The sequence below is a fragment of the Prionailurus viverrinus genome, chromosome D1 (assembly GCF_022837055.1).
Source record: "Prionailurus viverrinus isolate Anna chromosome D1, UM_Priviv_1.0, whole genome shotgun sequence".
In the NCBI taxonomy this organism is placed as follows: Eukaryota; Metazoa; Chordata; class Mammalia; order Carnivora; family Felidae; genus Prionailurus; species Prionailurus viverrinus.
In genome coordinates, this window is record NC_062570.1 from 12813353 (window position 1) to 12885441 (window position 72089).

Here is a 72089-nt window from a genome sequence, read left to right on the forward strand (position 1 = left end):
GAAATTCTACAATTAACACCACAGAAATACACAAAATTATGAGGCAACTACAAAAAATTATATACCAACAAATTAGATAACCTAGAAGAAGATAAATTTCTAGAAACATACAGTCTTCTACAACTAGGAAAAAACAGAAAATCTAAACAGACTGAAACTAGTAATGAAATTGAATTGGTGAGTAAAAACTCCCAACAAATCTAAGTCCAAGACCAAATGGCTTCACAGGTGAGTTCTACCAAATATTTGAGGAATTAACACATATTCTTCTCAAATTATTTCACAAAGAGAAGAGGAAAGAAACTTCCAAATTCATTCTACAAGGCCAGCATTACCCTAATACCAAAACCTGACAAAGGCCCTATGCAAAATAGTGGGGCCAGAGGGAAATTACAGGCTAATATCCCTGATGAACATAAATGAAAAAGCCTTCAATAAAGTAGTAGCAAACTGAATTCAAAAGCACATTAAAAGGATTGTTCACCAAAATCAATAAACATTTATTTCAGGGATCCAAGGATGGTTTAGTATTCCCAAATCAATCAATATACCATTACTGTTGCATGATATATCACAGTAACCAAATGAAGGATAAAAATTATCTTCATTGATACAGAAAAAGCACTTGACCGAATCAACATTCATTTATGATAAAAACTCTCAACCAACGTGGGTTTAGAGGAGATGTATCTTATCACAATAAAGGCCATATATAAAAAAAAAAACCCATAGCTAATATCAATAATGAAAAGCCAAAAGCTTTTTCTGTAAGATCAGGAACAAGACAAGGAAGTCCACTCTAGTGCCTTTTACTCAACAGAGTACTGGGAGTTCTAGCCACAGCAAAAAGGCAAGAAAAAGAAATAATCGTCATCCAAATTGGTAAGGAAGATGTAAAACTATTGCTATTTGCAGAGAATATGATACTATATACAGAAAAACCTAAAGAGTCACAAAAATTATAATAAATTCAGTAAAGTTGCAGGATACAGAAGTTGTTTTCTATACATTATGCCAGGAAGAGAAATTAAGAAAATAATTCCATTTACAAATGCATAAAGAATAGCTAAAAAGAAATTCTCCAGGAAGGTAAAAAATATGTATGTATGTATACTGAACACTTTAAGACATTGATGAGTGAAATTAAAGACCCCGTGAATAAATGCAAAGATATACCATGCTCATGGATTTGAAGAATAATTATTTTTTAAATATCCATACTACTAAAAGCAATGTATAGATTCAATGCAATCTCTATAAAAATACCAATAGTATTTTTCACAGAATTAGAGTAATCGAATTTATATGAAACCACAAAAGACCATCTTTTGCACAGCAAACGAAGTCATCAGCAAAATGAAAGGACAGCTTCATGGAACGGAACAAGATATTTTCAAACGATCTACCTCATAAAGGGTTAATATTCAAAACACAGAGTTCCAGGTGTAGGAATACCCTGAATTATCTGAATACCCTGAATACCCTGAATTATCTCTTCCATGGATAAGCCAAATCTACATCTATATACAGAGTGATCCTGCTGAAGAAGAACTGAAGGCTTATTGAGCAGCTCATGCCCAACAAAAGATGAAGAGACCACACAGAAAACGGCAAGAGAGACAGAGGCATGGTAACAAAGGGAACTTCCACCTCTGATGCTACTAACTGCAGCGAGGAAGAGTAGGACTAAGGGTCTCTGAGCAGATACATATATCCTGGGACACAGAAAAATAAAAAGCTGCAGTTTAAAAAAGCAACTAAAATATAAAGGAAAGGAATATAAAGACAGAACCATGCCATATGTCAGGAAAGCTGCTGGAACTCTCCCCAAGTCAGAGCAGCTGGTGAACACCATTGTTTATGTTACCCTCTTCACCTTAATAGTGAAGATAGAAGCAGGGTCCCAGTGCCATAGCTGGCTGCTTCCTCAGTGAGCCCTGGTCCCTTAGCCCGTATCAGCTCTGGAGGCCATGAGGCATATAGCAAAGGCTATGATTTAAAAGAGCAAATAGAATATAAAAGATTCAGCCCTAAAACTCTAATAAATGGTAGGGAAACTGCTGAAATTCTGTTCAAATAGGGGGGCTGGTGAGCACTATAGTTATGTTCCCCTTCTACCATGATAGCATGGACAGCAACAGGAGTTAGATGACCTACCTGGCCTCCCACCTCAGTGAGCCCTATTCCCCTAGCCCATCATAATCCCAGAAGTCCCACCAAGGCAGCCCAGCATGGTACACAATGGGACATCCCAGATCAGCTCTCAGTACATTTCCAGCCATCTTGCCAAGGTAACAAGGTGCACGACACCCTGTAACATTTCAGGCCCACATCATTTTGGCCTCAGACAACTTGCCAGGGCATCCCCAGTGCAGAGTGCCCTGGTACTTCCTAGTTTATGTTTGTTTACTTTGACTCCAAACCACTCACCAGAGCATCCCCTGCAAAGCAACCCAAGGATCACCTTGGCCTATACCCACTTCAGCTTCAGGTATTTTTCCAAGATGCTTTCTAAAAAGAGCCCTGAGAATCCTGGTTTGTACCCACTTTAGTTAGCTTCAGCTGTCCTGCCAGGGAGCTCTCTATGTGAAAGCCTTGGGACTGCCTGAGCCTGTGTCCACTTCAGCTCTGGCCATCCCACCAGGGAAGCCCCTGCATGGAGTAATTCTGGCTGGTAGCCCAAATCAGCCACAGCTGCAGCCAGCAAAGCAAAGTTGCAAGGCACACATGGACAACCATACATAAGAACACTCCTTCAAGTTTAAGATAAGTAGCTATTCCGTCTAATTCATATATAAACCAACACAGAACACAGACAAATGATGAGACAGAAGACTATGCTCCAAATGAAAGAACAAGGCAAAATCTCAGAAAAAAAAGAATTTAATGCAGGTAAGCAATCTACCTGATATAAAGTTCAAAGTAATGGTCATAAAGATGATAAGTGGACTGGAGATAAGAGTGTATGAACTCAGTGAGTACTTTAAGAAAAAATATAGAAAAGAACCAATCAGACTGAAGTATACAATACCTGAAATTAATACCACACTAGAGGGAATCAATACCAGATTACAGAATGTAGAATGGCTCGGTGGTCTGGAAGACAGGGTAATGAAAAGCACCCAAGGTGAACAGCAAAATAAAAAAAAAAAAATTTAAACGAGGATAGGTTACAGGATCTCTTGGATAACATTACGTGAACAAACATGGGCATTCATGAAGGAGAAAAGAGGGAAATGGGGTAGGAAACTTACCTGAAGAAATAATAGAAAAAATTTTTTCTAACGTGGGAAGGAAACAGAATTCCAAACAAGATGAACCCAAGGAGGACCATGCTGAGACACATAGTAATTAAAATGTCAAAAATTAAAGATAAAGGTATTTGGGTAATGATTGCCTCAAAATGAATTTGGAAGTTTTTCTTCCATTTCTATTTTTTTTTTTTTTTGGAATAATTTGAGAGTAATAGGTATTAACCCTTCCTTAAATGTTTGGTAAAATTCACCCATGAAGCTATTTGGCCCTGAACTTTGTTTCTTGGGAGACTTTTTATTACTGTTTCAATTTCTTTGCTTGTTATCAGTATGTTCAAGTTTTCTATTTTTTCCTGTTTCAGTTTTGGTAGTTTATATGTTTCTAGGAATTTATCCATTTCTTCCAGCTTGTTCAATCTGTTGGCATACAGATTTTTCATAATATTCTCATAATTGTTTGTATTTCTGTGATGTTGGTTGTTATTTCTCCTTATTTGTGATTTTGAGTCTTTTTTTCTTTTTGTTAAGTCTGGCTAGGGGTTTACAGTATGGTTCTGGAACAAATATAGACAGATCAAGGGAACAGAATAGAGAACCTAGAAATAAACCTACAACTATATGGTCAAGTAATCTCTGACAAACCAAGAAGATATCCAATGGAAAAAAGACAGTCTCTTCAACAAATGGCGCTGGGAAAACTGGACAGCAACATGTAAAAGACTGGAACTAAACCACTGACTTACACTATAAACAAAAATAAATTCAAAATTGATCAAAGACCCGAATGAGAGACAGAATACCATTACAATCCTAAAAGAAAACACAGGCAGTGACCACATTGACATTGGCTGTACCAACTTTTTACTAGATACGTCTCTGGAGGCCAGGTAAACAAAAGCAAAAATAAACTATTGGGACTTAAGATAAAAAAGCTCTGTACAGCAAAGAAACAATAAAACTAAAAGGTCAACTTCAGGATAGGCGAATATATTTGCAAATAACATATTGAATAAAGGGTTAGTATCCAAAGTATATAAAGAACTTATCAAACTCAAAACCCAAAAAACAAATAATCCAGTTAAGAAATAGGCAGAAAACATGAATTAACATTTTTCAAAAGATGACATACAGAAGCTAATAGACACATGAAATGGTGTTCAACATCCATCATTTTCAGGGAAATACAAATCAAAACTACAATGAGCTATCACTTTACCTCTGTCAGAATGGCTAAACACAGCAAACATGCTATGCAAGAATGTGGAGAAAGGGGAACCCTCTTATACTGTTGGTGGGAATGCAAACTGGTACAGCCACTCTGGAATTGGGGTTCCTCAAAAAATTAAAGATAGAACTACGCTATGACCCAGCAATTGCACTACTAGGTAATTATCCAAGGCATACAGGTATTTGGTTTCGAAGGGGCACATGCACTCCAATGTTTATAGCAGCACTATCCACAATAGCCAAAGTATGGAAAGAGCCCAAATGTCCATCGATGGATGAATGGATAAACAAGATGTGGTGTGTGTATATATATATATATATATATATATACACACACACACACACACACACACACACACACACACACACACACACTGGAGTATTTCTCAGAAATGAAAAAGAATGAAATCATGCCATTTGCAACTATGTGGATGGAACTGGAGGGTGTTATGCTAAGTGAAATTAGTCAGAGAAAGACAAAAATCATATGACCTCACTCATCTGAGGACTTTAAGAGACAAAACAGATGAACATAAGGAAAGGGAAACAAAAATAATATAAAACTAATTTAGATGTAAATTAAAAAAAAATAAAATAGAGACTGAACAATCAATGTAAAAGATCAATGAAACCAAGAGCGGGTTCTTTGGAAAGAGAAATAAGGTTGACAAACTTTCAGAGACATCAAGGAAAAAAATATAGGACCCAAATAAAATCAGAATTTAAAGAGAAGTAGCAACAGATATTACAGACACACAAAGAATTAGAAGAGACTACTTGAAAAATCACATGCCAACAAAGTGCACAAAGTAGAATAAATAAATTCCTCAAAATGTATAATTTACCAAACCTGAGTCAGAAAGAATGAAAAATATGAAATCAATTACCAGTAATGAAATGGAATCAGTAATTAAAAACTCACAGTGATTCCAGGACCAGATGAGTTCACAGATAAATTCTACCAAACATTTATTTATTTATTTTTTAATTTTTTTTTTCCAACGTTTATTTATTTTTGGGACAGAGAGAGACAGAGCATGAACGGGGGAGGGGCAGAGAGAGAGGGAGACACAGAATCGGAAACAGGCTACAGGCTCCGAGCCATCAGCCCAGAGCCTGACGTGGGGCTCGAACTCACAGACCGCAAGATCGTGACCTGGCTGAAGTCGGATGCTTAACCGACTGCGCCACCCAGGCGCCCTGACCAAACATTTATAAAAAGAGGGGTTGCTTGGGTGGCTCAGTTGGTTAAGCATCCAACTTCGGCTTGGGTCATGATCTCTCAGTTTCTGAATTCAAACCCTACTTTGAGTTCTGCGCTGACAGCACGGAGCCTGGAGCCCACTTTGAGTTCAGTGTACCCCTGTAACTCTGCCATTCCCCCACTTATGCTCTGTCTCTCTCTCTTTCAAAATAAAATAAACTTTAAAAGAGTTAATACCTATTCCTTAGACTGTTCCAAAAATAAATAAATGAGAAAGGAAAACTTCTAACTACATTTTACAAGGCCAGCATTTCCCCGATGCCTATGTTAGACACACTATTAAAAAAAAAAAAAGTACTGGCCAATATCTCTGATGAACAGGATGCTAAAATTCTCAACAAAATATCAGCAAACTGCATTCAACAATACACTATAAAGATCATTCACAGCAATCAAGTGGGATTTGTTCTGGGGATGCAAGGGTGGTTCAATATCCACAGATCAACTAACATGATAAAACACATTAACAAAATGAAGGATAAAAATCATCTGATGATCTCAATAGATTTAGAAAAAGCACTTGAAAAAATTCATCATTATTCATGATAAAATTCTCAACAACGTGGGTTTTAGAGAAAATATACCTCAACATAATAATGGCCATAAATGACAAACCCACAGCTAACATCAAACTTAACAGTGAAAAATAGAGCTCTTCCTGTAAGATTAGGAAGACAGCAAGGATGTCAACTTCTGCCAGTTTTACTCAACATAGTAATAAAAGTACTAGTCACAGCAATCAGACAGGGAAAAGAAGTAACAGGCATCCAAATTAGTATAGCAGAAGTAAAACTGTCATTATTTCCAGATGACAGGATACAATACATACAAAACCCTCAAGACTCTATCAAATAAACCATTAAAGTCATAAATGAATTCAGTAAAGTTGCAGGATACAAAATATTCAGAAAATGTGTCTTATTTCTATATACTAATAACGCATCAGAAATAGAAATTAAGAAAATAATCCTGTTTACAAGTATATGAAAAAGAATTAAATTCTAGAAATAAATTTAACCAAGGAGATGAAGGACCTATACTCTGAATGCTATAATGATGGAAGCTTCACTCATGAAAGAAATTAAAGAGGACACAAGTGGAAAGATAGTCCAAGCTAAGGAATTGGAAAAATATTGTTAAAATATCTATACTTCCAAAAGCAATCTACACTTTCAATGGAATCCTTATCAAAATATCAATAGCATTTTTCACAGAACTAGAAGAAATAGTATTAAGTTTGTGTGGATCCACCAAAGCCCTGAATAGCCAGAGCAATCTTGAGAAAGAAGAATGAAGCTGCAGGTATTACAATCCCAGATTTCAAGATATACTAGACAGCTGTAAAAATCACAACACCTTAGTACTAAACCAAAATAGACACACAGATCAATAGAACGAAGTAAAGAGGCAAAAATAAACCCACACTTATACGGTCAATTAATCTACAACCAAGGAGGCAAGGATATACACGGGGAGAAAACAATCTCTTCAATAAATAGTACTGGAAAACTGGGCAGCTATAAGCTAAAGAAAGGAAACTGGACCACTCTCATGTCATACACTAAAATAAACTCAAAGTGGATTAAAGACCTAAATGTGAGACCTGAAACCATAAAACTCCTAGAAGAAATCATAGGCATTAATCTCTGACATCAGCTTGAGCAACATTTTCCTAGCTGTGTCTCCTCAGGCAATGGAAAGAACAACAAAAATAAACTATTGGGACTACAACAAAATAAGAAGGGTTTACAGAGCAAAGGAAACTATGAACAAAACTGAATGGGAGAGGATATCTCTAAATGATACATCCAGTAAGGAGTTAATATCCAAAATACACAAAATTATACAACTCCATCTAACCCCCCCACTCCAAATAAAAAATGGGCAGATGACCTGAGTAGGTATTTTTTCAAAGAGGACACACAGATGGCCAGCAGACATATGAAAAGACGCTCAACATCACATATTATCAGGCAAAACCAAGTAAAAATCACAATGAAATATCACCTTGCACTCATCAAAATGGCTAGAATAAAAAAGATATGAAGTAGTGTGTTGGTGAGGATATGGAAAAAATGTATCCCTTGTGAGCTGTTGCTGGGAATGCAAACTGGTACAGCCACTGTGGAAAACAGTATGGAGGTTTCTCAAAAAATTAATGGTATCTTCCATGAATTTCTGTTTATAATGCAAGGAAAGGTTGTCTGTTTAATTCTGAGTATTATCATTAGCAAGAAGTCTGAGCTTCCGGTGACCTGATAAACCTACTAGTAAGATTTTTAGCATCAAGAAATGTTTGCATCATGTTTACATTAGCTAGAATAGGAAAAAAAGTTAGATTTCTGTTGCCCACAATTTTCTACATAATAGAAAAGGTGCTCACACTAAGAACCAAGAACAAACACGGCCTCATAACAACATTCTGTTTACAGACAAATTCGATTCCTGGTATTAATATATTTAAAGCGGGTTTTCTATTATCATTTTAGGAAACTTAGATTTGATGGATGGGGATATGTGAGATAGCTTTTACATGTGTTGTCACTATATAAATGAACTTGATCTCTTTTTTAAAAATTAAAACACAGTTCAAAACAATAGAAATACTTTATGATTTACTAATTCCACTACTGGGTTTTACCCAAAGAAAACCAAAACTCTAATTAAAGAAGATACATGAATCCCTATGTCTAATGTAGCATTATTTATAATACTCAGGATATGGAAGCAACTTAAGTGTACATCAACAAATTAATGATTAAAGATGTGGTATATTATAAGTGAAATATTTAGCCATTAAAAAAGAATCAAGTCTTTCCAGTCATGAAAATATAGAGGGACCTAGAGGATATTTTACTTAGTAAAATGTTAGAGAAAGACATACCATACAATTTTACTTATATGCAGAATATAAAAAACAAGTCAACAAACAAAACAAAAATAACCCAGAAATGGACATAAATACAGAAAACTGGTGGTTGCCAGAAGGAAGGGGGTGAAGGATGGACAAAATAGGTGAAGGATATTAAGAGGTAAAAACTTTCATTTATGAAATCAGGCATGAAGATGAAACGTATGCCATAGTTAATACAGTTATTAATATTGTAATAAATTTGTATGGTGACATATGATAACCATACTTACTGTGGTGAGCATTTTGTAATGTATAGAATTGTTGTATTACTATGCTATACACCTGAAATATAGTATTGTTCAACTCGAATAAAAAATCACTTATTAAATGCTAAGAGCAATTTTAAGTTAAACTTAAGAACTTATTCTGTATGTGGATAAAATGATAGTTTATTCTTATGCCTTTATAAATGAGTATTCATCTTTTATGATTCATTCTCAAGTATACATAGATTAAACAATATGATTTTTTGGAAGTAACCCAGTAAGAAGAGGATGGGAGGTGAATAGCAGTATAAATGAGCTAGGATTGGTCACCATGTGACAACTAACTGGACAAAGTAGAAGAAATGGGTAAGTCCCTCAAAACGTACAACTTCCCAAACCGGAGTCAGAAAGAAATAGAAAAATCTGAAATCAATTGCTAGCAATGAAATGGAATCAATAATTAAAAACTTACAACGATTCCAGGACTAGATGAGTTCACAGATACATTCTACCAAAAGTTTAAAAAACAGTTAATACCCATTCTTCTCAAACTATTCCAAAAAATAGAAGAGAAAGGAAAACTTCTAAATACATCCTACAAGGCCAGCGTTACCTTGATACCCAAGCCAGACAAACACTACAAAAAAAGAAAACTACAGGCTATTGTCTCTGATGAACAAGATGCAAAAATTCTTCACAAAATATTAGCAAACTGCATTCAACAATGCACTGCAAGGATCATTCATGGTGATCAAGTGGAATTTATTATGGGGATGCAGAAACACATTTCTGAAGCTGAGTGATGAGTACATTGCAGGAGTAACAGTTGCTTACACTACTCTCTGCTTCTGTATGCTTTTCATATCCATAATCAAAAGCTAAAATATCTTAAAAATGATAACATATGGCTTAATATGTGTAATGCCACTAGATTGTACACTTAAAAACTAGTTGTAATGGTAAATTTTGTATTTATGTTTTAACACAAAGAAAAATGGCCCAAAGGAAAAAAAATTTAAGAAGATGATCCAGTGATTTGCTATTTATAAGGCATATGCAGAATTAAATAGATGCATTCTATTTTTTATTTCAACACCAAGGTCTCCTGTGTAAAGAACCCTGCTTTAACAGTGAGGAAATGGAACCTTGTCTAATGCATTATCACACAGGTAGTAATTGGTGATACCAGGAATCAAAACTCAGTGTTTTTACTGGAGCATATTATCACTATATCTGTGATGAAGGAAAAAAAAATCCTGTTTTCTTGGAATATCTGATGTCTTAAGCTGTCTATTCTGAGTCCTTGGCAATCTCATTCTCAATAATACTGAGTTGGATTTCGAAGTTTCAGGTATGACCATTGGCTAATGGAAGAGATCCCAACTCTTCAACTTCAGAGTTTGTCCCATGTATCATTTAGGACCCAGTGTTAGGAAAGGGGTCCTGAAGCCAAGAATTTTAACAAGCTCAAGAATATATGTTAGCCCTTAGTAATCAGATGAACACTCTGATCTTGAAGTTGTGTGTCAAGAATAAGTTACAATTCTTCTTCAAAAACCCTAGCAAAAATATATATGCATCCCTATGTTTATTGTAGCATTATTTACAACAGTCAAGGTATGGAAGCAGCCCAAATGTCCATCAATAGATGGATAAAGAAGATGTGGGGTGTGTGTGTGTGCGCCATATGCCAAATATATGCCATACAAATAGTATGTGTGTATTATATAAAGGAATATTACTCAGCCACAGAAAGGAATGAGATCTTTCCATTTGCAATGGCATGAATGGGTCTAGGGGGCATAATGCTAAATGAAATAAGTTAGACAAAGACACATACCGTATGCTTTCATTTGTATGTGGGATTTAAGAAACAAAACAAATGAGCAAACAAGAGACAAAAAAAATGAACTTTTTAATACAAAGAAAAAACTGGTAATTGCCAGAGGGGAGATGGGGGTGAGGGAAAGAGTGAAATAAAAGGGATTAAGGTTACACTTATGGTGATGATCACCAAGTATAGAATTATTAAATTATATTGTACATTTGAAATCAGTTTAACACTGTATGTTATCCTTCAATTAAAAAAAGTTACCATTCTTCAAAACCAACCAGAATGTCTTTATCACCTGTTAGCCTAGACTCTTCTTTAATTTGGTTATTACTTGTATCTTTTTAATGTAAGAACATTAGGATATTCACTAATATTTTTTTCATGTTTATTTTTTTTTGAGAGAGAGAGCGGGGGAGGGACATGGAGAGAAAGAGAGAGAAAATCCCAGGCAGGCTCCACTCTGTCAGCACAGAGCCAGAAGTGGGGCTCCATCTCACGAATCATGAGATCATGACCTGAGCCAGAATCCAGAGTCCAACATTTAACTGAGTCAACCAGGTGCCCCAGAGAATATTTATTACTTTAAAAGGATCAGGGAGCAGAACTGCCTAGTTATAATCAATGACTGTGTCAGATACAAGGAAACCAAGATAGCTGTCTTTATTAAGTTTGCTCCTCAGAGCTTCTCCAATCCTTTCAAAATATTTAGATTAACCCTTCATTTTTGGACACTAATAGCCTTCTTGCCTCAAGAAATTGTTCTTAAAGCAAGGTTATCAGTTCTGGACTTATGGACACACAGTTTACAGTGTGGAAGTTACAGCTACACAGTTCACAGATACAGTGAAATTAAGATTTTTTAAAAAGAAAAATCCCATGGCAAATTTGTATAGCTTTCCCTACCTAACAGATGGTTTTTTCCTCCCCTCTGATCATCTCCTTCTAGTCTTTTGAGAATCAAAGGGCATCAGTCCTGTACAGTCATTCTTTCAAGGAAAAAAAAAGTTTTGATAAATTGTTTACCTACTATATATTTCTCATTTAAAGTCTATAATTCTATAGCTTATGGTACATTATATTATTAATTATAAAAATTATGGTTATAGAGGCCCCTGGGTGGCTCAGTCAGTTAAGCCTCTGACTCTTGGTTTAGGCTCAAGTCATGATCTTGCAGTCGTGAGACTGAACCCTGCATCATACTCTGCTCTGGGCATGAAGTCTGCTTAAGATTCTCTTTCTCCCACTGCCCCCCCCCACCTCAAAAATATTATGGTTATAGATAACATAAAACTTTTCTCTTTTAACCATTGAAGTGTATAAAACAATGGCATTAATTACATTGACACTATCATGCAACCATCACCACTAACCTTTTCATCACTCTACATGGAGACTCCCATGACCATTAAACGGTAACTTCCATTCCCCCACGCCCATGAAGCCATTCTTAACTGTCCCAGGCCAAGTTTGCTACAATCTTTTAGGTACCCATGAAATTTTGCTTATGTATCTTTCAAGTTATTTACTTTTTTGTAATAAGTATACATGTTTGTTCTTCTCATGAGATTGGCTTCCCTGAGGGTATAATCATATCAGCTAAAAATAACAATTGTAGGTCCCTTTCATAATTAGTAATAATTAAGATTATTATAAAGATCAGTAAGAGAGCAGAGAGTATCTTTATCATAATAACCAGTAGACTTTCTATCCAATTGGCTGAATCTAGGTGCACAAAAGAATAAAAACTCCAATCACAGAAGATATTTAAAAAATAAAATTAAATATTCAGAAATAAAAGTGTGGTGAACAGTCTAAATTTAGAAGCAATAGAAATAGGTCACAAAGGAATTCTTCACTGCTTTAACTCTAAATATTAAATATTTCTAAAATGTTGAACAATTAATAAAATATTTTCTGTAAAACTCAGAGACTGAGTGTTAAGATGTTTGTTATATAAGAATCATCAACTAAGAAATTGAAAACGTTGACATCAAAATTAAAACAATGGGCAAAGGAAATAGATGATTTAGCTGAAATACCCTGGTACTAAAAGTCATTTAAAATAGGAAGTCTCCATTTTCGTCTGTAATATTGGCATATGTTTTTAATAGCATTTTATAATTTAACCAAAATACTTAAATTGAGGAGAGTTATCCAAGTGCAATCTTGGTGATCATTCATTCAGCTATTCGTTCACCAATCAGAAGATGGATTTTCTAAGGATCTTTCTTTCAGGCAACTAATTAGTAGCATATAATATAGGTCGTTTTTAATTTTGGCATAATTAAATATCTTATTTCAGAAGAATCTTTAACAATTATGACAAAGGTAATAGTGTAACTAGGCTTCAAGCCTTTCTGTATAAATATTAAACAGCAGTTTAATTTAATTTGTAGATCTTGTTTCTTAAGTTCCACACAGGAGTGCAATGACATGGTGTTTGTCCTTTTCTGACTGACTTATTTTATTTAGCATTATACCCTCTAGGTCCATCGATGCTGTTTTAATTTTTTTTTTTAACGTTTATTTATTTTTGAGACAGAGAGAGACAGAGCATGAACGGGGGAGGGGCAGAGAGAGAGGGAGACACAGAATCGGAAACAGGCTCCAGGCTCTGAGCCATCAGCCCAGAGCCTGACACGGGGCTCGAACTCCCGGACGGCTAGATCGTGACCTGGCTGAAGTCGGACGCTTAACTGACTGCGCCGCCCAGGTGCCCCCATCGATGCTGTTTTAAATGGCAAGATCTCATTCTTTTTTATGGCTCAGTAATATTCCATTGTGTATATGTACCACGTCTTCTGTATCCAATCATTTATCAACGGACACTTGAGTTGATGCCATATATTAGCTATATAAGTAATGTTGCAATGAATATAGGAGTACAAAGATCTTTTTGCAGTATTGTTTTTATTTTGTTTGGGTAAATACCTAGTAATGGAATTACTGGATCCTATGGTAATTTTTTTATTTTCTTGGAGAAACCTCCATATTGTTTTCTACAGCAGCTGTACCAATTGGCATCCCCACTAACAGCACATGATATGTCCTCATCAACACTTGTTATTTCCTGTATTTTTCATTGTAGCCATTCTGACAGGGTGTAAGGTGTTATGTGGAATTTAAAAAACAAAGACCAAAAACCAGACGCTTAAACACAGAGAACAAACCGGTGGTTTCCAGGAGGAAAGGGGATAGGAGGATAGGTAAGATAGATACAAGAGATTAAGAATGAACTTATTTTGATAAGCAAGGAGAAATGTATAGCATTTTTGAATCATTATATTGTACACCTGAAACACTGTGTGTTCTACTTCAATAAAAACAATAAACACATTTTCGGCTAAGCAAAAAAAAGGCAATTTAAAAAAATAGAGGAAAAAACAGGCCAATTACCAAACAGGAGTAGATTTCCAACTTTGGCTTCACCTGTATCATTTTAGGCCATGGCTAAACGTGCCTCCATGGGGCTTAGGAGACGCCTGGGACCGTAACAGATGAACAGACTTTAGTATATATGCTGCCAAAGGGAGCACAAGATGAACAGAATTTAAACTGGTGATGACATTCTCTTTAGTTACTTTGTTGTCCAAGTGAACACAATGACATTCAGTGTCAGTTAAACAAATGTTTTTTATTAAATATTTGTCTTAGTATTCTTGTTGAGGAACACTATATGCAACTTTTGTGCTTTGTGTGTTGAAAAGCTGGAATGGTGTGCTGAAATGAGAACATGTAGATTATGACCTGACGAATGAGGGGGCACATGCCACACATGTTGGATCACTAGGTAGTTCCCTCAGCATCCCAATTCCAAGTTTTTGGGGGGAGTAATAAGATCCACAGAGTCCTTTTGATTAAAGGTGCAGTTTCAATATACTCACACAAAGGAAGTAGAGTTACAGGGTTTATTCTTACAGAGAACTCCCAATTTACAGTGGTTAGATTTATGATTCTTTGACTTTATGATGGTGTAAAAGCAGTAAGCCTTCAGTAGAAACCATACTTTGGATTTTGAACTTGAAGCTTTTCCCAAGGCTAGGAATATATAATACAACACACTCTTGAGACCCTCTGCAGCAAGAGTGAACCACAGCTTATGGGCAGCCATGGGATCATGGGAGTCAACAACCCACACACTGACAATCATTCCATACATACAAGCATTCTGTTGTTCACTTTCAGTACCGTATGTGATTAAGTTACCTGAGATATTCAACATTCTTATAAAATAGGCTTTGGATTAGATGATTTTGCCCCACTGTAGGATAATAGAAGTGGTTCACATTTAGGGTGGGGTGGGTAAAGTAAGCTATGTTTTGTAGGTTACATGTATTAAATGCTTTTTGTCTTATGGTATTTATTATTTTTTTAAGTATTTTTTTTCATTTGGAGAGAGCATGCAGACAAGTGTGCAAGAGCGGGGAAGGGGTGGACAGAAAGGGAGAGAGAGAATCCCAAGCAAGCTCTGCACTGCCAGTTCACAGACTGATCTCACCAACAGTGAAATCATGACCTGGGCTGCAATTAAGAGTTGGATGTTTGACTGAGTCACCCAGGTGCCCTGGCTTATGCTATTTTTTTCTAACTTAAAATGGACTTATTGGGATATAAACCCTATTATTAGCTCAAGGAAAATCTGTACTTAGAAGTCCCAGAAGGGAAGAGGGGTAATTGAGGGGGTGGGGAGTCCTCCATCAAGTAACCAGCAAGCGGGAGATAGGAGAGCAGGGTAGCAAGCACCTATTATAAAGTGGTTGGGGTGGAGATTACTGACTTTTCATGGGCTCAAGCCTAAGTGGTTATTTTACTTTTTTAAGTTTATTTATTTTTGATAGCAAGAGAGAGACAAGGAGAGAGAGAATCTCTGTGCTGTCAGCACAAAGCCCGATGCAGGACTTCATCTCACAATCCATGAGATCATGACCTGAGGTGAAATCAAGAGTTGGATGCTTAAATGACTGAGCCGCCCAGCCACCCCTCTAAGTGGTTATTTTAAAAGGTGTCCAGGAAAAGTAAAAGGTGGACCTAGGGCAGGCACCCCAAACTCAAGTCCTTATCTAAATGTCCATACTCGTATAGAGGAGGGTTCTACTGTAAAATGTCTGAATAGCAACTCAGAAGAACAAAGTTGTTTTCCTCAAAAGTTATTTTCCTCATCACAGTTTGCTACCAAGACCAATGAGACACCCGTGTATCCTAACAGTCTTCCATACTGCTGGTGGCACTGTAAACTCTTACCTCAAGAGTATGTTTGACAGTAAGAATAAAAACGCATATGTGCTTTGGCTGATTATTTAATTCAATAATATATAATCTGGTACTTCCACCCCTAGGTATTGATCATTAAAAGTCATGTAAAATAGCTATACTCCCGTTGTCCAATATCATTGGCTCCACAAGCCATTTCACATCCTCCTGTAGAATAGTATGTGATTATAAATTATCATGAAAACTGATTAACAGTATTAAAATGTTTATACTGGGGTGCCTGTGTGGTTCAGTTCCTTAAGCATCTGACTTCGGCTCAGGTCATGATGTCATAGTTCATGGGTTCGAATCCCAGGTCAGGCTCTGTGCTGACAGCTCAGAACCTGAAACCTGCTTCTGATTAAGTGTCTCCCTCACTCTCTCTTCCCCTCCTCACTCATGCTGTCTCTCACTCTCTCAAAAATAAGTATTAACAAATTTAAAAACTGTTTATAATGATATTACTGCAAAAAGTACTAGTACTAATTTTAATGTGATTACTAAACAAAATACATACATGAAAGAAACAAGGGGACACAATAAATAAAAAATACCATAAAAACAGCAAAGCATAGGCAGGATCATGTTTTTAAAAGTTTGCTGTTTTCCGTATTGTCTATAACATGGCTATGTGATTTTTATAAAGAAAAAATAAGTGAGAATATGGCAAAGGGGCACACTTTAAAATTCAATCACAAAATGATATATACTTATTTTATGTGGTTAATTTTTAAGCCAATGACTTCCAAAAAATCATCTGTTGGTAACAGAGGAAGTCACGTTTCATGGAAATTGATTCTTATGATTCCAAAATTGAAAACGTTAGAATCCGTTTTTGGTATGTGTTTATACCAAATGAAATGTGTTTAAGCCGGGCCATAATAATTTATATTGAAAGCAGACTATATTATTTGTTGATAGTACCTTCCTTTTCCCTCAATACTTCAGTTCTTGTTCAGTTTGAGAAGCCCTATTGCCCTGAACCAATGGAACATCTTAATAAAGACCTTACATCTTGAAGTACCACTGGATCCAGCAGTTTGACTAACAGACTGAGCTGAGAATAAAGGAAATCATGGAGAAAGTAAACCAGCTGATCTGACCCAGACGTTTCACCCACATGAACACCACCACCAGGGCTGCACATGGCACAGCCACCATCCTCCAACCTCGAGACACCTATTGCAGGAGGAAGCAGCTAGATATCCTACTGGAGGCAAGGGACCAGTTGGGACACAGGAAGATGTATGGTGGGGATTTCCTGAGGGCCAGGATGTCCTCCCCAGCCCTGAAGGTAGGCGCTTCAGAATAGGTGACAGACTTCAACAACAGCACCTACCTTGTCAACTTCATTTTGTTTAGGGAGGGCTGGGTCTCTGTCTCTCCTGCTCATGCACCCCAGTGAAGGGGTGTCTGCTCTCTGGAGGGCAAGGAACCAAGACTATGACCGAATGATCTCCACAGGCCAGTTGGACAATGGCACCTCCTAGTCTTTGCTCTGTGTGGTCTGAACCTGAACTCGACTGCTCAACCGTGTAAAGACCTGGACTACCAAGACCAAGAGGCCTTCTACCGCATGAAGCCTCCACATATTCCCTGTAGGTAGGACTCACGTGACCACCAGCGAGTAAAATATTTGCTATCTGAGAAAGGAAGAACCAAGTCTTTCCCACAGGTAACAGGCCTTCACATTCAATAGGCAATACAAAGAGGTAGGCTTAGGTTCAGACCAACCCTGCCTAGAAACTTTTCCTAATCAAGCTCCCTAACACCAAATAAATGTTGATTTGGTTATAATCTTATCAGAGTCGGCTCAGCTGCTGGTATACTCACAGGCCCCATACAGGTCATCTCTACACCTGTGGTTTTAAGGAGTATAACCAATGAAGCACTTTACATATCCCGATTGTTATCCATTGGTTTATAATACTTCCAGAGTTGGTAACAGACCAACTTTTTAAGAGACCAGTATTTTCTGTAACATATTCTATAGAACAACAATCCTACAGAATATTAGATGCCATGTCAAAAAAAGGGGGGGGGGATGAATAATATCATTGGTCTACTTCACCCTATACATTAAATAAATCACCAAATTCTATGCATTGTACCTCCCACAGAGTTACTGAACCCAGTCATCACTCCATTGCTGTTGCCTCTGTGGAGAAACTATCATTGTACCTCATTTAGATTATTCCACCATCCCCAGAGCTGGTTTCCTTGTCCACTGTCTTGTTTCCTTCAATCTACTGTATCCAAACTAAGGTTTCTAAAATCTGGATGACTTTTACTTTTCCTTGCTTAAATTCCTATATGTGACCCCATTGCTCTAAGGGTAAAATCCATACTCTGTAATGTTTACAAGGACTTGCCTAGCTCTAAACCTTGTTGTCTCACCCTTATGCTGCCTTGCTCTGTCAGACAAGCTAAACGTTCATTTCACAAATGGACCATGTGCTCCTTCAACTCTATAATTTTACAAGTCTTGGTTTAAATAGTACTCTTCCACCTTTGGGTAAAGTGCTATTCCCATATTCTTTCAGCACATTCTGATTTTTTCCCCAATGATAACACTCATTATACTGTTAAATTTCACACATATTTTTATATCTTCTGCTAAATTGTAAGTTCTGTGAAGCAATAACCATTATTTTTTTTGCGTTTATTCAATTTTTAAATAGTTAGGACTTTCTATATTCCAGACCTAACTCTGGGTTGTAGGGAATAAGTTTAGGAATTCCCTGAGTTTGCACCAATGGGTTAACAAGGTTTAGGATGAAAGAATCCAAGATTAGGTAAACAGGGCACCCCAGTATAGAAGTAGGAACCCACAGGATGAATGCATCCAAGATTAGGTAATAGACTGCTGGTGAAATTGCCTGGAGCAGAGGTAATTAGCAAAAGAAAGGTGCCATGTTGACCCTGGGGTAGCATGCTCTGTCTTATCCCCTAGGCAAGTTCAGACAAACAGACTCACTCAGCACCTGATACTCACACCAGGATTTTGTTTTGTATTGACCCAAACCCCTAACACTGCATATCTTTGAAAGCTCTTTTCTTTCACACACATGAATTCATGATTACTGTTTCATTGTCTCTTTCTGCACACCCATCACGTTTGTAAGCCTTCTGATCCTAATAAAAACTGAGCAAGGACCCTTACTTGGGGCTATTATCTCCTCCCAGACATTATTAGACTCTCTCACATTTAATTTTGCATCCACTTTCTTGCTGGACAAGAGAGAACTCCAGACTCATTCTGCAACACTGGGTATTTGGAATTCTATATTCTAGTGGAGTAAAAAAAACGGCACACAACAAGTTGTAACAAAGTCACAAGAATAAGGATTGTTAATGAAATGGTGAGTCCTATTTTAGAAGAGGCAGGTGAGACCTGTTTTAAATACCAACCTGAGAACAGGTGAGTTGAGCAACACCTTGAATGAAGTGAGGAAGTGAGTCAGATGAATTTTGGGGGAAATACCGTTCCCAAGAGAGAGTATATGAACTGAGGTGAGAACATGCTGGAATGTTTCAGAAATGGTGAGGGGAACCACTGAGGCTCGAATGCAATGGATGATGGAGCAAGGAGGTCAGATGGGTAGGCAGAGCTTAGAGGCCATCTATATATGATAGGAAGCCATTAAGAGCCACCACTTTGTCTCCTAGCCCCGTGATGCCTAACATGTGGAAGGTTCTCAACTGCTGAATGGAAAATAAGTGAAATACAATCAGGGAAAATAATTAAATAGGTTTATTTTCAGCTGGCTTATTCAGTAACTTTAGTATGTATCCCTTCAAGTGGGGGTGGGAGACAGAGGTTCAAAATTATTTGACCGTGGAACAGTTATACCATTTTAAGAGACTTTGGTTCCATAGTTGGTAATTGCTGCTATAGAAAGGCCTTGTTTTGTGATGTGGGTTCAAAAAAGCAAGTGGAATAATATAGTATCCTGAAAATTTAAGTTCAAATCTATTTCAAACATTATGACGACACCAGGGCAGGGGGCAGGGCACAACTGACCCTAGGTTTCTACAAAATGTCCCTTTCACGCTCTGTCACCTTCACTTTTTTGTTTTCCTGATAAAGATATGGAACCATTCCTTTATCCTATGGCTCAGACAAAAGAGGCTGGGCTTTTCCAAAAAACTATTTTAACTAATACCTAAAGGAGGTATCCTCATGAAGATGGAGCCCTTTTCATTTTGAAGGCCATGTTTTAACTCTACAGGCAGAGTCTTCCGGTGCTGATTCCATTTTCCCTGTTGGCCACATACAGCTCCCTCTTGAGATGGTCTTCAACGCAGCCTGTGTTGGGGGAGCTCTCCCTACACACTTTCCTCCTTGTTCTCAGGAAATCCTAAATTCCTGGTCTAGCTAACGTACATGTATTTTTGGCTCAATCATGCAAAGTGGACTATATTTATGACAATTTGCCTGACCCTGTTTTACTTTCCAATACACACATTTACTTCTGGATTCCAAGCTTCATTAAAAAATGTCTTTTTTTCTCCTCTTGCATGGAAGTAGACATACGTTTCCTCACAGGTGAGTAATCAGTTTCACAGTTGATTCCATATCCAAGAACTCTTGCAGATTATTCTAATACAAAACTCTAAGCCCCATTCTTAGGCCCAAGTTAGGTGCTAGGACATCATTTCTTCCCACAAGTCCAAGCACTAAATTGGTTTCTTTCACTTGCAACATAGTAAATACAGTTCCTCCCTCATGTTCTCTCATCCCTAGCTACCCAATCAGATGCTATCTCCTCAAACACTCACTTCTTCCAAGTTAAAAAAGTATTTTTAATTTTAGTATTTTTGTTAATAATCATGGTGGGAAAATAAGCAAGTGGTTGCCACCTGAGAAGACTTCATACAGGAAACACAGTTGTTAAGAAATCTTTCAGTTTCTGTCATGGTCTGTTACAGACTGCCTTCTGAAACGTAATATGCATGTGTGTGTGTGTGTGCATGTGTGTGCGTGCATATGTATATATACACGTGTGTGTATGTATATGTGTGTGTGAATATATATATATACACACATAGATATACATACACATACATGCACACTTAATACTAAGACAAGACACATTGACATGAACGTCATACTGTGTTTTTAATTCTACCTTTTTATATATTTATAAATGTTTATTTTTGAGATAGCAAGAGAGAGCAAGCGTACACAAGCATGGGAGGGGCAGAGAGACAGGGAGACAGAGAATCCCAAGTAGGCTCTGCACTGTCAGCACAGAGCCTGACATCGGGCTCGTACTCACTAACTGTGAGATCATGACCTGAGCCTAAGTTAGATGTCTAACCAACTGAGCCAACCAGGGGCCCCCTTTTAATCCTATTTTTAATGTCCCGAAGTTTGGCTTTGGTAATCCAATTCACAAGGTTTTCTCTTGACAACTTCAACTTTACCTTAAATAGATGTGGGAGAATAAATATTTCAAATTTCAGAAATCCAGGTTCTGCAATGAGACAAATTTTAACCTTGTGCCAAAGATAGGTCTGACAGGATCCTCAGTAAAAATAATCTGGAGTGACTATTATGCTTATTTAACATATGTGGAAATTTCAGCCCAAATATATTAAATAGCTTGGCCAAAGTAAGTTACACCTAGCAAGATGCAGTCAGAACCTGTATCCCAATCTACTTTATGCGAAAGAGGCTATATATAACACTGTCTCCCATGACTCCACCACTACCGACAGCTGTTACTGTCCAAATGCCCTGACCCCTCACTTCTGCAACCCTATGATGCCCATGATGAGGGATTATTCTCATTTGACCCCAAAATTCAGACAATCTTTTTCAATTTTGGAAAATACTTCCTTTGTCCTTCCTGGAGGTGTCTGTGGACCTGGCCCCTGAAGTCCTTCCTTTCCCAAGATGGATACTATGTTGATGGAATGAATTCAGTTGACCAGATATACTCACCAACTTAATTTGTAAGACCTATATACCTCGAGGTGAAGTTCACTGTGCTAGGCCACTAAAACATTGTAATGAATAAGACTGACCCAAATGCTACTCTCAAGGAGATGACAAAGTACAGAAAATAACCTCTGGGGATCTTGTGAAGGTCAAAAGTGCATAAATAGGAGGCTGGACAAATGGACTTTCATAGAAAGTTGTAAGCCAGTCAAGGAGCTTGGTCCTTATCCTGTAGGTTGATGATGGAAAGTCATGGAAGTATTTTGTCTAGGGGAAAACAGGCAGCACAGAGGATGTTTTAGTTGGGATAAACCAAAGGAGCAGAAATACACATATACCTTCTAGAATAGTTACCATAATCAAGTTGAATAACATATCCATCACCTCACATAGTTTGCATTTTTGTGTGTGTTTTATTTTGTATTTTTAAGTAATCTCTGCACTCAATGTGGGGCTTATAATCTTGAGACCAACAGATGCATGCTCTACTGACGGAGCCAGCCAGGGGCTCGTGTGTGTGTGTGTGTGTGTGTGTGTGTGTGTGTGTGTGTGTGTGTGTGAGTGTGTGTGAGTGTGTGTGTGTGTGTGTGTGTGTGTGTGTGTTGTGTAAGGACACTTAATATCTGCTTTCACAGCCAATTTTAAACCTATATTAACTATAGTTATCATGCTGTACATTAGATCCCCAGACCTTAGTCATCTTATAACTGAAAGCTTATACCCCTTAACCAACATCTCCCCATTTCTCCCACCCCCAAACTCTGAAAACTACCATTCTACTGTTTCTATGAATTTGACTTGTTTAGATTTCATATACAAGTGAAGTTTATCTTTCTGTATCTGACTTATTTTACTTAGCATGTCCTCCAGGTTTATCCATGTTATTGCAAATGGCAAGCTATTTTTCTTTTTTAAGTCTGAATGATATTGCATTGTATATTTAGACTACATCTGTATTCATTCATCCATCAATGGACACTTAGGTTCTTTCCATATCGTAGCTACTGTGAATTAATGAGGCTATGAATATGGGGTGTAGATATCTCTTCAAGTGCCCCAGAACTATTGAATCAGAAGCCCTGGGGATACAGTTCAGTAATCGGAGTTATAATAAGCTCTCCAGATAATCCTGATGTACACTCAAGTTTGAGAAGTACTGCCATAGGAAAATGTTGATGAAGGCCTGAATTACCACAGGTGGTAAAGATGCAAAGGCTGGCTTGCAGTAGAAAATCATTTAGAAGATAAAACCAAAGATAAATGTTTTATGAATTCCACATCACCCTCTTTCTGGATCTTTGGATCCCTTCCCTTACCAGGAGAATGATTTTCCAGAATCCTAACCCATTTACTTTCTCAGAATATCTTAAATATATCAAAGTAAAGGAAAATAAAGCATTTGTAGAGAGTTAAGAGTGGCTCAATCTCTCTCAGCTAGTGATTCATTTTTTACTTTAATATCTGGGCAGATATCTGGCTAATTTATTTTCCCATTTTTTTGAAGATCAAACATGGGGGTTGAAATGATAAAGAACTTTACCTACATTGAAGTCTTACCACATAATAGTAAGTCTATTGTGCTATTGCTTGCCGTGTTCACAATTTATCCATTTAAATGACTTACTTTGAGAAATTTCTTAGACATTAACTATTTCAAACTTTCATTTCCTCGGAAAAAGAGTATCAATCATCTTGGGTTTTACAGGGGGGACTTTATTATTCTTAGAAATTATTTTCATATCAATTGAAATCAATTTTAATACTAAGTCAGATCTAAATGTCTAACCAACTCTTAATTTCAGCTGCCTGCTCTCAAAATGTACATGTTATTTTTATTTAAACTTAAGATTTATTCTTAAAAATCCAATAATTAGGTAATGTGAAAATGTCTCAGATAAGCTACAGAGTTAGATAATTTCTTTGGTGGTTTCTCATATCTGTTTCAGCCAAACCATCTTAATTAAAGTTCTATGAACTAGCAATTTCTGTGGATATTTTCATTTTATCACAGGAAATTCAGTGGTCAATACACAGCCATCTCACTCATAAAAGCGATGATTTTGCTATACCGGAATTTAAGTGAATTTCAGAAAAGCAAATGACTTCCGTTATAACAATGCTGTATGCATTTGCACACTGCCCATTTTTCATATATTCAGTAAATGTTTATGGAGGGCCTACTGTAGGCAAAGTACTTTGCTAAACCTTGTGGAGAACATATAAATAAATCATGAACCCACTGAAAGCTCAGTCTACGGAAAAGACAGATCCCTTATCTCTGCCATGGCAACCATCATTCATACCAACTATTACACCAAAAAAAGTTGTTAGACTTGAAGCAACTGGAGGCCTTTTAACACCTCTGTGGCTTCCCTATTTCCTGGACCATAATTTTTAATACAATTATGTGGTTCCTTAGATGATAATGCCAGATTGTTATTTTTAGAGCCATTTATAAATCTGATATAATTCAATATACATAAATTTAATTGTCTAAACATTTACCACAAATCCCAACAATGTAGGGAGATGACAAAGAAGGTATATTGTTTAAGCGGCAAAATATATAAAGGACCTCCATCTTGAAAGAGAGAAGACAGTGGATTAGGAAAATCCTGAGCTCACCTCATCCCATGGACACTATGAGGCAACAACTATACATATTGCAACTAACTCCAAAAGCAATCCGAAGTCCGGCAGAACATACCTTCCATAGCTAGGTGTAGAGAGAAGGCCACATCAAAAAGGGTAGGAGGGGTACAGCTGGAAACCAAACCCCTGGTATAGTTTAACTGACCACAAATGGGAGGGACATAACATGTATGGAGGAACAAGAGAATCAGACTCCATGGCAGACATCCCCGGTCCCGGGGACCTGCACTGAGAAGACTAGTCCCCTTAGTATCTGGTTTTGAAAATCAGCAGGATTAACTCCAGGAGAGCCAGTGGGCAAAAGGAAACTGAGTCCCATCCCTTCAAGAGCTAGCCACTAAATAACTCAGCCTGAGACATACTACAGGAGCAGCAGTTTGAAAAGTGTATGGAGTATATGTGAAGGAGATTTACTGACTAATTTTAGGATGTGCTCTGGGGGAGGGCAAGTGTCTGCAGGAGCTTTCTAGAAGAATGAAAGTGCTTGTGGGTGTCATTTTTCTTACCCTCCCCAAGACTAGATAGCCAAATGCTTTCTGGACCCAGTTCTTTTTTTTATTCAAAAAATATTTTTTTAATTTTTTTTTTGAGAGAGAGAGACAGTGCACAAGCAGAGGAGGGGCAGACAGAGAGGAAGACACACAGTCCTGTAGCAGGCTCCAGGCTCTGAGCTGTCAGCAAAGAGCCCGGTGTGGGGTTCAAACTCACAACCTGAGATCACAACCTGAGCCAAAGTCAGATGCTTAACCAACTGAGCCATCCAGGCACCCCTCTGGAGCCAGTTTTAATACTCTCCATTCACCTTGCTGGCACTGCATGCCCCACCCCAGCATTTCCCTGTAGACCTGCCTCACCCAACCCACTTGCCCCAGCAGGTACCCCTCTAAAGCACCCTGTCACATCTATTGGGCAGGCCATTCTGCCCTGTGGAGGTGGCAAACTAACCCCACACACCAGCACCCTCCAGTGCTTGCAGCTGGGCCTCTCACCTGGCTTTGCAGGGAGCAAGACCTGCCCTTTGATGTACCCACAGATGTCACAGGGGCTAATGGTGAACAGATAGTCTGAGGTCCGGTCCTACCCACCAGTGGGTCTGGGCTGAGCCTCTTACCAGCACAAGGAGCAAACTTGGCTGCCCAGGGCTCCTACAACAAGCAAAGAGGGCAATTACAGCAAGTAGGGCTGAGCACCAGCTTAACCCACCCAGCATCCTTACAGCAGTTGTGGGTCAGCCATAACAAGATGGCATATGTAGCCTACATAGGGGAGACCCATGGAGGGCCTAGCTGTGGTGACCAAAGGGGATTATGCTACAGAGCACCACAGGAAGGTGGCTACACAAGGCCACTACTTTTAAGACCAGTAGACATACCTGACCTACCAAATATATAGAAACAAATACAAAGATAAACAAAATGAAGAAACAGAGGACTACGATCCAAATGAAGAAAAAAAAAACCCACAGAAAAACAGGTAAATGAAACAAAGATAAGCAATATGGCTGCTCAAGAGTTCAAATTAATGGTCATAAAAATACTCACTTTACTTGACAATAGAGTTGATAAACTTAGTAAAAACTTCAACAAAGAGATAGAAAATATAAAAAATAACCTGTCAGAGCTGAAGAATAAGTAACTGAAATAAAAAATACACCAGAGGGAATCAATAGAAAATTAGAGGATGCAGAAGAATGGGTAATTGATATCGAAGAAAGGGTAGTGGAAAGCAACCATGCTGAAAAGAAAAAAGAATAAAAAATGAGAATACATTAAGGGACCCTGTGACATCATTAAGCATAATAACATTCACAGTACAGAGATCTCTGGAGGAGCGAGAGAGAGTGAGCAAAAGGGAAGGGGGAAGATCACTTAAAGAAATAGCTGAAAACTTCCCTAATCTGGGAGGAAGGGAACAGATATCCAGGTTCTGGACAGATGAGCCCAAATTAGATGAACCCATGGAGGTCCATACCAATTTAAACACATAACAATTTTAAAAGCAAGAATCCTGGGTGGCTGAGTCAGTTAACCATCTACCTTCAGCTTGGGTCACGATCTCATGGTTTATGAGTTCAAGCCCCACACAGGACTTTCTGCTGTCAGTGCAGAGCCTGCTTCAGATCCTCTGTCCCCCTCTCTTTCTGCTCCTGCCCCACTCATGCTCATGCCCTCTGTCAAAAATAAATTAAGAAAAAAAAGCAAAAAACAAAGATAGAGAATATTAAAAGCAGCAAGAGCAAAGACACTAGTTACAGGCCAGAGAAACTCTATAAGGCTATGAAGTGATTTTTGAGTGGAAAGTTTGCAGGCCAGAAAGGAGTTGCATGGTATCTTCAAAGTACTGAAAGCAAAAAACCTGCAACAATAGCCTACAAGATCATCTATCAGTATTGAAGGAGATCTAAAGAAATTTCCAGACAAATAAAAGTTAAAGGAGTTCATCATCACTAAATTTGCCTTTCAAGAAATGTTAAGGGGAAATTTTTAAATGGAAAGAAAAGACCTTAACTAGAAGAAAATTATGAAAAAAAATTTCACTGGTTAAAGCAAACATAGTAAATGTAGTACACTAATCACTTATAAAGCCAGTACAGAAGTTAAAACATAAAAGTAATAAAATCAATTATGTCTACAAAAATTACTCAAAAGATATACAAAGTAAAAAGATGTAAAGTGACCTATATATAAAACATGGAGGGAGCAGTAAAAATGTAGTTCTTTTAGAATATGTTCGAAAAATTTTAATGTTTATTTGTTTATTTATTTTGACAGAGAGAGAGAGAGAGAGAGAGAACGAGCAGAGGAGGGACAGAGAGAGAATCCTGAGTGGGCTCTGTACTGTCGGTACAGAGCTTGACATGGAGCTTGAACCCATGAACCATGAAATCATGACCCGAGCTGAAATCAAAAGTCAGATGCTCAACCAACTGAGCCACCCAGGTGCCCCAGAATGTGTTTAAATTTAAGGGGTCATCAACTTAATGTAGATTTCTATATATATAAGATGTTACATATGAATCCGATGGTAACTATAAATCAAAACTTATTAATAGATACAAAAAAATAATGAGAAAGTAATCCAAGCATAACACTAAAGAAAGCCATCAAAACAGAAGAGACAAGGGAAGAAGAAATCAACAGAAGTACAAAAACAACAAAAACCATAACAAAATGGCAATATATATACTTATCAATAGTTATTGTCAATATAACTGGTCTAATGCTCTCATCAAAAGACATAGTGTGTCTGAGTGATTAAACTAATAAACTTGACCCATCTACATGCTGCCTACTTGAGATTCCCTTTTGATTTAAAGACATATATAGCCTGAAAGTGTAAGGGCTGGAAAAAGATATTCCATGCAAATAGAAGCAAAAAAAAAAAAAAAAAAAAAAAAGAAAAGCTGTGATAACAATACTTATATCAGACAAAATAGACTTTAAAATGGAAACTGTAACCAGAGATAAAGCAGGGCATTACATAATGATAAAACGATTATTCTAACAGGAGGATTATAAAAACTAGAAATGTCTAGCACCTATGTAGGAGCACCTAAATGCATAAAGCAATTATTAACACAGATGGAGAAATTGACAATACTACTATGGGACTTTATACTTCTATCAATGGATAGATCATTCAGACAGAAAAATCAATGAAGAAACAGGGACTTTGAATGACACATTATACCAGACAGACTTAAAAGATACATAGAGGACCTTTTATCCCAAAACAGAATACATATTCCTTTCAAGTGCACATGGAATATTCTATAGCACATATCACATATTAGGCCATAAAACAAGTCTCAATAAATTTAAGATTGAAATCATATTGAGCATTTTTTTCTGATGAAAATGATATGAAATGAGAAATTAATTACAAGAAAAAAACTGGCAAAAACACAAACACACAGAAGCTAAACGACACACTACTAAACAACCAATAGGTTAATGAAGACATCAAAGTGGAAATAAAATACCTGCATACAAATGAAAATAGAAACAATGGTCCAAAATTTTGGGACACAACCAAATCAGTTCAACGAGGAAAATTTACAGCAATACAGGTCTACTGCATAAAACAAAAATCTTAACAAGGAGGTGGGTGGGAGAAGAGCTAGATGGGTGATGGATATTAGGGAGAGCACTTGTCGTGAGGAGCACTGGGTATTGTATGTGAGTGATAAACCACTGCATTCTATTCCAGAACCAGTACTGCACTTTATGTTAACTAAAGTTTAAAAATAAAATAATCCAATCTTATACCTCAAGGAACTAAAGAAAGGAAGAATATCCAACATCTGTAGAAGAAAGGAAATAATAAAGATCAGAGTATAAGTTGAAACTGAAAAAAAAAATTAAAAAAAAACCACCCAAAAACCAAAAAACAAAAAACAAAGAAAAAAAACAAAAAACAAACAAAAAAACCCAAAACAACCCCCCCCCCAAAAAAACCATAGATAAAAACATTGAAACTAAGAGCTGATTCTTTGAAAGGATAAATAAAAATGATAAACCTTTAGCCAGATTCAACAAGAACAAAAGAGGACTCAAACAAATAGAATAAAAAAATAAAGGGGAGAAATAACAACCAATATCACCAATACAGAAAGGATTATAAGAATACTATTAAAAATTACATGTGAACAGGGGCACCTGGGTGGCTCAGTTAGCTAAGCTTCTGACTCTTGATTTCAGCTCAGGTCATGATCTCACAGTTGGTGAAATCAACTCCCTTTGGGCTCTGTGCTGACAGCATGGGGCCTGTTTGGGATTCTCTCTCTCTCCCCCTCTCTCTGCTCCTCCCCTGCTCATCCTGTCTCTCTCCCTCCTTCTCTCTCTGAAAATAAATCACCTTAAAAAATGTTGTGTATAAACAAATTAGACAACCTAGAAAAAAAATGGATAAATTCCTTGAAATTTGGGTGAATTGGTAATCAAAACTCGAAAGCAATAAAAGTCCAATACCAAATGGTTTCACAGGTGAGTTCTACCAAACATTTAAAGAAGAGTTAATACCTAGTCTCCTCAAAGTAGTCCAAAAAGAAGAAGAGTGGGCACCTGGGTGGCGCAGTCGGTTAAGCGTCCGATTTCAGCCAGGTCAGGATCTCGCGGTCCGTGAGTTCGAGCCCCGCGTCGGGCTCTGGGCTGATGGCTCGGAGCCTGTTTCCGATGCTGTGTCTCCCTCTTTCTCTGCCCCTCCCCTGTTCATGCTCTGTCTCTCTCTGTCCCAAAAATAAATAAACATTGGAAAAAAAAAAAAAGAAGAAGAGGAAGGAAAATTTCCAGACTCATTCTACCTGTCTGGCATTCCCATGCTAGCAAAACCAGATAAAGACACTTAAGGGGGCAAGAAAAAAAAAATAAAGTTCAATATCCCTGATCAATATGTATGCAAAATTCTTAATATTGGCAAACCAAATTCAATGATACATTTTTTAAAATATTTATTTTTTAAAATTTACATCCTAATTAGTTACCACATAGTGAAACAATGATTTCAGGAGTAGATTCCTTAATGTCTCTTACCCATTTAGCCCATCCCCCCACCCACAACCCCTCCAGTAACCCTCAATTTGTTCTCCATATTTATGAGTCTCCTCTGTTTTTTCCCCCTTCCTGTTTTTGTTATTTTTGTTTCCGTTCCCTTATGTTCATCTGTTTTGTCTCCTAAAGTCCTCAGATGTGTGAGGTCATATGATTTTTGTCTTTCTCTGAGTAATTTCACTTAGCATAATACCTTACAGTTCTATCCATGTAGTTGCAAATGGCAAGATTTCATTCTGATTGCCGAGTAATACTCCATTGTGTATGTGTATGTATATATATATATGTATATATATATATGTATATATATATGTATGTATATATAGGTATACATATATACACATATACACATACATACATATATATATATATATATATACACCACATTTTTTTTTTTAATTTTTTTTCCCAACGTTTTTATTTATTTTTGGGACAGAGAGAGACAGAGCATGAACGGGGGAGGGGCAGAGAGAGAGGGAGACACAGAATCAGAAACAGGCTCCAGGCTCCGAGCCATCAGCCCAGAGCCTGACACGGGGCTCGAACTCACGGAACGCGAGATCATGACCTGGCTGAAGTCGGACGCTTAACCGACTGCGCCACCCAGGCGCCCCACACCACATCTTCTTTATCCATTCATCCATCGATGGACATTTGGGCTCTTTCCATACTTTGGCTCTTGTTGACAGTGCTGTTATAAACATGGGGGTGCATGTGTCCTTTTGAAACAGCACACCTGTATCCCATGGATAAATGCCTAGCAGTGCAATTGCTGGATTGTAGGGTAGTTCTATGTTTGGTTTTTTTGAGGAACCTCCATATTGTTTTCCAGAGTGGCTGCACCAGCTTGCATTCCAACAATGCAAAAAGAGATCCTCTTTCTCCACATCCTCACCAACATCTGTTGTTGCCGGAGTTGTTCATGTTAGTCATTCTGACAGGTGTAACGTGGTATCTCATTGTGGTTTGGATTTGTATTTCCCTGATGATGACTGATGTGGAGCATGTTTTCATGTGTCAGTTGGCCATCTGGATGTCTTCTTTGGAGAAGTGTCTATTCGTGTCTTTTGTCCATTTCTTCATTGGATGGTTTGTTTTTTGGGTGTTGAGTTTGATAAGTTCTTTATAGATTTTGGATACCAACCCTTTATCTGCTGTGTCGTTTGCAAATATCTTCTCCCATTCTGTCAGTTGCGTTTTAGTTTTGCTGATTGTTTCCTTTGCTGTGCAGAAGCTTTTTATTTTGATGAGGTTCCAGTAGTTCATTTTTGCTTTTGTTTCCCTTGCCTCCAGAGATGCAAGGATACATTTTTTTAAATCACTCTTTTGTGTGTAGCTGTCTGGTTTTCCCAATGCCATTATCAAAGAGACTGTCTTTTACCCATTGTATAATCTTGCTTCCTGTCATAAATTAACTGACAATACAAGTTTGGGTTTATTTCTGTGATCTCTCTCCTGTGATACCAATCCACATATCTATTTTGTGCCAGTAGCATACAGTTTTGAATACTATAGCTTTCTAGTATATTTTTACATCTGAGATTGTGATACCTGAAGTTTTGGTCTCCTTTCTCAAGATTGCTTTGGCTATTCAGCATCTTCTATGCTCCAAACCAATTTTAGAATTATTTGTTCTAGTTCTGTGAAAAGTCCTATTGTAACTCTGATAAGGATTGCATTAAATCTGTAAATTATTTGTGGTAATATGGACATGTGAACAGTATTAATTATTCCGATCATGAGCATGGAATACTTTTCCACTTACTTGTGTCCTCTTCAATTCTTTAATCAACGTTTTACAGGTTTCAGAGTACTGGTCTTTCACTTCCTTGGTTAAGTTTATTTCTAGGTATTTTATTTTATGTTGCAATTTTAAATGGGATTGTTTTCTTGATTTCTTTCAGCTATGTTATTATTAAATTGGACCACTTTCTGTACCACACACAAAAATGCACTAAAATGGATTAACAACATAATTTTGAGACCTAAAACCATAGAACTCCTGCAAGAAAACAGGCAATGATCGCTTTGACACAGCCTCAGCAACAGTTTTCTAAACAAATCAACTATTGAGAGTACACAAAGTAAAAAGCTTTTGCACAGGAAAGAAAAACAAAATGAAAAGACAACCTACTTAATGGGAGAAGGTATTTACAAATGATAGATCTTATTAGAGATTAATATCCAGAATATATAAGGAACTTGTACAACTCAACACCAAAACAAATAATCTGATTAAAAAATGGGCAGAGGACCTGAATAGACATTTTTCCAAATAGATATACAGATGGCCAACAGACACATGGAAAGATGCCCCAAATCATTGATTATCAGGCAAATGAAAATCAACACAATATCACCTTATACCTGTGAGAATGGCTCAAATAAAAAAAAAAGACAAGAAATAACAAGTGTTGATGATGATGTAGAAAAAAAGAGAAACGCTTCTGTACTGTTGGTGGGAATGTAAATAGATGTTTATTGTGGAAAATAGTTTAGATGTTCCTCAAAAAATTAAAAATAGGATATTATTCAGTAATCCACTACTGGGTGTTTACCCCCAAACGATAAAAAACACTAATTTGAAAAGATATATGTACCTGTATGTTTTTTGCAGCATTATTTACAATAGCCAAGTTATGGAGGCAACCCAAGCGTCCATTGATAAATGAATGAATAAAGATGTTGTGGTATATAAATACAATGGGATACTAGTCAGGCATGAAAAAAGAATGCAATCTTGCTATTTGTAACATGGATAGACCTAGAGCATTACACTATGAAATAAGTCAGACACAAAGACAAGCATCATGTGATCCATCTTATATGTGTAATCCAAGAAACAAAATAAATGAAGAAATAAAGCATAAACAGACCCATAGAGAACAAACTGATGGTTTCTGGAGGTGAGGGGATGGCCACAAAGGGTGAGGGGAATGGGAGGTACAGGCTTCCAGTTAAGGAATAAATAAATCTCGGGATTAAAGGCACAGCACAGGGAATATAGTCAATGGTATTTTAATTGTGTTATGGTGAATGATGGTGGCTATACCTGTGGTAAACATAGCTGAACATACAGAGTTGTTGAATCACTCTGTTGTTATGCATGTCAACCTCATGTAACATTGTGTCAACTATACTTCATTAAAAAAAAGGATTATTTGCTATAATCAAGTGGGATTCATTCCAGGGATGCAAGAATTTCTAAATATTTGCAAATCAATATTATGTATCTCACATTCAGAAGAGGAAGGATTAAAACCATATGATCATCTGAATAGGAAAAAACACTTGACAAAATTCAACATATATTTATAATAAAAATTCTCAAGGTGGGTTTAGAGGGTACCTACCTCAACATAAAGTGTCTGTATGGGACAAACCCACAGCTGACATCATACTCAGCAGTGAAGCTTAGCTTTTCCTCTAAGATCAGGAATAAGACAAAGATGTCCACTCTCAACACATTTAGTTAACATAGTACTGGAAGTCCTAGACAATGTAATCACACATGAAAAAGAATTAAAAGATATCCAAAATGGTAACAAAGAAGTAAAACTCTCACTATTTGCAGATGTGATTCAGTTTATAGTAAACCCTATAGACTCCAAGAAACTACTAGAAATAATAAATGAATTTAGTAAAGTTGCAGGATATAAAATTTACAGAAATTGGTTGCATTTCTATACACTAAAAATGATGTGTCCGAGAAATTAAGAAAACAATTCCATTTACAATTTTACCAAAAAGAATACCTAGGAATAAACTTAACCAAGGAGATGAAATAAGTAGACTCAGAAAAATAATATTAGATATTGATGAAAGAAACTGAAGATTTCACAAATATATAAAAAGATATTCCATACTTAGGTATTCAAAGAGTATGATTAAAATGTCCTCATTACCCCCAATCTACAGATTCAATGCAATCCCTATCAAAATAGTGAGTGAGTGACTATAAGTGAGTGAGTTTGTTTTACAGAACTAGAATAATCCTGAAGTTTGTATGGAGCGCAAAAGACCCTGAAGAGCCAAAGCAATCTTGGGAAAAGACCAAAAGGTGCAGGTATCACAATCCTAGATTTCAAGATGTACTAAAAAGTTATAGGAATTAAAACAGTATGCTACTGGCAGAAAAAAAGACACATCAATAGAACATGATAAAAGAGCCCAGAAATACACCCATACTTACATAATTAATCTATGACAAAGGAGGTAAGAATACATAATAGGGAAAAGGCAGTATCTTCAATAAATGGTACAGGGAAAACTGGACAGCTACATAAAAAATGATACAAGGGGACCACTTTCTCACAATCATTCACAAAAATAAACTCAAATTGGACTAGAGACCTAAATGTGAGACCTTCAACTATAAAACTCCTAGAGGAAAACAGGCAGTCATCTCTGACAACAACCTTAACATTTTTAGATAGTTCTCCTCAGGGAAGGTAAACAAAAGCAAAAATAATGTATTGGGACTACAACAAAAATCAATCAACCAACGTCAATACACCACATTAATAAGACAAAGGATAAGAACCATATGATCCTCTCAATAGGTACAGAAAAAGCATTTGACAAGATAGAGTAGCCTTTCTTCATAAAAACCCTCAAGAAAGTAAGGATAGAAGGAACATACCTCAACATTGTAAAGTCCATATATGAAAGACAGTTAATACCATCCTCAATGGGGAAAATATGAGAGCTTTCCCCCTAAGTCAGGAAGACAACAGGGAGGTCCACTCTCACCAGTTGTTGAACATAGTCCTGGAAGTCCTAGCCTCAGCAATCAGACAACGATGAAATAGAAGGCATCCAAATCAGCAAACAAGAGATCAATTTTTCACTCATTGCACAAAACATGATACTTTATGTGGAAAACCCAAAAGACTCCACCCAAAATCAGGAAAGTTGCAGGATATAAAATCAACATACAGAAATCAGTTGCATTTCTATACACCAATAATGAAGCAGCACAAAGAGAAATCAAGGAATCAATCCCATTTATAATTGCACCAAAAACCCTATGATACTTAGGAATAAGCCTAGCTAAAAAGGTGAAAGATCTGTATGTTGAAAACTGTATAAAGCTTATTCAAGAAATGTAAAAAGATGCAAAGAAATAGAGAAACATTCAATGCTCATGGATTGGAAGAATACCATCAAAGTGTTGATACTACCCAAAGCAATCTACACATTCAATGCAATCCCTATCAAATAACACCAGTATTCTTCACAGAGCTAGAATAAAAATTCTAAAATTAGTATGCAACCAGAAAAGACCCCAAGTAGCCAAAATGATGTTGAAAAAGAAAACCAAAGCTGGAGGCACCAGAATCCCAGATTTCAAGGTATATTACAGAGCTGTAATCATCAAGACAGTATGGTATTGGCACAAAAACAAAGTCAGATCAATGGAATAGAAAACCCAGAAATGGACCCACAAACGTGTGGCCAAGTAATCTTTGACAAAGCAGGAAAGAATATCCATTGGAAAAAAGACAGTCTCTTCAGCAAGTGGTGCTGGGAAAACTGGACAGTGATATGCAGAAAAATGAACCTGGACCACTTTATTTCACCATACACAAAACTAAACTCAAAATGGATGAAAGACCTAAACATAAGACAGGAAGCCATAAAAATCCTAGGGGAGAAAGCAGGCAGCAACCTCTTTGATCTCAGCTATATCAACTTCTTCACTAGACAGATCTCTGGATGCAAGGAAAACAAAAGCAAAAATGAACTGCTGTGACCTCATCAAGATAAAAAGCTTCTGCCTGCTGAAGGAAACAATCAGCAAAACTCAAGGCAACCAATAGAAAGGGATAAGATATTTGAAAATGACATATTGGATAAAGGGTTAGTATCCAAAATCTATAAAGAACTTATCAAACTCAACACCCAAAAAACAAATAATCCAGACAAGAAATCGGCAGAAGAAACAAACACTTTTCCAAAGAAGACATCCAGATGGCTAACACACATTTAAAAAAATGCTCAAAATCACTCATCATCAAGGAACTACAAATCAAAACCATAATGAGTTATCACCTCACACTTGCCAGAATGGCTAGAATGAACAACACAGAAAACAACAGATGTTTGCGAGGATGTGGAGAAAGGGGAACACATTTACCTTGGTGGGAATGCAAACTGGTGCAGCCACTCTGCTAGACAGTGTGGAGTTTCCTCAAAAAATTATAAACAGAACTATGCTACAACCCAGCTATTGCACTACTAGGTATTTATCCAAAGGATATAAAAACACTGATTCAAAAAGGGATATGCACCCCAATGTTTATAATAGTGCTATCAACAAGAGCCAAATTATGCAAAGAGCCCAAATATCCACCAACTGATAAATGGATAAAGATAGGGGCACTTGAGTGGCTCACATTTAGTTGTTAGACTTCAGCTCAGGTCATGATCTTGCAGACCTTGAGTTTGAGCCCCACACTGGGCTCTGTGCTGACAACTCAGAGCCTGGAGCCTGCTTCAGATTTGGTGTCTCCCTCTCAGCCCCCCACCCACTTGCACTCTGTCTCTCTCACTCTCTTTCACAAATAAACATTTATAATTTTTTTTTTAAAAGATGTGGTATGTGCACGCGCACACACACACACAACAGGATACTACTCGGTGATCAACAAAAATGAAATCTTGCCATTTCCAACAACATGGACGGCACTAGAGTGTATTATGCTAAGCAAATAAGTCTGAGAAAGACAAATATATGATTTCACTCACATGTGGAACTTAAGCAACAAAACATGTTCATCTGAACATAGGAGATAGGAAGGAAAATAAGATAGAAACAGAAGGGGAGGGAAACCAGAACAATTTCTTAAATACAGAGAACTGAGCGTTGCTGGAGGGCAAGGGGATGGAGGGATGGGCTAAATCAGTGAGGAGCATTAAGGAGGGCACTTACTGGGATGAGCACTGGGTGTTATATGTGTAAGTGATGAATCACTGGGCTTGACTCCTGAAACCAATACTACGCTGGATGTTAACTAACTTGAATTTAAATAAATTAAACAAAACCCAACAAAAAAGCTTCACACACTGTAGGAAACTGTCAACAAAATTAAAAAGCAACCTACTGAATTACAGTGGGTATTTGCAAATGATTTATCTGATAAGAGGTTAAGATCTAAAATATATTACTATCTTTTACAACTCAACACCAAAACAAACAACCCCATTAAAAAAAAATGAGCAGAGGACCGGAATAGACATTTTTTTAAGAAGACAGATAGCAGACACATGAAAATATCCTCCATATCACAAATCCTCAGGGAAATGCAAATCAAAACCACAAGGAGATGTTACCTTACACCTGTCAAAATGGCTAGAATCAGAAAGACAAGAAATAACAAACTTTGATGAGGCTGCAGATGAAAGGGAACACTTGTACACTGTGGGAATGTAAATTGGTGCAGCCACTGTGGAAAAGAAGTATGCAGGTTCATCAAAAAATTAAAAATAGAAATACTATGCAATCCAGTAATTTAATTACTGATTATTTATGCAGAGAAACCAAAAACACTAACTGAAAAAGCTATATGCACTTCTGTGTTTATTGCAGTATTTATAATAGCCAAGATAGGAAAGCAACCTAGGGGTCCATCAATAGATGAATGGCAACAGAGTTGCAGTATATATAAACACAATGGAGCATACTAGGCCTTATAAAGAGTGGGATCTTGCCATTTGCAACAAAATGGATGGACCTAGAGGGTATTGTGTTAAATGAGATAAGTCAGAAAGACAAAGACCCTAGGATTTCTCCTTTGTGTGGAATCTAAAAATAAAAAATAAAAATAAAAAACCCAGAAAACCAGGAACAGACTCTGAGAACAAAGTGTTTGCTGCCAGAGGTATATACAGCTGGGGAGATGGATCAAATAGGTGAAGGATATTCAGAGGTACAAACTTCCAGTTATAAAGTAAGTCAGTCATGGGGATGTAAAGTACATCACAGGCAATATAATCAATAATACTGTAACAATGTTGTATGGTGACAGATGACGACTATAGTTATTGTAGTGAGAACTAAGTAATGCACAGAATTGTGGAATCACTATGTTGTACACTTGAAACTAATATAACATTTTATATCAACTATACTTCAATGATATTTGTTTAAATGGCCCGAGTCTTACCTGGGTGAAAGCATGATGTGAGTCAATGAATACAGCTGAGGCTACTTTTAACGTGAAGTATTCAGAATAAGGAGCTATCAGCCCTCACTTTTTCTACATTTATCAGATCGCACTGATAAGATGTTCAGCCTGGGCCCAACACTGAAATTTTAACCCGAGAAGCGGATTCTGGTGCACACAAAATAAACAATGTGTGTGACATCATTTCATAAACATGTGCAAGGTTTCTCCATGGAGAAGAGTTTGAGGGGAAATTTCACAAGTTACCAAGGTCAATGTTATTGGTACAATGTTTAGCTGAGTTACTGAGGCTTGCTATTTCATGGCCACTTATTTCCTCCTCATTTGGCTAGCTGTTGAGTAACTTGGGGGACGAGGTAAAGCCTGAGGAAAACATTGCAAATGCACAAGAAAAATTATCCCTACTCCAGGACAAACCATTCCTTAGTGAGATTATTCAAAAGTGAGACTTTTAATTCATCCTTTAACACGATCTTGTTAAAAAAATATTTGTTGAAGAGAGGAGAGAATAAATAGAGAAGGGTGGAGAGAAAAGAGAAAAAGAAGGGAGAAAATGAGGAATTTGTTTCAAAAATAATTTGTAGTAATAAAAATTGTTTACTGCACGTATTTTTATTGCCAGAGAGTGAGAACATAGGAAAAAGACTGAAACGAAGACTCCTTTCCCCAGTGGTCATACTGTGAAAATAAGGTGGATTACAGCATTTTGTAAATAGAGCAAGTTAAACACAAATTAAAAATGACTGCTTGAAGAGAAAACTTATTTTCCTCATTGAAGACTCAACACTGCATCAATGGGTTTACTACTTACAAAAAGTGGTGAAAAGTGTGGATTTTTATTTTGAAATTACAGTTGATTTATGAGTTTCTTATAAAATAATGTTTGTTTTTTTAATTTGCCAAACATTTGGATTTGGGTTTTTAACTAAAAGTCAAATTTTATTTTTTCCATTCATAAATACTAACATTTTTCTTCCTCTTTCTACACCCATTTTGTTAAGATTTTAATGCATCTGGTGAAATTCTTTTCTTCCCCTTAGCAGTAATGCTATTAGCATTAGAAATTATCTTGGTCAGAATTTTACAAATGTGTACATTTAAAAATTATATAATTAATTTCATTTAGTTACAAAGAATTATTGATTTGTTTTCCATCAGCCTTAAAATATTTTGATCATCATGGAATTGGGGTCTTTAAAACATGTATACTTCTGGATGCCACAGGACATATTTTGATTCAGTGGAAAAAGCATGGTCCTCCATGTATTACCAAACATCTGTTTGGTAATGAAAACTATATCCCAAGGAAAATTGATCGAGCAGCCAGAGACAATGACACAGCCAATGTCATTACCCCTGGCCAGCACCTCAGACCTTCTCCTGTCAAAATTTTCCTTCACAGGGCCATTAATGTTCAAAAGGCCATTGAATGTCCACTCTCACAAAGCCCAGAGACCAAGTTGATCTTAAAACTGAAAATACCAGAGATGATTAGTGATTTCCATGGTTGTATTAAAAATCTTATTGATGTTTGGGAGAGGACTATTGCATACGGTGCTAATAATGCTCGTCCACCTGATTATGTGACTGGAAATCTTATTAACATTTTCTTTTTTTTTTAATTAAAAAAAATGTTTATTTTTGAGAGAGACAGAGACAGAGTGTGAGTGGGGCAGGGACACAGAGAAAGGGAGACAGAATCTGGAGCAGACTCCAGGCTCTGAGCAAGCTCTCAGCACAGAGCCTGACGCGGGGCTTGAATTCACAAACTGAGATCATGACCTGAGCCAAAGTTGGACACTCAACCAACTGAGCCACCCAGGCACCCTGAAATCATATTAACATGTCCTTATACTCTATTTGCTAGAGGAAAAATACAGAAAAACAGTACTAGCTATTCTCTATAGATGACCTAACTTAGACTACCAGGACAATTTAATTCAAGAATAAAGAAATGAAATTAAAACAAATTAATGTAATTAATACAGAACAAATATACAGACCATAAAAATTACCATTGAAACATTTTTAAAAATGTTTATTCATTTTTGAGAGAGAGAGAGAGAGAGAGAGAAAATGCACAGGAGCAGGGAGGAGCAGAAAGAGAGGGATACAGAGGATCCAAAGTGGCCTCTGAGCTGACAGCAGCAAGCCCAACACGGGACTCGAACTCACAAACTGTGAGATCATGACCCGAGCTGAAGTTGGATGCTCAACTGACCAAGCCACCCAGGTATCCCCCATTTAAACAATTTTTAAGTGCACAATTCAGTGGATGTGCAATTCAGATACATTCACATTCATACTGTTATCCAAACATTATCATCATCTAGCTCCAGAACCTTTCATCATCCCAAACAAAAACTCTATGCCCATAAACTAACCCCTCATTCTCTGTTATCCCCAGGACCTGGCAACCACCATTCTAATGTCTCTATCAATTAGAATGTTCTATGTATAGCTCATCAAGTGGAATTGTACAGTATTTGTCTTTTGTATCTGCTTATTTCATTTGACATAATGTCAAGTTTTATCTATGTTGTTGCCTATGTAAGAATTTCCTTTTTTAAGGCTGAATAATATTTCATTGTATACGTACACACACTTTGTTTATCCACCATCTATCAATTAACACTTGGGTTGTTTCTGCTTTTTGGCAATTGTGAATAATGCTGCGATGAAGAGAAAACCAAAGTTGAAAGGAATGTCTCTAGTGCTTAGTGTGAGGACAGAAAAGATCATCATTCATAATTTAATTGTAAGAAATGCATTGCCCAGAAACGAAGAGTCTAAATAATTGAAGTTTAGAGAAGATGGAATTTGGTAACCAGTTGTTCTTTAAATTCCAGTAAGAATCAGAGATCACAAACACCCATCAATGCATTGAGAGAAACCAAGTATCAAGTCAACATACAGATCCTGAAACCCGGCTTCCTGCTGACCCCAAAATTATGAGGTGAGATACCCTCCAGAGGACCCAAAATGATTTTATAAATGTCTCTAAATATTCCTTTCAGCATTAAACTATGCACTTTTCCCATTAACATGTTCAAGGTCTCAAGAGTGGAACTGTTGTTTACTCCACATTTGAAATGTGTTTCTTAGTAAGAGGAAGTGAAACTACAATACTTTATAGCATTAATGCCATAGCCCAATCACACAGGTAAGCACTGGGATCCTCTCACCAAAGGAACACACATAGAAAGCTCTTTCTTGTATCAAACTTACCCACTAGTTCTATTTCTTTTTAAAGACAACTTTTTTTAAAAAAAGAGTTTTTTTAAGTAATCTCTAAGACCAAACTTGGGCTCAAACTCACAACCCCAGGATCAAGAGTCACATCCTCTACTGAGTGAGGAAGCCAGGAGCCCCTAAGGGAAACCTTCAAAATAAATGCATTCTGCCATGTACTGCAATCTTACCTGCTTACATGAGTTAGCATTTTCCCTCCAAGGCCACTTCAAATTTCTTCATTCTAGTTCCAATACAACGAAGTTTCTAGTTTTCTTATCATGGCTCTTCTCTGAATACACTAAAGTTTGTCTATGTCACTCTACAACATGCTTTCCACCCCATCTCACATGCTCTAATGCAAATGTGATCATTAGTATAAAATAATGAGAATCTATTATTTTTCCTGTTCCAGAGCTGCATCGTACAACAGAATTGCTGTAAGTCACATGTGACTGTTTAAGTGAACTGAAAAATTAGCTCCTTGGTTGCAACAATCACATTTCGAGTGTTCAACAGACACGAGTACCTAGTGGCACTATAATGAGAGCACAGTATTTGCTTTCATTGGTCTCTGGAGAGTTTTTTTTTTTAAGTTTTGTTGTATTTGGATGTATTTTAAAAAAAAGTCAGTGGTATTTTATTAATTTTATGATGAGTAAAATAATCAAATGTTAAGTGTTAAGGTCTTGACTTTTAAGTCATTTACTTCTGGCTCAGTTTTTTAGAGAAATTCTGGTGTCTACATATTTTATAATGTTTTGGCCTTGAAGAGATAGTTTCAGGTCACTGCAGATATCGACTATATTGCTAATGTGTAAGACTCGAGTAAGCCATTTGAAATGGTAAAAAGGCTCCTGACTGGAATTATCAGGCTTCTTTCAGAAGAAAGAAGTATACACAATGGATGTATACACAATGGAATGAAACTAGAAATCATTAGCATAAGGAAAACAGAAAAATACAAATAAGTGGAAATTAAACACTGCATTCTTTATCGATAGGTCAAAGAATAAATAAAATTTAGAAAATATTTGGAGACAAGTGAAAAGAAAAACACAACATATCAAAACTTCTGGGATTCAGCAAAAATAGTACCAAGGAGTCTTTTCAATAAATGGTGCTGAAAAACTGGATAGGACAACAAATTGGACAACCCAGAAGATATGGAAAAATTCCTAGAACCATATAACCTACCAAGACTGACTCAGGAATACATTTAGAAATATATATAATTACATTTAATACAAGGAGTTTATTGAAGCAGTAATCAAAAACCTACCCCCAAAAGAAAAGTCCCAAACCAGATGGCTTCACTGGAGAATTCTACATAACATTTAAAGAATAATTAACACCAATCCGTCCCAAAATCTTACAAAGAATAGAAGATGGGAACACTGACTAACTCATTCTGGGAAACCAGCATTATTCCAATACTAAAACCACACAAAGGCACAAAAAGAAAACTACATATCACTATCCCTGATGAATATTAATGCACAAATCCTAAACAAGATACTAATAAAGTGAATTCATCAGCATATTGAAAGGATTGTATGTCACGAACAAGTGGAATTTATATCTGGAAACAAGGATAGCTCAGCTTATTAAAAATCAGTGTAATACACTACATTGACAAAATAAAGGTCAAAAGCCACAGTCTTAGACAACGCAGAACAAAACATCTGAGAAAATTCTATGTCCTTTTATGAGAAAAACATCTGACAAACTAGGAATAGAAGAAAACTACCTCAAAATAATAAAGTCTATATATCAAAAGCCCACAGCTATCATCATATTCAATAGGGAAAGTCTGCAAGCTTTTCCTCCAAGATCAGGAAAAAAGCAAGGGCTTGTAGCACATTCACCACTACTATGTAACATAGGACTGGGAGTCCTAGCCAGAGCAATTATATGAGAAAAAGAAATAAGGGGCAAATTGGAAAAGAGGTAAAATTATATGTTTGCAGATGATACTATCTTTTATTTAAAAAATCCTAAAGATTCCACAACAGATTTCTTAGAACTAATAAATTTACTAAGTTGCAGGACACAAAATCAACACGTAAAAATCAGTTGCATGTCTATACCTAACTATGACCAATCTGAAAATCAACAGTCCCATTTTCCATAGCATCAAAAAGAATGAGATACTTTGGAATAAGTTTAACCAAGGAGGTGAAAGACTTGTACACTTGCAATATAAAACATTGTTGAAATAAATTAAAGAAGAGGGGCACCTGGGTGGCTCAGTTGGTTAAGTACCCAACTTCGGCTGAGGTCATGATCTCATGGTTTGTAGGTTCAAGCACGCATCTGGCTCTGTGCTGACAGCTTGGACCCTGGAGCCTGCTTTGGATTCTATGTCTCCCTCTCTCTCTCTGCCCCTCCAACATACATACTCTCTCTCTCTCAAAAATAAATAAACACTAAAAAAATTTTAATAAAAAAATTAAAAAATTATACACACACACAATGAGATAATCACCTCACACACCAGGATGGCCACTATCCTAAGAACAGAAAATAGTATTAGTGAAGATGTGGAGACGTTAGAACACTTGTGTACTGTTAGTGTGAGTGTAAACTGATACAGCTATTATGGAAAACCATATGGGGGATCCTCAAAGAGTTAAAACTAGAATTACCATATGACCCAAAAATTCTACTTCTGGGTATACATCCCAAAGAACTAAAATCAGGTTTTAAAGAGATAATATACACTTTCACGTCCACTGCAGTATTGTTCATGATAGTCAAGACAGGGCAACAACCCGATGTTCATCAACATATGCACAGATAAAGAAAACAGGGTATACACATACACTGTAATACAATACCATCTCTAAAAAGGGATTCGGTCACATGCTACGTGGATAAATGTTGAGGAATTCTAAGGGAAATAAGCCAGTCAATAAAGGATAAATATTGTATGATTCCAATCATACAAAGTTTCTAAAATAGTCAAAATCATAAAAACAAAGTAGAAAAGCAAATACCAAATGTTGAGGAGGGGGATATTAATGTTTAGTGGGTATAGAGTATTAGTGTTGCAAGATAGAAGTTCTAGAGATCAATTGCACAACAAAGTGAATATACCTAATGCTACTGCACTGTAAATTTAAAAATGGTTAAGATGGTAAATTTCATGTTATGTTTTTTTTTTTAACCACACAAATTCCTGGTATATGTTCTTTTCCTTTCATAGCAAATAAACTTTAATGTGAGAATCAAGAGTATTTAATTTTTTTTTTTTGCCCAACCTGCTGAAATCAATTTGTGTCAGTTGCTCAGTAACCAATAATGACTTGAATTCCTTACCTTCTTCCATAACAAATCAACATTAGGAAGCACGGTTTTTAAAAAACTGTTCCTTTAATAACAGAGCAAGTCAAGTGGCTTCAGGTATGGCATGCTGCACATATAGCTGCTGCTCCATTAGGAATAATCCCAGTGTTCCTTTCCATTCGACACCATAGTTCACAAAATAATGCTCATGAAAATTCCTCCTCTAGAGCAGGAGTTTTCAATGACAACCAGAAGCAAAAAGTCATCAAGTGCTTCCATCTCTTATCAATGTGTACAGATGCCAAGAACTTTTTCATACTCTACATTATCACTTCAACCTACCAGAAAGCAAAATGCGTCTAGTACACACCTTTCAATTTACAGTGTATGCTACTGACATAATGTTTGTACAGCAGTATCATTTGATGAAAGAATTTTGTCAGTAGTTCATTCGGATTTAGCTCTAACCATGTTTGTCATTAACTCATGACTGGCTTTATAAACTTATCAGTGGTTTGACTTGTACCTTTTCTCTTTATGAGGAATGCAATACTGAGTGATAGCTTGGTAATTCTAGCTTTTCCTTTGACTTTATTGATAGAATTCATCAAATTCATACTGGAAGGCAATATTTTGTTCTTGTCCTAGAGAAAAGCACATTGCTTTAGCAGAGAGAGGACTGTGCTTTGTATGCCAAGTATAAAATCTTTGATGGCTTTACACTTTTGTGTTAAACAGAACATTTTTTTTTACAGGTGATAGAAATCCACCTCAAACTCCTTAATGAGGGGTAGGAAGGAACGTATTAACTCATAACTGGAAAGTACAGAGAGGGCAGAAAAGTTGAGGGGTGTTGCATCAAGATGCTTAAAGTATAATGTTAGTTCTCTGTCTCCCCCTTGCCATCTTTTGGCTCTGTGTTTCTGTGTTGGTTTCATTTTCAGGTGGGATCTTTACATGTGACAGCTGAAAAAGGTAACATGTCCTTGTGAGTTGTAATCCCAGAGACCCTCTCCTAGTGTATACATATAGATAGAAAACAGAGAAGACTCTGGTTGTCCCAGTTTGGGTTACATGTCCATGTTGGAACCAGTGCCAATAGCCAGGGGGATAAGGGACCTCGATTGTTAAGCCTGGACCATATGCCAACTCTTGGGCCAGAGTCCATTGACAGAAATGAAGAAAACATAGACATCAAATATTTTCCTTCTACTGCATATTTGACAAAATATCATAAAAAATAGTACCCAAAGGAAAAATAGATTATTGATGCCATAAAATTTAATTACCAGAGATTCATGGCTATATTGCCTTTGTATACTTTTTTTACTTAATTGCATAAAATCACCACATTCACAGATATTTAAAAAGAAGCTCTTTATGTTTAAAAATTACTTAAGTATTTATGTTACTAATTTTATCACTACCTTTACTTTTAATAATCTATTCTTAAGTCTTTGTTCCATAGTGAGCATAGAAAATCAAATAGAAACCTATAGAATATTAGTTTAACACATACAAACAAAACACTGTAATAATGTAAAAACATGTTCAGAAAGATCAAACTGTTAACTGAATATTAGTCAAGAAGGACTTCCTGGGAAGATGGTGGAGTAGGAGGATCCTGGGCTCACCTTGTCCCCATGAACACAACTAGATAAGAGCCACATGGGTGTAAATAAACCATAAAATGATCTGAAGATTGGCAGGACAGATTCTGTACAGATAAATGTAGAGAAATGGCTACATCAAAGAGGCTAGAAAGGGTGGAGACGCCATCAGGAGACAAACCTTCAGGACTACCCATTGGAGGGAGGGATGACCCAAGTGCAGAGAAGGGAGAGGAGCAGATCCTCATGCCGGCACCCCAGGGTCAAGAGAACCCACACTGTAAAGACAAATACCCCTAACATTTGGCTTTGAAAACAAGAAGGGCAATCAGTGGAGCTTAACAACTGGACACTAAAAATCAGTTGGCTCTGCTCTGGGAGCACAGAACAAGCAAAGAGAGCCATTATAGATGACTGTACTAAAGGCAAATGCAGCTCAGCCCCAACAATAGGATACATACAACACACATGAGGCATCCCTGAAGTTTCAAGATCCTGGTGAACAGGGGACATTGCACTGCAGGGCACTACAGGAGCTTTTACTTATGAGGCCACTATTTTCAGGAGGAGATACAGAGGACTTTCCTAACACAGAGACACCGATAGATTTAGGCAAAATGAGGGGACAGAGGAACATGTCCCAAATGAAAAAAGAGGACAAAAATCAGAGCAAAATAGCAAAGCAAAACAGAGATCAGCAATATGCCTGATAGAGAACTTAAAGTAATGGTCAAAGTCCAGGACCAGATGGCTTCACAGGTGAATTCTACCCAACATTTATTATTTTTTTTTCTTTTCTTAATATGAAATTTATTGTCAAATTGGTTTCCATACAACACCCAGTGCTCATCCCAACAGATGCTTTCCTCAATGCCCATCACCCTCTTTCCCCTCCCTCCCACCCCCCATCAACTTTCAGTTTATTCCAGTTTTTAAGAGTCTCTTATGGTTTGCCTCCCTCCCTAACTTTTTTTTTCCCCTCTTCCCCTCCCCCATGATCTTCTGTTAAGTTTCTCAGGATCCATCTAAGAGTGAAAATATACAATATCTGTCTTTCTCTGCCTGACTTATTTCACTTAGCATAACACCCCCCAGTTCCATCCATGCTGTTACAAAAGGTCATATTTCATTCTTTCTCATTGCCAAGTAGTATTCTATTGTATATATAAACCACAACTCCTTTACCCCTTCATCAGTTGATGGACATTTATGGCTCTTTCCATTATTTGGCTATTGTTGAAAGTGCTGCTATAAACATTGGGGTACAAGTGCCCCTATGCATCAGGACTCCTGTATCCCTTGGGCATATTCCTAGCAGTGCTATTGCTTCTACCAAACATTTAAGGAAGAGTTAAAATCTATTCTTCTCAGACTATTCTAGAAAAGAGCAAGGAAAACTTCCAAATTCATTCTCTGAGACCAGCATTACCCCCACAGGAAAACCAGATAAAGACACTAAAGAGGGAGAGAGAAAAGAAAGAACTACAGGCCAAGATCTTTGATGAACACAGATGGAAAATTCTTCAACAAAATATTAGCAAACAAAAACCAACAATACATGAAGAGAATTATTTACCATTATCAAATGGGATTTATTTCTGGGAGGCAAGGGTGGTTCAGTATTTGCAAATCGATGTGATACATCATTTAAGAGAAAGGATAAAAAGCCTATGATTATTTCAATAGATGCAGAAAAAGCATTTGACAAAGTACAATATTCATTCACAATAAAACCCTCAACAAAGTAGATTTAGAGGGAACATACCTGAACATACTAAGGGCCACTCTCACCATTTTTACTCAACATAGTATTGGAAGTCTTAGCCACAGCAATCAGAAAACAAAAAGAAATAAATGGCATCCAAATTGGTGAGGAAAAAGTGAAATATTCACTATTTGCAGATGACATGTTTCTCTATATAGGAAACCCTAAAGACTCTACCAAAAACCTACTAGAACTAATAAATGAACAGAGTAAGGTTACTGGATACAAAATCAATTTACAGAAATCCATGCATATCAATACACTAATAATGAAGTAGAAACTTAAAAACATCCCATTTACAATTACACCAAAAATAATATAATACCTGGCATTAAACTTAACCAAGGGGATAAAAGACCTATACTCTGAAAACTATAAAACTCTCATGAAAAAAACCTGAAGATGACACAAACAAATGGAAAGATATTCCATGCTTATGGATTGGGAAAACAAATAGTGTTAAAATGTCCATACTAGCCAAAGCAATCTACACATCTAATGCAATCCCTATCAAAACATCAACAATATTCTTCACAGAACTAGAATAATCTGAAGACTAGTATGGAATCACAAAAGATCTCAAATAGCCAAAACAATCTTGAAAAAGAACAAAACTGGAGGTATCACCATCCTAGATTTCAAGATTCACTACAAACCTGTAATCATGAAAACAGTATGATCTATGTGCCACAAAAAGAGACATAGATTTATAGAAAAGGATAGAGAACCCAGAAATACACCCACAATTATATGGTCAATCAATCTTCGACACAGCAAGAACATGCAATGGGAAAAAGATGGTCTCTTCAACAAATGGTGTTGGGAAAACAGGACAGCTACATAAAAAACAATCAAAGTAGACCACTTTCTTATACCACACACAACTATAAACTCAAAAAGAATAAAGGCCTAAAAGTAAGACTTGAAACCTTAAAAATCATAGAAAAGAGCACAGGCAGTAAGGTCTCTGACACTGGCTGTAGCAACATTTTTCTAGATAGGTCTCCTGAAGCAAAGGAAACAAAAGCAAAAATAAACTATCAGGGCTACGTCAAAATAAAAAGCTTCTGTGTCGTAAAGGAAACAATCAACAAAACTAAAAGGCAACCTACTGAATGGGAGAAGATATCTACAAATGAGATCCAATAAAAGGATAGAGGTATATATATGTATCCAGATATGCATGTGTATATGTTAATCTGTATCCATGTGTTTGTGTGCATATGTTCTTGTGGATACGCGTGTGTACACACATGTATATGTATGTATGTGTGTATATATGCTTATATACACAATTATACATGTGCATATATGTCTCCAAAATATATAAAGAACTTCTATAATAGCCAAAAATAAACCAATTAAAAAATGGGCAGAAAACATGAATAGACATGTCTCCCAAGAAGGCATACAGAGGAGCAATGGACACATAAAAAGATGTTCAATACCACTAATCACAAGGAAATCCTAACTGAAACCACAAGAGGTATTACATCACACCTGTCAAAATACCTAAAACCAAAAACACAAGAATTGTTGGCGAAGGTGTGGAGAAAAAGGAACCCTCTTGCACTGTTGGTGGGAATGCAAACTGGTGCAGCTGCCACTGTGGAAAACAGTATGAAGTTCCCTCAAAAATTTAAAAGTAGAATTACCATATGACCCAGTTACTTCATTACTGGGTATTTACCCAAAGAATATGAAAACACTAATTCAAAAAGAGATATACACCATATGCGTATTGTAGTATTATTTACAATAGCCAAATTATGAAAGCAACCCAAGTGTCCACCAATAATGAACGAGTAAAGGTGATGTGGTACCTACATAAATATCATGCAGCCATAAAAAGGAAATGGGGTCTTGCCACTTCCAACAACACGGATGGACAAGAGGATGTTGTGTCAAGTGAAGTAAGTCAAAGAAAGATCCATAAGATTTCACTCATATGTGAACTATAAGAAAACAAATGAAGAAAGAAAGAGACAAAAAAACCAGATTCTTACATATGGAGAACAAACTGTTGGTTGCCAGAGGGGAGGTGGGTGGGTAATGGGTGAAAGAGGTGATGGGAATTAAGAGCACACTTATCATGTTGAGTACTGGAGTGATGGATAGAATTGGTGAATCCCTATATTGTATACCTGAATCTAATATAACTGTATTTACACTGCAATTAAAATTAAAAAAATATTAACTGACTCATAATTCATGCCTCACCTTTGAGAAAATAATTTTTAACAAAAATATAGAGGAGTTTTAGGAATATCCTAATTTTGCCTGACAATTATATACATCCTTTCATGGCTTTATTCCTTTGTAGTCAAGACTTTTTTCTTTAAACAGGTGACAGAAACTCACCTTAAAATAGCTTAAGGAGGGGTGTGAAGGAACGTATTTCATTACACATTTATGAAATGTAACAACAAGTTTAAGTGGTTTTCTTTTTCTTTGTTTTTGTTTTTGAGAACTACCCAAACATCTGAAGACTGCAGGCACACTCTGAGAACTAATGCTTTCTCCTAACAGGGCACCTTTAGAGCAAGCTTCCCCCATTAGCCTGGGCGCCACAGGTACCTCAGGAGCATTTGGAAGACACGGATTGCTAGATTTAACTTTTGATCAACCCAGATAAGACTTTTCCTGAGTGATTCCCCGTAAGCTATCTTCTCATATAGTCCTCCAATGTAATTCGGCTACATCTACCCTGGCAATAGATCAATTTTAGAATCACACCCTAAACCATCCTCTCCAGTATGTTCCCCAAGGCCCTAAGCTTTTGTATGTACATGTGCCTTGTCCATATCCCTCCTAAGTGCTCATCTAAACCTGTTGTCTGACTTCTCACCAGAGGACCCTATGGGAAGTGGAGAGAAGCAACTCCCAAAATGGATAATTCACAAACCTTGTGAAAGCTTTGTCAGCATGGTTGACAAGAAAAGCAGACTCTGTGGGGCTCGACGCCAGGAAGCTGGTCTCTACCCTCCCTTACTCTGGATGCAGCGAAAGTAGGTCTCTATGCCTTTTTCTATTCCACTTCCTGAAAAAAGGGATTCTGGCGATCAAAATTACATATCCCACTAAGCCAAGTAGAAGCTCTGTGATTAAAAAGATCTGTCGTGGGGCACCTGGATGGTTCAGTTGTTTGTGAGTCTGACTCTTGATTTCGGCTCAAGTCATGATCCCAGCGGGGTGGGATTGAGCACCACATGGGGCTCTGTGCTGAGTGTGGAGCCTGCTGGATTCTGTCTCTTCCTCTGCCCCTCTCTCTGTGTCACGTGCTCTACTCAGCAGGCAGTTTGCTATCAGGCTAATGTCCTTTAGTGGGTAGGTAGGTGGTGTTGCAGTGTTCCATGCTCTAGGCAGATGAGGACAGTATTCCTCCCAATCACAAAGAATGCTTTCTCTAAGAGTAATTAAAACGAATAGGTTTGGCTTTTCTATATATCTGGTACTAGTTTATAGCAGGGGTCAGCAAACTAATGGCTGCCCCAAACCCAGTCTGCAGCCTGTTTTTATACGGCCTGTGAGAGAAGAATGGTTTTTACTTTGTAAAGGCTTCCAAAAGTAAATACAGGGCCAGCAAAACCTAATGCATTTACCATCTGGACCTTTACGGCAAAATTTGCTGGCCTTTGGCATACAGTCCTTTTAGACCACTTTACTTGGTTACCATTTGGCTGGCTTTCCCTCATTCCACCATGCAGACTAGCTAAGAGTCATTTCTAACCTAGGTCACGTGGCAGTTCTCCATTTAACAGATCCCAAAGGTGTGCAGGTAAGTGTTCAGCAAACTGAACTAAGAGAGCCCTGATTTGTAACATCTGCCACCTTCTGTGGTATTAAGCACTCCTCCAGGACTGATTTCAAACTACCAACATGGTATCACTGAACGTGGAAATGGAAGAGATGCACATAATCACCTAACAGAACTGAGGTTTGCACAGTCGTGACAACGAGGCTTTTTTTTTTTTTTTCCTAGGAACCAACTGTATTTGTGCTGCCACCGGCTCAGTGGGTTCATCCCTGAAAAACTGAGCCCTGAGCACAGTGGGGTGCAGCCTTTAATAAAATTTCTACTTCTTTGTCTCCCATACCCGGTAACATACAGACATATGGTCTGATTGGGTTGTCTTATGTTACAGAGTCGTGAGAAATGGTACATACATGCTCATAGCTAGGTTGCCTTCCCTGGTCTTAAAGGGTTTTCACCACATTCCTTAGGGAAGGGCCTCTACCACAATCCTGTCTCATCAGACTACATGAGCCAACTCCAGCAAACTTGGAAGGCTTGAAGTATCTGCCCTAGTGAAAAGACCATCAGCCTTGGGTTAAACCTTCTTAAATTCAAATGTCATCTTCACTACTTAACTAATTCATTGACCTTCAAAAAGCCACTTAGCTTTGATGAGTTTGTTTTCTCATTTGCAAATTTGAAATAATCTACAGGCCTCACAGAGAGAAGGATTTGGGAAGATTAACAATAGGTACAAGTAAATACACCACACACTGCTTGGGGCATACATTCCCTGGTTTCCCTCCACTGCTCTGATAGAGTGGGTTGGTTTGTTTGTTTTTTACTCCCTCTTCTATCTTGTAAATGGCTCTCTCCCCTTAAGCCAGGACTGGGATGTGGGTCCAGTGGGTCCTCCTTCTGGGTCTGTTTTGAGGTAAGGGTCACCCGAATTGTCTGGGCCCCAGGAAAGTTTAAGTTCTCAGAGCTGGCTGGAGACTTTGGAACAGGACAAACTTAAAAGCTTGGATGAATTGTCCTAAAGATAAGTCTGTCAAGGAAAAAGTGTTCACTAGATTCCACTTTAAGGGAAGAGTTCTGGTCTTATTTTTCTATCTATAATGCCCAGCATAATTGTGTGGGATACAAGAAGCATTCAATATATAACTACTGGATCAATGAACGAATGGATGGTTGTTTGAATGATGAATGTATCTGACAATAGATGATCACAATCATAGTCAAATAGTGATTAAGAGCTCGAGTTCTCAACAGCCTGTATTTGAATCCCAGCTTTGTCCTTTACTAGCCGTGCATCCTCGGACAAGTTACTTAACCTCTCCGTACCTCAGCTGCACCATCTGCAAAATGGATAATTATCTACTTGCTAGGATTAAATTAAAGTACTTAGTAAAATAAGTCTGGAACAATGTAAGCGCTCAATGTAAGCTGTTACTGTCTTTATCAAAATCAACATTAACAACCAACACTTGGGGATATATACTAGGGATTATGTTCTTTGTTCAATCTGTTGCTCAGATTGGCATTTCAAGGAAAAGATGCATGCCTCAGGATAGTTCTACTCTAAAATGTTGAGGCCTAATTTTAATAAACCAAATGCATCATAGCCCAGTTTTTCTATTTATTCACTCATGCTCATCAGATTCAAGGAGCAAAGAGTGCAGCGCAGTCCAACCAACTCTGAATTATAGTATCAAAAGAATATTTTAAGTCCCTATGGCCCACTCTTGACAGAGAGGTGCTCTGCTTCACAGACAGGTCCACCCCTCCCCCATCTGTGTAACTGTGCTCAGTTCTTAGGTTTCAGAGCTTTGTGAGACATAAGCAAGATAATGGTTATGAAATAGTAAAATTTTGATGCAGACATTATGATTCGGTCATTTTTTATCCTTTTCAGAGGTGGTGGTCTGGGGTAGCATTCACTTTTTACCTTTTATTGCTGCCTATTAGGTAATGTAAAAAATGTATGCCCTCAAATCATCGCCAGCATTTACCCTACTTCTAAACATAATCTCATCGCCAACATGTCATCCAAATATTTTACTTTACTAATATTTACTAACTTTATTATGGACATTTTGCTGTTAAGTCCTACAATTAAACTTTGGTTTTACAATTAAGCAACAAGATTTAGATTCTGGCTTAAATGTTGGCTTCACTGCTTTTGAATTGAGCTGTAACTTAGATAACATCTGTTGTCATACGAGGTTGTGCCAGTATATCAGTAACCAATGTTGGGATTGAACTGGCCCTTGTGGTTAGGATTTCAAGACATCCTCAGGTAAGAACCATTGGGAAACTTTGAAAAAAAATAAATGTTTTACTTACAAGGCCTGAAAATTCCACAGCACAACAAGATCACGAGAACAAAAGTTGCTAGGGGCACCTGGGTGGCTCGGTCGGTTGAGCATCCAACTTCAGCTCAGGTCATGATGTCACAGTCTGTGAGTTCAAGCCCCGAGTCAGGCTCTGTGCTGACAGCTCGGAGCCTGGAGCCTGCTTTCGATTCTGTGTCTCCCTCTCTCTGACCCTCCCCCATTCATGCTCTGTCTCTCTCTGTCTCCAGATTCTGTGTCCCTCCCTCGCTCTGCCCCTCCCCGGCTCATGCTCTCTGTCTCAAAAATAAATAAGAACATTAAAAAAAAAAAAAGTTCCTATAGACCTAGGGTTCTGCCTATATTGGGATTGAGGGTGAAGGCTTTGGATCTTGCAGTCTTGCTTTTCATTGTAAGTTTAAAGAGAAGAACAATCAAGTGTGAAAAACAAAACAAAACAAAACAAAACAAAACAAAACCACTGGTGAAACCAGCCAAGATCTCTAAAACAAAGGAGCCTCAGTTGGGGGAGGTGCTCTGCCTCTTTATGCACATGGCGGTCAATATACTTATTCAAAAAAAGCCCCCTTCATTAGGAAGATGTGGTAACTCTCACACACTCTCACACTCTCACACACACACAGAGGCATGAAACAAAATGTTTATAGCAGTGTTTTCACCAATAGCCATATTATGGAAAGATCCTAAATGTCCATTAACTGATCAATGGATAAAGAAGATGGGGTTTATATATACACAATGTAATACTACTTGGCAATGAGAAAAAATGAAATACTGCCATTTGCAGCAAGGTGTATGGAACTGGAGGGTATTACACTAAGTGAAATAAGTGTGAGAAAGAAGTAGGTTTTCAGTCATATGTGGAATTTTAGAAACATAACAAGACCATAAAGGAAGGATAGGGGAAAATAGACACAAACCGAAGAGGGGAGACAATTGCAAGAGACTCAAATACAGAGAACAAACTGAAGATTGACAGGAGTGAGGAGGGGAAAATGGGTGATGGGCACTGAGGAGGGCACTTGTTGGGATGAGCACTGGGTGTTGTATATAAGTGGTAAATCATGGCAATCTACCCCCACAACCAAGAGCACACTGTATATACTGGATGTTAGCCAACTTGACAATAAATTGTATTTAAAAAATAAAATACAAGGGCACAAGGAAACTTTGAGGTGATGGACAGGTTTATTACCTCGATTGTAATGATGGTTTCACGGGCATATGCAAGTGTCCAAACTCCAGTTGTATTTCTTTATTATGCCTCAATAAGCCTCTCTTAAGAGGAGACCAAAAAGCTTTAAGTGGTAGAATATCCTATTATTGGAATGTGTGATCATTTATTGGATCCTGGTTTGATGAAAGAGGTTTTGGAGGCAACTGGGGAACTTTGAATATGAATAGGATATTAGATGAACTTAAGGCATTACTATAAATCTTAGAAATGCTAAGGACATTGTCCTTATGTGAGAAATGCCAATTTTTTTTTTTAAAAAAGAGACATACATATATATTTGGAGGTAAAAATGTCATTCGTCTGACATTTACCTTAAAATACTTCAGCCAACACAGAACAAAATAGATGGATAAATATATTAAAATGTTATTCATTGTTAAACCCAGATAATAAGTATTCAAGGATTCATTATTCCATTGTACCCACTTATAGAAATATTTTAAAACGTTCAAAATAAAAAGTGAAAAAGAATTTGAGTGCCCAGAATTCCTGTGGTACAGGGAAATGGAGGAGGTCCCACCCATCATGGCTGCTTCTCTCTAGGTCAGCTGAAATCCCTAATAAGGGTATAAATCTGGTCACATTTCCAGTGAAACTGCTGTGATTATAGTTACCTATAATCATTAGTGTGACTAGAATGTTCAGGCTTTAAGAATCTCTGACAAAACTAAAGGTCACAAATCTTTTTTTTTTTTTTTTTTTAAGAATATATATGTGAAAGCAAGCCCAAGTACAATGCATGCTATTACATAGAAAGTGCTTTGCCCTAGCCCCTCCCTCTAAAGAGGTAATCATTTCTGCTTAGGTCATCAGGTAGTTAAAACATGAATTCAATTTTATACTTCTGCTTATTGATCACACAGACATTAGAATCTGAGTAGCCATTGGGAAAGAAGAGAAGTCTAGATCACTTCCAGCTTCTCTCCACTACTGTGAAAGGTGTTGTTTTATGATTACTTTCAGTGCTTCCGTTTATCTTTTATGTTAACGTTAGTTTATACAGTTAACTCCTAAATAACGCAGTGGTTAGGAACACTGACCCCCATGAACGGTTGAAAATCCATGTTCAGGGGCACCTGGGTGGCTCGGTCGGTTAAGCGTCCGACTTCGGCTCACAGGTCATGATCTCACGGTCTGCGAGTTTGAGCCCCGTGTGGGGCTCTGTGCTGACAGCTCAGAGCCTGGAGCCTGCTTCAGATTCTGTGTCTCCCTCTTTCTCTGCCCCTCCCCCATTCACACTTTGTCTCAAAAATAAATAAATGTTAAAAAAATTAAAAAAAAAATCCGTGTTCAACTTTTGATTCTTCCCCAAAATTTTAATGGTCTCTTATTGACTTACCAACAACAGTTAACACATTTCATATGTTGTATTACATATTGTATTCTTAAACTAGAAAAAAGGTTAATAAAATCCTAAGAGGAAGTACATTTCTAATACTTTAGAGGAAAAAAAATCGGTGTAAGTGGACCTGTGCAGTTCAAACCCATGTTGTTCAAAGGTCAACTGTACAGTTCATGTTCAATTGACTGTAGTCAGGTCTTTCCTACCAGCATGTAACATAAATGGTACACCTCTGCTACTTCATCCTTCCTTTGACCACCCTCGCCCCCCAAGATGACAGTGTTTTTAAAGAATAATTTAGGGGAGCACCTGGGTCGCTTAGTTGGTTAAGCATCCAACTCTTGGTTTCAGGAGGTCAAGCACCGTGTCATGAGGTCAAGCCCCTAAGCCCTTGCTTAGGACTCTGTTTTCCTTTCTCTCTGCCCCTCACCCAAGTCCTACAGTCTCTGTCTCTCTCAAAATAAACTTAAAAAAAAAAAAGAATAATTTAGGAAATAAGAATACCAATAGCAGACAAGAAATAGTAATTTCTGAAAGTCAGAAAACTTTGGATCACGGTGGGTATGGGGAAGCTCTCAAGTTGTGACTCTGTTCTCCACATTGTTTGGGGTGGACTGTTAATCATTTTCTTGTTACTGTAGCTCTCGGTTATTAATCAGAGGTGGTAGCGACTATCAGAACTATTGGATCCATACATGCAAAGAGAGTTTACAAGTGAAACAGAGGGAGTCTTAACCTCCCCAGACTTGGTGGAGGGTCTGCAAAAAACACCGCTGCCAGCCTTAGGCTTTTGATGGCTGTGGCACTGGGTGGGGGTGGGGGGGGGGGGCGGTCTCAAGACACAACAGGAGTATCTTGTGTCTTCTCTCAGGTAGTTTCCTGGTCTCATTCCTCTGCTGAGAATCTTTCAAGGTAAGTGGGGTTTGAAGGTGAGTCCAGAGTACCCAGCCTCTGGCCCCGGCTCTCTAAAGCCATCCCCTTCCATAGGTCCTGCTGGAAGCTGCTTATTTCTCAGCATACAGAAGGCTACACGCCAACAAAGATGGCAAAATGAGAGAACGCCCAGCTGTGAACCAGACTGTGTCATGTCTGACCCCTCAAGACTGTGCACCATTCCTGGTAAAGGAGGAGCCTGCAAGGTCAAGAGGCTGCCGAACATGTTGAGGAGTTTAGGCCACGGGCAGCCCGAGTCCACTCTCATTTCCCTCCTCCTGGGAAACCTGTAAAGTTTTTTTTTTTTTTTTAGAGTTCCATTCCTTTCTCCAAAACCTCAATGTCCCTTATCCCTGAAAAGGGAAGATTCTCTGGCTGGTGATCAGAGCTCCACAGACCCTGTCCTGATTCCCCTCCATCATTCTGCTACACCAACCACTTCCAAATCATCGCTCCCTTCCATTCTCATGCTGTTACTTCCTTAAAACCCAGTTCAAGCGCTCTCTTCTTCCTGAACTCACATGGACACACTTGTCTGTCTCACCTGTCATCGAGGGCACATTGTGTCTGCCTCACAGGCTGGGGTGCTGTTGGGGTGGTCTCTGACTTCAGCAGCGATCCCAGCTCAGGTCTTTTCTTACCCATCAACACGATTTGAGAGTTTAATAGTGTCTCCTCCTTGAAACCCTCTTCCAGGGAGGTTGCTTCTCTGGGTGTTCTCCTTTTCAAGACCCTTTCAGGGAAAGGAGGTTGGAGCAGTGGAAGTAAAATGAACAGTTTTCTGTAAATAGACTCCCTAAGCGCAGTTGACCTGGAGGCCACAGAGCTGATGGATCTGACTGCTGAACTCCACATTAATAGCAGAGCAACTCGGCTAGGAAAAGACCCACCTGAGGGAGTCTGACCTGGCTCTAGTCTCATCTTTCTGCATATCTTCATGAAGGCCTATTTATCTGTGGAGCAAATGTTTTCTCTGAAACTAAGAAAAGACACTTTGCTGTTCCTGTTCTTTCGTATGGGTCAGGGAACAGGTCAGGTTTCATGCAGAAGGCTTCTTGGTCGAAAGCTGCAGTGTCCACTTCAGTAACTACCAACCACATGTGGCTATTAAGCACTTGAGAAGTGGCTGGCCCAAATGAGGTAGGCTGTAGGCATAAAATGCACACATTCCAAAGGCTTAGTATAAAAAAATAAATCCCAGAATGTAAGCTAGCTCATTAATAACTTTATGTTATATGTTGAAATAGATGTTGGGTTGAACGTATTAAAGTCAATTCCATCTAAGTCTTTTTTAAACAAGTACGGCTCTCCTGTTTCTGTTTTTAATGCATCCAGGTCCAGGCACTGTGGAGATCATTTTGTACTCAGGTCACACTCAGGATTTTGAGAGGATGTAGCAAAGGGTTTCTTGTTCTCTAGAAAACAGAAGAGCCCCTCGTTCCCAGGGAGGGATGAGCAAAAGAAACATAGTGACCGGGCCTTCCCAGAGCCAGGTAAGCTTGACAAGGTAGGTCCCATCTTTGGAGTTGGTTCCCCTTCCTGAGGTACCTTCCTTCATGTCCTGGCCTTTTGAAAATATCCACCCTATGTCTATGTTCTCCTGACACCCTAATGTTCTCTCAGCTCTAGCAGGATATTTAGGGGACTCCTCTGAAGTAGAAGTTGATTACTGGGAGTACATGGAGGTATGAGCTGACAGCAGTGTTAAGATCTTCTGGTTTAGCTTGTTCATGATTTTTCACAATTCTCAAGTTGGTTATTGTGACTCTGTGCTTCAAAGTACAATAAATGATTCCTTAGAGCAGGACCATAATGGAATAAGAAACTTACTTTAGTGTTCTATGCAAATCACACACTGTCTCTACATTATCTACAGTAGGTTTGTAACTATCCTGTTGCTGTTCTTGTCTGCAATAGGTCCCATTTCTAGGTACCCATGGGTTGCAAAAACACAGCCTGAAGGCACCCACAGAAGAAATTAAGGGAGCTGTGGGGCACCTTGGTGGCTCAGTCAGTTGAGTGTTCAACGTCGGCTCAGGTCAGGATCTCACAGTCCATGAGTTCAAGCCCCACGTCGGGCTCTGTGCTGACAGCTCAAAGCCTGGAGCCTATTTCAGATTCTGTGTGTCTCTCTCTCTGCCCCTTCCCCACTCATGCTCTGTCTCTGTCTTTCAAAAGTGAATCAACTTCAAAAAAAATGTAGAAGAGAAATTAAGGGAGCTAAAGGAAGCTAGGGGAGTAAAAACAAGTGACAATTACCTGACAAAAGATAGAAAAGGATGGCAAATAGAGTAAAATGTGGTGATGGGTATTTAATAGCTTTGGAGAAAGGACTAAGTATCAGTCACATGCAACAAGTTTCGGGTATTGATGTTTTTCTTTTACTTCCCATAACCCCTGTGGAAGGTACTAAATACAGGGAACTCAATTTAACCTAGGAGGTGAAAGAACTGTACCCTAAAAACTACAAGATACTGATGAAATAAATTGGAGATGATACAAATAAACAGAAGGATATATGATAATCATGGATTCCAAGAACGTTGTTAAAACATCCATACTACCACTAGCCAAAGCAATGAACATCTTCAATGCAATCACATTCCAAGATTTTAAACTATATAACAAATCTAGGGTAACTAAAACAGTATGGTATGGACACAAAAATAAGCACCTAGGATATAGAGCTAGAAATAAACTCAAACCTCTATGGTCAATTAGTCTATGACAAAGGAGGCAAGAATATGCAGTGGGGGAAAAGACAATCTCTTAAGTGGTGCTGGGAAAACTGGACAGTCACATGCAAAAGAATCAAAGTGGAGCACTTTCTTACACCCTAAAATAACTTCAAAAAGGATTAAAGACCTAAATGTCAGGTCTGAAGCCATAAAACTCTTACAAAAAAAAAAATTAAAAAAAAAAAAAACAGTAAACTCTCTGACATCAGTCTTAGCAGATGAATTGACAAGGTAGGTTCCGTCTTTGGAGTTGGTTCCCCTTCCTGAGGGACCTTCCTTCATGTTCCGGCCTTTTGAAAAAAATGAATTCATTTTTTGGATTCATCTCAGGCAAGGACAACAGAAGCAAAAACAATTGAAACTATATCGAACTAAAAAACTCTCACACAGAGAAGGAAACCATCAACAAAGTGGAAAGACAACCTACTCAAAGTGAGAAGATGCTTACAATAGATATTCGATAAGGGGTTAATATCCAAAATATACAGTTGACCCTTGAACACGGATTGAGATTGCACATGTCCACTGAACATGGATTTTTAAAATACAGTATTGTAAGTCTATTTTTCTTTATGATTTTCTTAACGTTTTTTTTTCTCTGGTTATAAAAATACATTATACTCAGTTTATTTAAATTGACTTATTAGTAAAGCTTACAGTTCACAGTAGGCTATTGGTAAAGTTTTGGAGACAACCAGAAGTCACAGGCAGATTTGACTGTGTAGAGGGGTGGGCCCTTAACCTCCACGTTTTTCAAGGATACATTGTATAAAGAACTCCTACAACTTAATACCAAAAAACCAAGCAAGCCTATTTAAAAAATGGACACAAGACCTGAATAGAGATTTTTCCAAAGACATACAGGCAGCAAATAAGAAGATGCTCATTGCTAATGATCAGTAAAATGCAAATCAAAACCACAATGAGATTATCACCTCACTCCTGTTAGAACAGCTAGTATCAAAATGACAAGAAAAAAGTTTTGGTGAAGAAGTGGAGAAAAAGGAATCCTCATGAACTGTTGGCAGAAATAGGAAATTGGTATAGCCACTATGGAAACAGTATGGAGATTTCTCGAAAATTAAAAACAAAGCTACCATATGATCTATAAGAACAACTACCATATGATCTATACTTCTGGGTTTTTATCCAAAGAAAATAAGTGTTCATCAATAAATGGGAAGATAAAGATGTGGTATATATAGTCAAAGGAATATTCCTCAACCATAAAAAGCAATCTTACCATTTGCAACAGCATGGATGGATACAGAAGGCATTATGCTAAGTGAAGTAAGTCACAAGAAGACAAATACTATGTGATTCCACTTAAGTGGAATTTAACAAAATAGACTCCAAAAGCAGAGAACTGGTCTTTGCTGAAGAGAAGGGAAATGAGAAGATGGGTCAAATAGGTAAAAGAGACTGACATACAAACTTCCGGTTATAAATAAGTCACAGGATGTACAGTATAGGGAATATAGTCCAACATTTTAGTATTGGTATGCTGTATTACACACAGTAGCTAGCCTCATTGGGGTGATCAATTTGTAATAGATGTAAATATTGAATTACCAGGTTATACACCTGAAACTAATTTTGTATGTCAACATAATTCAATTAATAAACAAGAAAAGGTGGAAAGAAAAAGAAGCTTTAAGTTTTTCTTTATACGCTTGGCAAATCTTATTCTCACCTTTACCAGCTAAGCCTCTAAGCTATTTTTTTCCTGTATGGTTTAGGGAGTTCTGCTTGACACAATTTATGTGGCTGCCACTACAGCAAATTGTGAAGAGAGACGTGGAGTCTTTGTCAGAGGGGACATGGATTCTTCAAGTCAGTCTTCTGGGGTTGGGGGTGAGAGTGGGGAAAAGCACTTTTCTTTTTAAAAATAATTTTTTTTTAACGTTTATTCATTTTAGAGACAGAGAGAGACAGAGCATGAATACAGGAAGGTCAGAGAGAGAGGGAGACACAGAATCAGAAGCAGGCTCCAGGTTCCAAGCTGTAAGCACCGAGCCCGATGCAGGGCTCGAACTCACGGACCGCGAGATCATGACCTGAGCCGAAGTCAGTCGCCCAACTGACTGAGCCACCCAGGCGCCCCGGAAAAGCACTTTTCAAGAGTAGGAGTGTTTCTCCCAGAGAGCGACACAAGAGAGCCATGGTCTGCATGAAGACAAAAGGTACCTTGGATATTAGCTCCAAGTTAGGCCTCTCAAATGTTGTCCTGCTTCTCTTGCCTAGTGTTCTGTAGATCCTCAGAAGCATGTAGAACCTTGAAGATGCTAGCAAGGATGGGCAGAGATGCACTTACACGTTGCTGGATGACACCCTCTTCTCAGCTTGGGAGGACATTTCTGTCAGTCCAAGGTTGAATAGGAAAGGAAAACTGATCCAGTACCGTACGTAAGGTAAGTATACACCATTTAAGAAAAAATGTCAAAATGTTGGCTCATTCATGGGTCACCTTTCACTAAAGACAGACAAGTGTGTCATCGTCTTTAAAATGTCCTTTTGGTGAATAAAAAAAATTGAAAACCGTCTCCAACAAAATTTTGAGCCAAATGAAACAAAAGGAAATTTCGGAATAGAAGTCATAGGCTCTGAGCTGTCAGCACAGAGCCCAACTGAGGGCTCGAACCTACGAACCTCGAGATCATGACCTGAGCACGGTGGGACACGTAACCAACTGAGCCACCCAGGCACCCCTGCCGTTTTAAAACCTACAAACAGTACCTCTATGTACTATAGTTACATACCTATGTGGTAAAATTCTATCATCATCACCAGAATGAGAAACATTACATTGTGTGGATGCATTTAGTAGTGGGAGCAAAGAGTAGCTGGATTGCAGAGGGTATCCAAGGAACTTTATTTTATTTCTTCAACTGGGAAAGGAGTACATGGGTGTTCAATACATTATTCCCTAACCTTTACAGAATGTTTGCCGTTTACTAAAAAACTCCAAGGAAAAAAGGAAGAAAAGACAGTTTAAGAAAGAATGGAGGGAGGTAGGGATAAGAAGGTATGGAAGGCAGGAGAGAAGGGAAGGATTACTCATTTTGAAATCCCAAGGGTGGAAAGCATAGAATTTAAGAAAGGCTATAAAAAAAACAACAACACAGTAATAAAGGATATATTTGGGCAAGAAGAGGGGAAAAACTCAAGGTTACACCATATGGCAAAATTCTGTGGGGCATTCAGAAGGAAAGATCCTCAGGATGGAATTCATGTTTGTGTGCGGTTATAAATTCCTCTGAGCATGCACCAGCTGTATCCCCAAATGTGAGTTATCCTTATAAGGAGATGACTTTTCATGAAATGACGCCTTTACCTAATATAGGGAGTGAGCAAACACTTCCTAGCTTTACAGAGTCTTTTGCAAGGTGGTCACAAAAATGATCCAAGTGAGTACAAACAGCAATATAGAAAATGATGTACCGTCTTTCCTCCAAATCTAAAATATATAGCATGAACCTTATGATAAGTAGATATCATAGGGAAATTCATGTTGAATCACAAGCAATATAGCACCCCTGGGTGCTCACACTGTTCACTCAATCTTTTGTGCTCAGAAACTTCTCCTGGCTGGCATTCCAGATTTTTTCCAGCTGTCATTTCTTTGTAGCTCAGCATTCGTCAACAGTAGTTCCTCGTTTTTCCCTCTACAGTAACCAGGAACCTTCCTAAATTTCCTCCAAAAACTCAAACATCAAACTGGTTGGAGATAACAATAGCAATTTTTAATATTTTTAATGTTTGTTTATTTTTGAGACACAGACAGAGCGTGAGCAGGGGAGAGGCAGAGATAGAGAGGAAGACACAGAATCTTAAACAGGCTCCAGGCTCTGAGCTATCAGCACAGAGCTCGACATGGGGCTCGAACCCACGAGCTAGGAGATCCTGACCTGAGCCGAAGTTGGACGCTTAACCGACTGAGCCACCCAGGAGCCCCAACAATAGCAATTATCTTATCCTATGGGTCAAGCCTAGGATTACCTCCACTTTACAAATGAGGAACCTGAAGTTCAAAGAGAAGGGCAACATTCAAAGTCATGTGAAGGTTACACTGGTATCGAGCTTTAATGTCAGATCTTTACGGATTCCTAAACCAGATCCTAATTACAACACCATACTGCCTCTCATGCCGCCAACAAAAGCCCACATTCTAATTAGATTCTCATCCTCAACCCTCAAGTGAAGGGCAGAATAGAAGTCGCTTTCCCCTTATCCCACCAGACGGTGGCCACAGAGCATCAACATGTGGACACTGAAAACATAATACTCACTTCTGCCTGTTAATGAGCCATGTTATAACCAACAGTGTATCAATGCTTACTTTCAAAACTGATGGTCACACTTGACATTCTTTCTCCATCACCTTTTTCCTAAAACTTGACTATTCCCTTGCCACACACACACACACACACACACACACACACACACACACACCTTTGAAGCGCCTATTAGCTGGAGACACCAAAGACAGTGGTTTACTCCATCATGTTTTAAGTGACTGTGAGACTCCTACGAGCTCAAGCAAAACTATGCAATGCTTTATTACACTTGGTCTTCCTATTTGCTACTCCCCACAAAAAAGTTTTCCTCGTTATTTCTGATCATTTCCAAAACAGTGCCTCCTGTATGCCTCTGAACCAGTCTGTTGGCCATTATTTTGTCTGTCTCCTCCACACCTCCTTACTTGCGTTTATGCCTGCTGACAAACAGGGAGTGCAAAGTTACTTGTGACTTCCATGGCTTTATTTTACACTGTAGGTAACATTAGCTTCAGAAACTGTTGCCTCCTAATCCTAACAAAGGTAGAGATGCTCAGGGTCCCATGATAGTGCTAGAGTTCAGGCAGTGGTTGGAGAATACTCTCTGAAACTCTATGCTACGTTTCTATACTGAGCATTGCTTGTACCCGAGCTCATGAAAGCTAGCGTCCACCCTAAAAATACCTGAGGCATGTCTCAGGCAACCACAGTTCCTTACTCTATGTTCGTTAGTCATACAATCCTACAACTTCAAGGGAATGGTAAAAATTTAGGTTCGCCTTGTACAAAGCGCCAAATTTCTACTTTACATCCTTGATTTTCAAAATCTAACATGTATCCGAATCACCAGGGAGGCTTGTTGACATCACACGTGTTTCTTGAAGTGTATACCCACTGACAAGTGCTTTTAGTTTATCTGAATAGATTTATATATTCAAATAACTAAGTTGTTCTTTTTTTAATGATTTAACTTTACTTGCCTTGGAAATCTTAATTGCCACTTCAGTTGAACAGAAATCTAAGAACTGTTGCACAATCACCCATGATCCCGTTTCATCAAGTGTTTTTAGCATTTTGCCATTTGTAACAACTTTCCCCAATCCAACTCTGAAGAAAATGTAAGAAGCACTCATCTATCTGGACTTGATACATTAAGTTGTATGGGAAACATCATGAAATAAAATATTTAACCTTTCGGATCACAATGATGGGAGATGTAGGTCATTAAAATAAGCAATTCAGAAATTATAGCCAAGTCCTAGAAATCTGGCATGTCCTGGCATACTGCCATCAGTCATAATTGTAGCCATTATCTTAAGATATTGTTTATCACAAAAATCAAACTTACTTGTCAATTGCATTAGGTCATTGTATGTATGTCAACTCTCACCAGATCTTTAACTGCGGCTATTTTTAGAAGAGTTTGTCACTCACAGGAAGTTAGGTTTCTACTCTGATGCTTTTCCAAAAGTGTTGCTACATCTTCAAGGAGGTTCATGGAAAGGACTCCACACAGTCCAGGTTTTCAGTAACTTTCAGATCGTACCACTGAATGACTATTTCTAAAACGGTCATGAAAAGCTGATTCCTGAAATGGTTAACCCACAATGAAGCATAGCAACAATTACAGGAGATGAAATGACCTGAAGAGGATTTTTACTTTTTCGCTTTAAAATGTGGCTGGTTCTTTAGTGTTTTCCAGATTCAAAGGACCCCCTTCTCCTTTAAACTAGAACTTAGGGAAATTTCTGTAATTTTTTCAGTAAACATGCCAACATTTACTTCTTCCTCTATACCTGACACGTCTGGAGCTGGTTTCTTAGCCTCAAGGGAGTTTAAAAGGTCCAATCTGAGATTCCTTATTACCAACAATTTTAAACAACTAAGGTTGACTTTATGGAGCTGGTAAAACTCCATGGATATTCTCAAAGCTTTGACTGAAATACATTATTTGAGATGACACATAGAATCACTATTCCTTGCTATAATCATGTAAATCATCAAGGCAGTTCAGGAAGACTAGACCTCTTTTACCATCAGATTAGTTTCACCATATTTTTAATTAAAAAAAGGACTACTAGAATGTTTCAATAGAAAATACAGCATATCCACAATCAGATTCTAGTAACCAGCACCATAGGTCACACAGGGACAACCTTCGTGGCTATTGCTGTATGGACCACTCAAGAAAAAAGTCAACAGAACACCTACTGACAAAGACAGACTACAACCTAGGACCATCTGCCACACTGAAACGGCCATCTTCATTCTACCATCTGGAGGTACTTTCAATTCAAATCAGGAGCCTAATTCAGATCAAAGTTCACCTGCAACACTGTGTTCTGGAATACAACATCCTCACATCCTGAGTCATCAGGAGAATAGGTGTTTGCTAATGCATCACGTTGTGCCTATGCAGAGAACTTAAGAACTTGAAACCCAAATTGCACATAATCCCAAACAACTGTAGATGTGTTAGAAAGGTAAAACCTTACTCGGAGAATAACCCATTTGAGTTATTGAGTTGTTTCAATCTTGATTCCTGGGGATCTCTTGCTTTGGGGAATTTTTGAATTCTGGGCTGCTGTTCTCTAAGTCCTCATGTGAGCCCATCTAGTACAGTGTCTATTCTCAGGGGTTTTAAATACCTATTGGCAGGCACTCATAGACCAAATGGGATCCATGGAGACCAGGCCGCTGAATGATATCAACAATAATTATGTAAGGGATGAGCATGACCACATGGCCCTCTGGCTCAATAGATCAACTGGTGGAAACCGTGCCTATGTGATTCTTCAGCTGGACCACATTAATGGTGGTAACTTAGAATAATGCTATACTGGTTGGTCATATTCTCAGAATGGGGAATAAAGACCAAAAGGAGGGAAATGGTTAACAACAACAACAACCACAACAAAAACAAAAAACCAAAACAAAAAACCCAAAAACAAATGGAGACCAACCTTGACAATTCCCTGAGCAGACAAAACCCAGTTTAGACATACAAGCAAAACTTAATTTAGCTTTGTTGGCAAGACTCACCTGACTCATTTCTTGTTCATCAATCCTGTGATTGCTAGGAAGTAACCACTGATCATGTCCCCATCCTTGAAGAAAATGTTAGTCTTCTAACCCATCACAGTGCAAAATTAACAGTCACTATCTCCTTACTGTAGAAGCTGAGCCTCATTCCCTGTTTGGCTTGAATGCTCTGGGTTTGCAAACTTAATTTTTATTGGTGTGGGCACAGACTTCTATTTACTACAGGGATTCATTGTTTTTCCATGAGCTAATTTCTGAACTTTTGACAGATTCCAATTCCATTCATGTTAGACATTTTGATATTGTCCCTGAGGCTTGGTTCATATAAAATTTTTTTTTTCATCTAAAATTTTTTTATTTTAAAATAATTTTAAAATTTACATCCTAATTAGTTAGCATATAGTGGAACAATCATTTCAGGAGTAGATTCCTTAGCGCCCCTTACCCATTTAGCCCATCCCCCCTCCCACAACCCCTTTCATATCAAAAAAAAAAAAACAAACAAACAGTGTTTTAAAGATGGATTATTTCCTATCAATTTACCTTTAAGTTCACAGACTCACTTGTATTATCTCCATTCTGCTGGGGAGTATATTCAGTAACCGTTTAAACCATTCTCTCTAAAGATCTTAAATTTTAAAATTAGTGTCTATTTCTCTGCTGAGGATTCCTATGTTTTCATGTATTACAAGCACATTTTTAGGTCACTGAGAGTAGTTTCAAGTCTGCTAATTCCACAATTAGAGTCACCTTCAGGTTGGGGTCCATTGAATGTTTTTTCTCCTGAAAACAGGTCACATTTTCCTGTTTTTTCCACAAACTCAGAAATCAGGAACTGAATCCAAGGTATTGTAAATGCTATGAAGCCTCTTAATGTGAAGACTCTATGTCTCTGTATTTTTCTGATAAATATTGTATAGGTGTTCTTCTTGTTTTAGCATTCAATTGACCTAGTTGGATTCCAACTGCAAACCTGCTTCTTTATCCTTTGCTAAGCAGCGTTTGCCCTCACATTCATGGTCTAGGGACAGCCAGAGATCCGGTTAAAGATCGTACACAGCATTTTGGCCTCCCCTACTCTCATTTCTAGGATTCTCTTCTTTCTTTCCAGGGGCTAGCTTTTCTGGCTCAAGTTAGAACGACAGAAGATTTGCTATAGGAGCTTCAAACACCCTGCGTAGTGCAGACTAGCATTTCCCTTAGGCTCAAAGCTGTGAAAACACAAAACATACCCAGTACATTTTCCAAATGCCAACCCCTCTTCAAAATCTACCTACTTTTAGTTTTTCGCCTGCTCCTTTAGAGAGTTCCTCCCACCCCAGATCTTCCAGTAGTTATTCGTGGAAGGATTAGCCCCATAGAAGCTGACTTGGCTATACTAGAATAGCGCTACCACCAGTCTTAATGGTTAACTTGCTTCAACTTAACACACTCCTTACTTGCTGACCTAAATCCCTGGATCCACAGCAGACAGGCCACCGGCCTTGGGAAGGACCAGAAAGAACCTCCCTACCCACAGAGACCAGCAAGTCTATTTGAAGCCACCATGGCTTTCCGATTAGCCTAGCAATTTTTTGCCAAAAAGGTTTTTCTTTCTCAGGTCACAAAATAAGTTTACTCACCTCCCACTTTGTGGATCTCCAGAGTTTGCCCTCCTTCCCATTAAGGACAGAGGCCTCCTGCAGGTCACGAAACAGGAACTGGACCCCTTTGCACAACCCTGACACTGAGAAAAAACATCTATTGCTGACTGAACGGTGTCAGATAAAATCAAGAAATGTTGCAGACTGCCACACTGCCTTTCCTGATTAACTGCTTCCAAAACCCCTAGACCAGGCAGAAATTTTGGAGTTGCCTTTCTGACAAGAGTCTGCCTTTTCCCCAAGTGGCCAGCCTCCAGAATAAACCTCAAATTCCTTTCCAATCAAAACTCTTGAGTATTGGCCTTGCTTGAGCTTTTGAGCAGCTGGTGGCCGAACTTGGACTTTGGTAACAGAACCCCCTGCAGTAATTTGAAAGATACATACTCCTCTTCCTCTTTTTGGTAGTAACCCTAAAAGTATTAGTATACACCTTTAATTTTTATTTAGCCATTAATATCTAGAGTTACTCAAACTACATCTAGAGCTTACCAAAACAAAAACATACACACACACACCCACGAAAAAGCTTAGCAAAATTTATTTTTATCTTCTCCTTCCTTTGCCGTCATTGTCTATTGCTATCATCTGAAATGCAGATTATGCACTCTTTCCCATTTAGTCTTCTTTAGCTTCTTTGGACCGGTTTTTATTCTGAATTCATTCCCTACCCCTACTGGGGTATATCCTCTGGTAATTCTGCCAGAGTATGAAGTTAGTAGCCTTTGATTTAGTTTTTTAATCAATATATGTACACGGATTAACAGCATAATGACAAAGCTTATAATAAGAGCAATTGTCTACATCCTTACTCCTCACTCAAGTTGTTTTCTAGTTCATTTAGTTGTTTTTGTTATTTTCATTTTAGACGTTATTCACTGGCTTATTCGGGAATATTAGCATTTCCTTTTTACCCTACTTACCACCCCTGTGTACACATACATCTTTTCCCTTCTCTTCCTTGCAAGGGATCACAAATTTCACTTATTATTGTCTGTAAAAATATTTTTGAGAGAAGGAGCGAGAGAGTGAGAGCACAAGCACACATGGGGAGAGGGGGGAGAGGGGGGAGAGGGGGGAGAGGGGGGAGAGGGGGGAGAGGGGGGAGAGGGGGGAGAGGGGGGAGAGGGGGATTCTGAAACAGGCTCCAGGCTCTGAACTATCAGCACAGAGTCCAACGGAGGGCTTGAACCCACACACCGTGAGGTCATGACCTGAGCCAGAGTCAGACGCTTAACCGGCTGAGCTACCCAGTGCCCCAAAAGATCACAATTTTAATCACTCAGGATTTTATATTACTAGGTGTACTTGTCTCTTATTACTGCCAGAACAGAACACCACCAACTAGTAGCTTAAATTGACACAAAACTATTACCTTACATTTTGCAGGTCAGAAGTAAAAACGGAGTCTCACCAGGGTGGAGTCAAGGTGCTGACAGTGCTGGTTCCTTCTGGAAGCTCTGAGGGAGAATCTGTTACCCTGTGTTTGCCAGTTTCCAGAGCCTAGCTACATTCCTCGGCGGGTTCCCTTTCTCCACCTTCTGCCCAACCTCCTAACATCTCCACGTCTTTGACTCTCTTATCCTTTCCCTTTCCGTCACATCTCCTTCGCTCACACAAACCCTACCTCGCGTCTCTCTCTTATAAGGAGACTTGTGATTACATTGGGCTCACCTGGATAATCTCCCAGCTTAAGATCCCTAACTTAATCACATCTCCAGGTCTATGTAAGTCAGTGTATTCACAGGCTCCAGGAATTAAGATGTGGCCATCCCGGGGGTCTGACAGACATCACTTTGCCTACCACACTAGGATCATATCAGTATTTCTCATAGATGAATCACATGGTATCCTATGATCACTTTCCATTCCTTATACAGTTTTTGTTGGTGTTGATACTTATCTTTTGCTGTTTGCTTAATTTTCTGTGAATGTACAGAAATTCTTTTCCCTATCTATGTTAGAATAAAACTCTTCTTAATATATCAAATACACTGTGTAAATGATTAGTTCCTGTGATGGTTAATTTTGTGTCAATTTGGTTAAACCACAGTGCACAGATATTTGGTCAAATATTATTCTAGATGTTTCTGTGAAGTGTTTGTTTTTTTTAAATGTGAGACTAACATTTAAATCAGCAGACTTTGATTAATGCAGATTGCCCTCCATAATGTGTTTGGGTCTCATTCAATTATTTCAAAGTCTTAATAGAAAAAGGCTGGGGCTCCTGGAAGGCTCAGTTATTATCGGACTCCTGATTTTGGCTTAGGTCATGATCCCAGGGTTGTAAGATCCAATCCCACATCAGGCTCTGAGCTGAGTGTGGAGCCTCTTTGAGATTCTCTCTCTCTAAAGTAAAAAAAAAAAAAAATATATATATATATATATAAATATATATATAAATATAAATATATATAGATAAATAAATATAGATATTTATCTATCTAATTTATCTATTTATCTAATTTATCTATTTATAGATAAATAAATATATAAATATATATATATATATAAATATAAATATATATAGAAAATGACTGACATTCCCTGAAGAATCGAGAATTCTCCCAGCTGACTGCCTTGGAATCCTAACTGCATTTCTTTCCTAGG

General features: G+C 37.9%; 1 long non-coding RNA gene and 1 pseudogene across 1 annotated transcript in view; one reads left to right on the plus strand and one right to left on the minus strand.

The window, feature by feature from the left end:
- Positions 1–4769, minus strand: part of LOC125146628 (uncharacterized) — a 7952-nt gene extending 3183 nt beyond the window's left edge. The window contains exons 1-2 of the long non-coding RNA XR_007144828.1: positions 4621–4769; positions 3863–3868 (exon numbers count right to left, since the gene is read on the minus strand). This is a non-coding gene — a long non-coding RNA (uncharacterized LOC125146628). The remainder of the gene's footprint in view (positions 1–3862; positions 3869–4620) is intronic.
- Positions 4770–17000: 12231 nt separating this feature from the next.
- LOC125146627 (NXPE family member 2-like) lies at positions 17001–39890 on the plus strand (annotated as a pseudogene).
- Positions 39891–72089: the final 32199 nt, after the last annotated feature.